At 44.5% G+C, this 60,948-nt stretch overlaps 1 protein-coding gene across 1 annotated transcript; it reads left to right on the top strand.

Moving 5' to 3' along the window:
• Positions 1 to 3,403: 3,403 nt before the first annotated feature.
• SIAH3 (siah E3 ubiquitin protein ligase family member 3) lies at positions 3,404 to 52,858 on the top strand. The gene is made up of 2 exons (XM_061353064.1): positions 3,404 to 3,941; positions 52,059 to 52,858. Exons 1-2 carry the CDS (start codon positions 3,807 to 3,809, stop codon positions 52,650 to 52,652), a joined length of 729 nt encoding a protein of 242 aa, XP_061209048.1. The 5' UTR covers positions 3,404 to 3,806; the 3' UTR covers positions 52,653 to 52,858.
• Positions 52,859 to 60,948: the final 8,090 nt, after the last annotated feature.

Here is a 60,948-nt window from a genome sequence, read left to right as displayed (position 1 = left end):
GGTCAGGGAAAATGCATCCTCAGTGTGCCCCATTACCCCTATGACTATGAAGGGAGCTGTGCTGATGCACTCAGATGTAGACAGTCCCAGGAGAGGTGGCTAGTTGGCATGCCATGGATCTTGCTCCTCCAGCCTGTCCAAGCAGAAAATGGGTTTGAATGTTAGCTAGATGTGGGCACCAACACATTTAAGTAGCCAGCTAGCATCCCTAGAAGGCAGGGCTGAGTATAAAAGAGGTCTTTCCCGGCACCCATGCTGGCTGTCCCTACTTGATGACAGCAACAGGTTTGCTTGGCTTGTCTCCTTCCCCAAGGAAATATAAATAGCGGAGCCAGAGTACATCCCACATCAGCCAGCCCTGCCAGAAATCCTACTAGCAGTCAGAAACAGCAAGCAGGCTGGTAAGCTGCCAGGATGGATTCTCATGATGCTGAACATCCCCTTCTCCCGTCCTTGGGATAAAGACTAGTTCCATTGCTGCCTGAAACAGGTTATGTTCCTCTTATGGCTGTCTGTAATGGAGGGCAGCATGGTGCCATTGGCACGGAAATCATCCTGTGGGTGTCAGTGAGACATACACATAGGGACAAGAAAGAACTTGGGTTTGCTATACCTGTGGTGTCTGGCAAGGCAGAAAGGGAGAGGAAGCAGCACATAGGAAGGTCACCCCCAAAAGTGCTTAATCAGAAAGATAAAGAAATCCAATTGAAACCTAAGCCCTGCAATTTAACATTGGGTTTGGACTAAGTGATGCATCTCCCAAGCTGCTGTCCTGCCAAATTGCATGGTGCCTGGGCACTCATGGTTTCCCACAAGCATTTCCCTTTCACTTCAGTGGCTCAGACCAAAAGCAAAGTGGGCAAACTGTGAAGTTAGTGCTGCTTTTATGTGCAGCTGATCCTATTACTGTACTAACCTGACGCAGCTGCATCAGAAGCTGAGCTGTTGGAGCATTATAATCCCATGTGTACTATGGTGATGCCACTATGCTAATTTGGCAAAATCTGGATCCTAATGAAGATTTAGCCTTTTGCCATGTCACACTTGCATGTTACGGAATTAACTATCTTGGAAATAATGGCTGAAGTCACTAGAAATTTGTAACCAGAAGTTAAATAAGATTCCTTGCATGTGGACTTATTCCTCCTCCCTCTGGCTGCATCAACAAGTAAAGGCTGCTGTCACAGGGGCTGTGTGTGTGTCCCAGGACATGAACAATAGGGGCAATAAAACATGTTCCAGAAGTGTTGCCATTAAAGTGAATGTCCACTGAGCAGGAGTTCACTTCAGATGCACTGAGTTCTTGTTTTCCTCCTTTTCCACACATATTGCTGTCAGGGAGATGCTCCTCAGAAGGTCATGTGTAGAATGTGAGATGGGCGACGTTGCACATGGGTGTTTGGGCACTTCAAAGGTCCCTCACCCACCCTGGAAGGTTGTCTTTTCTTTGCAAGAATGGCAACTCTTTCTGTATACCAGCCCAGTGGCCAGGATGTTTATTTAGGTTGAAGATGTCACTGTGTGCCTGTGGATCAGGGATGCCTGTTCTGCCCCCCAAGTAGGCAGCTGTGTCTCAGAGGGGCTGGACCGCAGCACTGCCAGAGCTCAAGGCTGGCTGGACAGCAGGGATGGGGGGTGCTGTCTCTGCTCCCCAAGGACGTGTTCGTGTCCCCCAAGCTTAGGTATTCAATTGAGTCGATCAGTCAAACAGAAATAATCCCAGGGGTTTAGGTGGTGATAACCAATTTAAATATCAAAGACCTTTTTTTTCATTTGAGGCTTTGAGGGCAGGGTACTCGAACTGATAACTTGCAGACTGAAATTTGCTGCTATGAAGTGTTTGTGCAGCTACCAACTACAAATCAGGAAGACATAAATAATAAATAGCTGGATGCTCAGAGTTACTTTGGGAATGGAGAAAAGGACACGTTTAAGCAAATCGATTCAGTCACTTGTCCTCAAGTCTGTCTGAAAGTATTCTCAAAGTGTCTCTCAGCGCTGCAAAAATTATCTCCTCATTTACAAGCGAATGTTAAGAACCGAGATACACATTCCTCCTGTCCTTAATGCTGGGGGGGGTGGAATTACATTGTCAGCTGTTCCAGCACTCACAATTTCCCACTTATTTATCCACTCAGGCCTCCTTTTTTACTTTATGTTTTATTTTTTGTACGCACAGGCTCTCTGCAGTCTGGCAGAGCCAGTATTGCAGTATTGATTTAGTACGAGGCAGTTGTGACAATCCAGTCCCAGGCTGAAGCCTGCGCTGCATGGGGGCTGCTTTACCCAGAGCAGCAGCCTCACACCCAGCACAGGACTCATGTTTAAAAGAAGCAAAAAAGAAAAGAAAGGAAAGCTACTTTCATCTGTTCTGCTTTGAAGGGAAAACGGATTACCAAGGCTAAATAAGCCATCTGAGTACTTAGCTCGCAAGCCTGAATAGCACCCTGATAGGAAGTTCTGGCAGAGAGCTAATTAAATTAACCCTCTTTGATTTATTAACAAGCAGAGCAACATATCACACAGGATTGTCCCATGAAATGAATGTGCTTTTTGATTCCCTTGGCTGCTTCGTTGCAGTCACCTCCTGGAAAAGCCAGTTATGGCGATTCAAGTTTAATGAGACTCAATGGCTCGAGAAGACTCCCTGCCCACCAACAGAGATACACACTGGTAATAATACACAAAAGCGTGTTATTTTCCTTGCAATTCCCTAACTCTTTTTTAATGCCTAGGACTGTCTAATGGCTAATTTGTAATTTCCTACCCACCAATATGCAGATGAATGACAAGCAAAAGCCTTCTGCATGTTTAATTATTGTGTTGATTTAGAAGCTACTTTTCCCTCAGTGCAAGTTTCTCTCTGTGTATGCTCTCATGCATCATGTATTTCATTATATTTAGAAACATGCCCCATGCCTTTTTATGCTCTCATGGTTCCAACATACAGTAATTACCATGTTTTGTGTGCAATGGACCTGATCCACCAGCAAGTGTAAATCAGGAAAACATTGCTGACTATTTCAACTTACACCAGACCTGAGACCTGACCTCTCTTATTTTTAGTGGTGAGGGAAGCTTTATCTGTGTGCTGGGACCCTTCTGAAGTAGCAGAATATAAAATCTAGAAAACTTCAGAATGGTGATGATCCAAATCAAAGCCAGCAAATGCACAGACGTGAATCTATTTATACAGTGAGCTCTACTTCTGCTTAACCCCTGCAAGGAACTGTAACTCTCTTTGAATATTTGATTTCTCTCGTTCAGGAAAACACAGTCTACTTAATCTATTTTTGCTACTTTCTAACAGTTTCACTGGTGGGCTTCTTCCCTATGCCTTACATTTAGCTTTGGCATCCACACGGTCTTTTGTTAAATTAAGGCAATTAATAAATGGAGACGTTAAACAATCAATTTTGTCTGCATATCTCCACAGCCTTATGTACGACTGGCTGTAATCACGAGATAAATGCAACGTGCTGATGTATGGTAATGTTCAATAATACATTCTCCACCAGGCTCAATTCATCAGGGAGTTTCTGGAGGGGAGGCATTTGTTATTGGCTGTCTCCGGACCTCAAGGATAACATTTCTGTCCTTTCCATTGGCCGCCCTGCCGCTGCAAGCCTCTTCCCGTCTTATTTTGATGATGAATATGAAGGCATGCTAAGCTGTGCCGGAGCATAGCTCACACCGCCTGCACTCCCTCCCGGGGCTCAAGGACTCAGGGGCTCCCTCGCTGCTTCCCCTACCCACCGCCAGCAGCAGCAGCAGCACCAACAGCAGCAGCAACGCCGAAAGTTGTGATGCTTTTCTTCACCCAGTGCTTTGGGGCTGTGTTAGATCTTATTCATCTGCGGTTTCAGCACTACAAGGCAAAGAGGGTTTTCTCCGCTGCTGGGCAACTTGTCTGCGTTGTCAACCCAACGCACAGCCTAAAGGTGAGTTACAAATATTTTTTCTCTTCTGACATCTTCTCATCTTGGGGGGGGGCCCCCCCCCCAACTGCGTTTCTCTGCAGGGAATGAAATGATGCTCTCACAGCTAGGGGAGAGTACCGTTAACACATTGCAGCCCTGGCAGAGGATGTTTGCATTGTCTTGCTGCATGATTCCCTTCAGAGTGAAGGAGAAGCAACCCTCAGCTCCAAGCGATCGTGGGAAGTCGCTTCTCCCCTTCCCCAAAGTTTCCTCATCCCCTTCACCCATGTGAAAGGCATGTTGCAAGTGCCTGGAAAAAAATGAATGGAAAAGTTAGTTGGATGAATTCACGTTCCTTTTTGGTAGAAGGATGCTGGGGGGGCTTCCAGGCTGGCGCTCAGGCACAGCAGGATGCTGCCAGGCAGCAGGGAGCAGGGAGAGGAGGGGTGGCAGCAGAGGGGTCTCCGGCTGTTGGTCTTGTTTGCTTTTTGGAGGAAAAAGGCTGTTCCTGTCTCCTGGAGGGAGTCTGAAGGCGTTCCTCCGGCACTGAAACTGTCCTTAAGCTGTTTGTAAGGTGAATCTATTTTAAGCAGGAGAATACATTTGCCTTGATGCAAAACTATTTATAGTCCACATAAAACATTTCTCTTACTCTCACAGTTCTGGATTTTCACTGAGAAAGTGGCAACAGCTCTGTCTATGCCAGAGCCATGGTGTTTGTATATAGAGAAGGAGCAGCAGGGGGAGAAAGCAACTGGGCGGCTTTAGTTACTTTATCACAGTAGCGAATGACCAACTTTAACAAAGTGCCTTCTGTTTTGTGGAAGTCCTTGAGGACCTGACCCATGGTGCCTCTTCGCTAGCCCAACACAAGCTCAGAAATTAGTTTAATTGAGGACAACTTATCTCTGGATCTGCTGAGGTCCCTGCAAGGAACTCGAAGGTATTGCTGGGAGCATCTTTCCTGAACTGTGGGTTCCTGGGAGGTCCATTGATGGTTAAATCCCTCTTCAGATTGTATCCCAGAGTTGTATTTTCAGCCTCAGGCTGTGCTCAGGCAGGGAGAGGTTGTTTCTAGCAGGGCACCAGCTCCAGGAGGATTCCACTGCAAGGGAAGGATCTCACTGTAAGCACTGTGCTAAGCCTGATGAGTGCTGCTGGCCAGGGCAGGCATTCCCAAGGGACACACTACTGGGGTACAGGCTCACCTCTCCCGGCATTGCTCCTCTGCTGACACAAGCTGTTTAAAAACGTGCGTCCCTGTCATTATCTGAAAGGATCCGTACAGATACAAGAAGGAGCCGCTTTCCTAAGTGCATGGAGAGATTCTGTAAGTGAATGCTTCTGTGCTTGACCCCTTTTACGTGACTGTCTCCTGCTTCTTTCATCTATAATTTTAATTAAAAAAAAAAGAAAAAGAGCAGAAAAAAGGTTACTGAAGGTCACAACGCAATTTCAGTGCCTGTGGCACTGTCTGATGAGGTCCCATAAGCACACAGAAGGGTGTCTGCTGACTGCTCCACTGGTATCTAGGACTAGACCTGAATTTATCAGATCAAGTCCTCTCGAGCTGCAGATTTGCTATTGTGGGACCTGCAGCATTTTACCTTTGAGCATACCAGAAAAAGTTGATGCTTCTGCTTGTTAAACACAGAGGGTATTTCGGTTTATTAAAATCACCCCATGACCAATCTCTTCACTGCTCAGACCCAAAGCCTGGTAGAGAGAGAGACAAGCAATCTCAGTACTGTCTTGACAGCTCTTGATATTAGGATGCAAAACTCTCTTGGAAACAAATGGGAGCCTCTAGGAAAAGGTCCAGCATGTCAGTGAAGCTCCAATGAGAATTGTCTTGACTTGAGTGGGAATTGCTTCCCTGATAAGATTGCAGTGGGAACCCTGTGGCTTATGTTTTCCCACACAGGTCTGTTGAGACACCAGATAGATGGACAAGCTGACAAGAAACCTCTCTGCTCTGAAAAAGAAACCCTGACTATAAAGTGAAATATGCTTGGAAGGTGCTCCCAAGTCACCCAGCTCACATCCAGCTGGGTGAATATGGTGGGCTTTAGCTCTGATCTGCTTTCAAGGTGCTCAGTGTGGTTCCCACCATCTCTGTAAGGAACCCACCAGCACTCAGTGGCAGGGTGGGTCAGATCTCTTTGTGTCCAGCACAGCACTACTGGTGTCCATACAAGAGCACCAGCTACCCCTGAGCAAGACATCTCTCCCCACCAGCTCTTGCTAGCACAGCACCACACCTTGTCCAAAACCTGGTGTCAGAGACAAGCCAGATGAATCTGCTTCTTGGGGTGCCTGTTTCTCCCCCTGGGATGCACAGGGAAGCTGTAGTTGCTCCCTCCAGCAAAATGGAAAGGGACTTCTGAAGCTGGGACAGGGAGTTTCCCCCCCTCCCCCAAAGCCTGTCCTCTATGCCAAACGACACCTGAGAGACCATTAAAAATGAAAGGGACAAACATATTGCTCTGAGATAGTTTACATTATTATGACTACTTAGATGCTTCACAGTCTGTTATTTCTAGCCGGGTCATTTCAACTGTAACATTTTGTTGACAGCCCCCAAATCTATCTGAACAATTGACAAGTGGAGTGAAAACTGTATTAAGGTATGTGGTCGATGAATACATGCCTGCTAGGACACAAGAGCTAGGAGCAATGTCATTTCTCTCCCTTCCCTTCAAAGTTTAAACGTTTGTGCTTACTCCAGAATTGTAAGCTCTTTGCAAAGGGATTATTTTATCCTGTATCCTGTATCCACCTGGGTGAGGGGGCTCCTGGTTTACTGGTGCAAATGATAAACGACAGGCATCATATTCTGATGTGATTATGCACACTGACATCCCTCACATAGGCCTGATCCTCAATCAGTGCCAACACACTTAACTTCATTAGAGTCAAATTGAAGAAGGACCTCTGTTCTCACTCCTTCCATCCAGGGGAGTGCTCGGGGATGGTGGTGGGGTCCAGCCTACCAGGAGGATCCATGGCTGGTGACCATATACGTGTCAGTTTTGGCATCGTGTAAAGCGCTCAGTGAGCAGCAGAGGGCAGGGGAGCCCTGGTACCCTCCAGGGAAAACTTGCACCAGCTTGTGCTGTCACAGACCCATAGTTAGACCAAGGGGGGCCTGCGGTAAAACTATGTCAGCACCCTGTCACCGCAGTCACAGCCCAGACCTCTGACCGTGACCAGAGTCCATCACTTCTTCCTTTAGGAGAGGTCCGGAGGTTAGCAGAGAAGCACACAGAATGAAACCTGTGCTTTTCTTCCCACTGAAAGGCTCATTAACTGGGAAGGCTGATGAGTGCTTCAGTGTATCTTAAAGGACAAGGTGGCAAGAGTGTCAGTACAGACACCTCTATTGATCTGCTGCTATTTTCCCGGTGCACGACAGGATGACACAGGCAGCTTTAAAGGAAAGACAGCTTTTCCTTTTAAAGGAAAGACAGCTTTGCAACCGTCCCCCTCTGTTTCGCCTGTTTGGCAGGGGTATTAATGGGGTGGGAGGATTGCTTCAGAGCTGCTTTGTCTTTCTGTCTGCTTTCTGCTCTTTGTCCAACTGCGATATTCCCCAGGCAGGCACAGCAGCAGCACCTTAGGAAGCACTGCTATGCTGGATCAAAATTCACTTGCCAAGCAGAGAAAACCACGTATTTACTGCACTTCTATAAGTCAGCTTCTTTCTCAGTCGTATTACATGCATTACCTTGTAACCTGCCTGCCTTCAAGCATATGGCCACCATGACATCTCTCCTGGGAGATGCAACAGAGCTCCCCAGCCAAGTGGCTGCTCCTTCCCAAGGCCATGTTAATCAGAAGAGCACTTCTGCTGCTGGCCGCAGGGCCCGGTGTGCAAAGTTTGAAGATGCTCTGTGCGCATGGAAGAAATGAGTGTTTGCTTGTCCCGTGGAGATGAGGCTCAGTGAGTTCCTGTGCATTTTCACCCTGTTAACAGCAACTGTCCCCAGCACTGCTAGCTGCAGCCTAGGGAGAAGCAAAGGTGGGTGGTGTGTCCTTGCTCCTTAGCTGGCATCGGTCCCTGTCCCCAGAAGCAGCCATAGCACGTGGCAGGGGACTGCTGTGCAGTAACAGCCCAGATGGTACTGATGCCTTGCGAGGTGCTGTGTACAGCTGGGTAAAAGAGATTTTACCCATTCGAGGAGTTACCAGCTTTTTACACACAACTTTAACTCTTTGGAGTGTGTGAATAATGTTCTTGCAAAGAGTAGAAAACTGTGGTTAAGTTGTGCTTGTAAAACCCACCCATCTTTGTCTCTGTAGGGCTTCAATGAACTCACTGAATTACAAAAAGAAGCATATTTAAAGGAGGTCATAAGTAGTCCAATCTTACATTCAAAAAGGGTTGTAGCATGGTTTATGGGGCCAAGCTGTCTTATAGCTGTTTTTTAAAGCAACAAGCAAATCTGCTCTGAGTTAGGGAAGGGATTTGAATCCTGTTATAACAGTTTGGCTCTGCACACAGTGGCCAGACAAATAGCATTGTAATCCACTTTATCTCCAGCAGGATTAAAGTGCTGCAGTGCATTATAACCCCATGAGCTTTATTTATTTATGCGGTGGAAAGGAGGAGAGGGACTCTGAAACCTGCTGCTAACAACCCACAGGCATCCTCTGAAACCATCTCATCCTGGACATGATCTCATGACCACCTCATGACCATCTCAACCCTAATCTCATATCTCCCATGCAGGGCTGTGATTTGGGGAACCAAGTGGTGTTTGGCCCCAATGTCCAGCAGGATTGTGACAGCCATGATGAGAGAGGCTGCAAAATCCCCTGCTGCCTGCAAATGCAGGTTCCTGGCAAGGCGCTGGGTTCCATCCCAGCCGTGGGCTACAGCTGTGTGGGCAGCTGGCACCTGGGATAGTCAAACCCTTGTGTAAGAAGGTGGACGGCAGCAGCCAGAGCTGCTTCACCATCCCTTCCTCAGCCTTGCCTCTGTTTGAAGGGATGTCAGTGGGCAGAACTGGAAACCAAGATGATCATGACTACCCTGGGAGCCTCTGTGCATGTGTTCACAGCCACCTGCAGAGCTGCATGCTCCAGCAGCTCTCCCTGCAGGCTCTCCATCCACCAATGCCACTGCTTGGTCTCAGGAGCTCCCCTCTTCTGTAACCCATTAACCCTGAGCCCACAAACCCAGTACCTGTGCAACCCACAGTGCAGGGTGGCATGGGCTTTACTCTAAGCATGCTGCAAAGCAGAGCAACTTTGAGCTTCAGCATGGTCTCCCAGAGTAACAGTTACGGTGTCTTCTTGATGGAGGGAGAGGGAGGGAAATGTTGCCATGTCAGAATATTCTGTGTTAATATGCTCCAGGTTCCTTCTCCCCACCTCCTACCCCTAATTAATTATTGCTGTTAACTGGCCCTGCCTGTCGTGCTACAGCTCTGGATATGGGACAGAGTGGGTAAGCATTGAGTCTTTTCCTCCTCATGCTTGATTTGGGGCTGAATTTCAATAACAAGCCTGACCTAGTTGCAGGACATTTCGAGTCAGAGGCTATCAATGGAAGACAGTGCTGTTATTTTAGTGTTAGAGAAATGCCTATCCCCTTGACAGGGTGTTTGACAGCAGGGTAAGGAGTATCTATCAGACACCACCACATATTGCTTTGTAATCCACCCACTTTGCTATGACTCTGCTCATTAAGAATTTCTCAGTGCAGCCCTTTGGGTCAGATGTAACAGCCCAGTTATATCCCTCAAGAGATATACTGCCCCAAAGAAATTGTGGTGGCTAACACGGGGGCTGCAGAGGAAAGAGGGATGTTTTAATATAAGCCTCGATTACATGAAATGAGTGAAGAGGTGTCAGTCTGCTTCCCAGCAAATGTAAGTCATCTGAGGACATTCCCACTACTGGCATTAATCAACACACATTGTTGGTTGCCTCAGGAGAATATGAATATGGTCCTGCAAGCCCCAGATGTTAAGAAGTCCCAGGCCACATTCCCAAGCATCATGAATTTTGCCTCAAAATCACGACTGACAGAGTACAGATTTTTGTTTAACCATTAAGAGTCTCTCCTGGTATTGAAGACCTCCCAGCACACTTAGCTGGAAGGCACACAGAAACTTCCACTTTTTTTCTCAGAGACTATCTGAGGTTCTTAATCCTAAAAATCAAATTTAAAGCACAGTGGATCCCAAGAGCTCCTGTAAAGTAAGGGAAGGGAGCTGCTGTGGCTGCGCCCTGTCTCTCCTGGGTTTTGGCACTTCCTACGCCATAGAAAGCCCATAATCTTTGTCCTGCCTTGCTCAGAGTTGGAACTTTATGTCCCTCCTGGCACCCCCAAAGCCCTTCCACCACAATGGGCAATGAGTGTCCCTCAGTCACATGCAAAAGTGGGAAAAAGCGTGAATCCTGCAGAAGTTTCCCAGGGCGGCAGGGGGGAGCACTGTCTCTACCGAGCTTTCCTAGGGGCTGAGTGACCATGGGAGCAATGACTGTGAGGGACTGCTTTAAACACCTCTCAGCGGCATTGCCACAGGCACACATGGCTGGGAAGGGCACAGCATGGTGCAGAGGCATGGTCCTCCTTGGAGCCGCTGGAGGTGGGTGCCAGGAGACACTGGAGGCGTCAAAAAGGAGAGAATTCCTTTGGAGAGCTGAACAAAATTCAGGTAACATACTAGGCCTGGTTTTGGTGTGATTTTTACAGCAGACCTGAGCCACCATCAGATTCAGCTGATCTGGGTGCATCTTCTGATGGAGCTGGAGAGAGCCTGGACCTGAAGTCTCTGCTTAGGTCTGGCTGAACATAGAGGCAACTTACCAGCCCACCTCTGTATGCATGTGCTGTATTTGGAAATGAAAAGCATGGATGCTGAGACATTAAACACCTTATCAGATTGTGTTATTTTTATTTCTTTCTTTCCATAGCTTGTCTCTTTATTAAGTACTTTTCTTTCTGTGCTATTGTTCTCATCGTGCCCATTCTCTGCTATATCAAAGACTTAAAGCAAAAGATTGTCTGCATCTATTGCTCAAAAACCTAATTTGGGGATTTTTTTACTCCTGCTGAAAGGAAAGCATCACTAACTTCACTGCAACTTTGGATCTTTCATTTTCCTCTAAGCTCTTTCAGGAGAAATCACAATCATTCAATCCTCAGCTTGTTTGGTGCCACCAATTTCCCAGTGGCAGATTAAGTCCTGCTTTAAAATGATTGCCAGCAAGATGAGGAGAGCTACAAAACTCAACTAAATGTTGCTGTGGATGCAGCTGTCAAGGAAGCAAAGTGCCTCACATGCCTGCAAAAGCTAATTTTCATTGTGCTCTGGAGGGGGTTCAGGCAGGCAGATCCAGTGGGAAGTGCCATGACTGTCCATTGTCCACCCAGCACAGTAAGCCACAATCACAATCCCTTCACCAGTGCTGGCGAAAGAGGATATCTTCCTTCTGCTTTGGTGTGATGAAGAAAATCCAGTTTTGGTAGGAATTTAAGCTGGTGGTCTGGTGTGTGTGCTGCCGAAGTAGGCACACATCCCTTCTGCTTCCATACCACAGGAACAAGCAGCTAGACAGAGCAGTGGCCTCATCTAATTCTCACAACCTCCCACAAAGCTCTTATCCCTAAGGTTTACTGATGGCTGTGCTGAATGGCAAAATTCCAGTTGTGCTTGGAGGTGTCCTGACAATTGCTCTGGGTAACCTGCTGCTAATAGCTACCTGCAATACTCCCACTTGGCTCTCCTGCAGTGCTCTCCTTTGAAGAGGGAAGAGTGTCCTGGCACTGCTGGCACTGGATAAACTGCCTGGCACATATGCAGTGTACAATTTGAACCACTTTTATTTAATTAGAGGCATTCCTGAGCATCTTACATAATATTAATGGGTTTATCTTCAGCTATCCCCTTCAGTCTAAGCAACAACATGGAAGTGCCACTGAGGGAGAATAGCAGAGGCCTTCAAATAGTTGGCATGCTTTTTTTTGGTGTGCTTTTTTCAACAGGTAGAAATGTTTGAAACAACTTTGGGAAGGGATTAGCCAGTTATTGCCAGACCAGATGCAGTGCTTTTAAGTCCTAGTCTTTTCTTCCAGAGCAATTCTGTTCTGAGCTGACACAAATTGAAACCCCCATGCCATGGGCAGGGACACCTCATATTAGACCGTGTCACCCAAGACTCCATCCAAACTGGCCTTGAACACCGCCAGGGATGCCGCATTCACAGCCTCCTCGGGCAACCCATTCCAGTGCCTCACCACCCTTACAGTAAAGAACTTCTTCCTTACATCTAACCTGAACTTCCTTCCAGGTTGTCCTTCTCAGTAAAAAATAGATCATCTGCACAGCTTTAGTGATGTTACTGGTAATTTAAACATGCAAATGTTAAGCTCCTGATTGGCTGGCAAATTGTCCATCAGCCCTGGGGAAATGTACTGCAGAGAGACAAAGGTGAATATTGTAAACAAAAGATAGCACACTCTTTCACATCAAGTGCTAGCTGAAATAGAAAGAGAAACAGAGAAATGGATCATAAATGAAACAGAAAAAGATGAAATCAGTAACATCCCCTTGTGCAGAAAACAAACACTATAGATGAGTAAGGAGGCGAATGCTGTGGAGCAGAAAACCACATCAGCAGAGGATGAAAATGTTCGCCCGCTCTTTGGAACTGACATGTGGAAAATAAGCAAAGTAATAGGTGTGAAAATGGAGTAAATAATCACTACACAAGGATTACATAGAGCAGCTAGGGACGGTTATGGTCACCTTCAGGCTTTGTGGAAATGAGAGTCTGAAACGGAAATAGCAGGGTGGTGGCAAGTGGGCTGATTATGGTAGTGACCTGAACTCAGCAAAACCACTCAGGGGCTCAGTGTCAAGCATGTGCACAGATTCAAAAATATGTATGTTTTGCAGAATCAGACCCTTATTCAGACATACTTATTCCAAAAAACTTGATCCTGCAAAAGACCATATGAAGAACATGCTGGAATGCAGCAAACTTATCCATCTCTTCTGAAGAGCACAGGGTGGATTGAAGACATCCTCTTCTTCAGCAGGGAAGTGATCCTAGATGTCTCACTCCTGCATTGTGTCATCTGTTCAGACAAGGATACCTGTTTGCAAATGGGGATGTGTTATCCCTGCTGGTTGGACCCCCATAGCGTGAAAAGGCATGCTACAGACCAGTGGGGCCAGTGCTTTGCTTACGGGGCAGTATTGTGGTTTCACTTTCTTGTACTACCTGATTGCTGAGGACATCTCTGTGGTGCAACGTCTTTTGGAGGCTAGCATCAATGAGATGAATTACCCTCAAAGGAAGGCTGTCTTGCTTGCCACTGACAATCTAGAAAGCCAGAAGACTAGCTTGGAATGGATAGGTCATTTTTGTCTAGCTGAAGTTAGATGAAATGCACCTCACTGATACCCTACAGTTCCTTATGCAAAAGAAAACCCAATCAGGATAATTGTCTCCTTAAGATAAATACCAAAGTTTGGGCACAGTAACACCAAGTATTATGCTCAGTACTATTTTACACAGGTTTAGGTAAGGCGATCTGACACCCTTCTTTCCACTTCCGAAAAGCAAGCTTTGAGGGAGATTTCAGATGTACCATAAAAAGGTTTGGCAACACGACTGCAGGGTGAGAGCTTTCAGTTATTTCTACTAGAAGATGCTTCTCATTAAAAAAAAAAAGAAAAAAAAAAGAGCACAACTTTTTGGACTAACAACAGAGAATTTCATGCAAAGCACGCAAATAAACTGTTGATGCTGTCACCAAAGAGAACAAGGACCAGACCTAAGCTGAAACAAGGGATATTTTGACTACATATGAGGCACTAGCACAGGCTGCCCAGAGGGGTTCTGCCATCTGCATTTTTGGAGATTTTAAAAACCCTGAGCAACCTGGCCTATCTTTGCAGCTGACTGTCCTTTAAGCAGGAGTTGGTGATGACCAGAGGTTTTTTTCCCACCTGAATTGTTCTGAGCCTGCAATTCTGTATAAAAACAGATGTTGGTGTGCAAGGAGGAGTGCAGCAGTATTAGGTTTTCAAGACTAATCATCAAATAGTTGCATTAGCAACCAAGCCAAAGTCATACAGAATCACAGAATGGTTAGGGTTGGAAGGGACCTTGAAGATTGTCTAGTTCCAACCCCTCTGCCATGCTCAGGAACAAATATTTGAAAGACATATCTGAAAAGAATGAGGAAGGCAAACAGACGGACATGTGTGACACACTCAGAAATCCAAGGATCAATATGGGATACCAACATCAGTGAAAAATTATGGAGCTATACCAGCTACAGAAGTAGCTGGTAACTTAAACTCATCAGAAATACAAATCCTTATGGTAGTCCAAAGTCCAGGGATGTTACCAGCTAATGAAATCAGTCTGGATTGGAAAGGAGGACACTGTGTTAGATGAGGGATGGCAAAGAGAGCAAGACATATTTCAAAATATGCTTTGGAATAAGCATCCATATTGGTAATTACAATCAATACCAAATAAACTCTGGAGAGGACAGATTGCTCAACATCTATTAGAAAAGACTGCACTGTGGCACAAGAGTAAACATGTTCCCAAAAGGCATTGAGTGAAGCAAATAACATGGAGCAGGTCACATGGAGCAAATAATCCACTCAGAAAAATGTGCCTCTCATTCTCCTTATAGGATGGCTGCCAGCAGAAAAAACTTTCCCCGGGCTTATTCAATTAAATGCTTCATGATTACATTCCCCCTACAGCAGGATCCCTAATGCTTCAGACCCACTTTTTGGCATGCGAGCTGTGCTAATTAGCTATGCAAAAAGGTAAAAAGCAGAGATTCTACTTAAGTAGCATTGTTCCCTGCCTGGATTCTGGCTCTGCTCCCAGGCTCAATGGAGTCTGTTTCTGTTTATCTTTGATCAGCGAAATCCAGAGGCTTCAAACTTCGATGACTTAGGATGAGATAGCATCACTAGAGGCAAAGAAATGTCGTTTTGTCCAGCCATTTTAGGCAGGGTCATGGTTTGCAGTGTGGAAGTCTGTAGGTGATCTGTATTTTGTTGGGGCAGCTTAAAATATTGCCATCTCACATGACTTTGTTGGTCCCTTAAAATCTGTCATTGCCTTGGTGAAGGGCCAGCAAAAGGGGAGATAAATGTTGGTCCTCATGCTGCTCCTAACCCATTTCATAGGCCCTTGTGGGTTTATTAAAAGAATTTGCATTAGTATGTCAGACTGAGGAGGCAGCTGAAATGCAGGCACTCTTTGCTGCTGCTGTAGGTACATGAGTCCTGGCAGTGGCCATGCAGGCACTGAGATCAGGAATATCCTAGGCCACCATAGCAAGCTTCACTAGAAGATATCTGACAGGAGACTGATGCATCTGTCCTTGAAAAATGTTTTGCTGGTGATTAAGGTTTGTTGGCTGGGAGAGATGGTTGTGTTTCTTTTTCTCTCCTCTCATTCCTACAGAGTAGCTGTGATGTGGTCAGGGGCTTGTGTGGCTTGTTTAGTTTTCTCTTTGCCGTCATTGTGACAGATGTTTTTAGGGAGCTTCTTTATCCCTGTTGAATAAAGCAGTATCTAACCTCAAGGCACGTACCCAGGTTTAGACCTCTCATTATCTGTGCTTTTCGGAGTGGCTAAAAAGATATGTTTTCCACAGCCACAAGCCAACCTGGGCAGAATGCAAACTGAAAGGCAGCAGTAATGCAGCAAGAGCATGTTCCTTACAAATAGGGGTGTGTTTACTTGCAGACAATTCATAGCTATTCCCAGGTCAAGATTTAAAGTGTGGCAAGAAAACGAGACACAAATGCTGGCAGTTATTCAGTGTCATTTCAACTTCTTTCCCCCTTATAGTCAAACTGGATTATTTCTTGCAATTATAATTCCAGCCCTGGAATCTCCAGGGTCTAAACCATATGGGAAATGATACAGCTTTAAAAATAAAACAAAACTTTCACTGAGTTTCTTCTGCCATAGAAAATATTTCAAAAAAGAGACTCAAAAACATTAAGGTCATGCAATGTTGCACAAACATAACCACTGGTTTGTAAATAGCTGACTATAACGACTGAATTTTCTTTCAGGCTATTGGCAAAAGACAAAGACACTATCACAAAACAGATCTGAAGCCAGCTTAATCTCCAGGAGCTTCACAAGGCAACACATAATTTAGTGCCGCAGCTAAACACGAGCTCACTCATGAGGTATCTCTAAATAATTCTCTTAATAATAAACTAGTGATCAGAAAACCACATCCCAGTTCACAGAGAAATCCAGGCTGCATCTGGGTGTTTTGTCTGTTTGCTGCTTTAACTAAAGCAACTTTAATTTGCCAAAGGCCAAACAACAGCACATAGCATGAGAACTCAGTCTGATGAAGCAGATTTTGGAGAAGGGAAGACCTTTACTTTACTCACTCATCAGGAAAATTTATTGATGCCAAAAGCAGCCTTTCAGTGTTTTTTTGTAATAGTAACTTTTGTTTCTTGGCTTTTACAACATAGAAGAAACTTTCAGATCAAGTATCTTCTGAGTTGTTTTTCATGGAAAAGGACCTTGATGCTCTCTACAGGCAAATCACGCAGTGGGCTGCAACCAGCTCCAGTCCTGGCTGACCCATGATACAGCTCAGACACTCCAGTAAGACCTTTGCCACTTGGTGATTGCAAATAGTTGAGGGTTGAAAGATGAGCATGAACATAGCCCAGCCTCTGCAGTCAAGAAGTCCTACAGCCTAAGCCCAGTTTTGAGTACAATTTGTTTCCCTGGTGGCGAAGAAGCCTACCTCTTCCTGGGTATCAGTAAACTTACCCAAGAGCCATCTAGTAAGCATCTATTCCTAAGATGAGCAAAATCAGGCTGAGCTCCCTGAGAGAGCTCATTGATGGATGACCCAATGCACTGAGCCCAGCTACAGCTAACACTGACAGTTTGCTATGGTTACCTGTGTGCCCAAAACTGCTTTTACAAACAGAGCCTTTGAGATCACCGACAGCACTATAAAGCTGTCCATCTCTTGCCCCTCTTCCTCCAGGAACTGAGGTGTGAGAAAGGACAGAGCAGAGGTGCAGCAGAGGCTGGATACAAGCCAGACTGGGCCTAGCAGACAAATAGCTGCATTAGGTGGGTGCTGTGCCTGAACTAATAAGCCCTGTAGGAGACAGGATCTGTTCATTGCAGCACCCTGCCAAGGCACTGTGGTTTATCTGCCTCCAAATCTGATGGGCACATCCACATGCTGCAATGGTCCATTGTGCAGCTAGAGCTGCAGGATGGATCAGCTAGCTGGGGTGCTCTGCAGGCATCTACACCTTTAGTTTCTCCCTCTGTAAATGAGGTGGGGGACAATGTTCTTTGACATCAGCCAGGTGGTTTGGAACAGAGGCCAAAATAGTCAAATCTCCTGTAGTAGGTTAATCTGCTGTATGTGTATGAGAGACCCATCCACAAAGCTGGTCCTGTTGCTATAAATACTGTGAATCTGATGATCCTTTTGGTGTTGATAAGGGTGGTGGGATATATTCTTCCAACCTCACAGTCAGGCTGCAAATATGTAAGATCAAAAATGAGAATGCTGAAGCTTAATTGTAGCCACCTAAGTTTATAATATTTTTACCTTAATCCCTTAATGATGATTATACTGTGAGTATAAAATATAAAGCATTTTAGCAGCACTAAGTAATACTTAGAAGGCTCATTAATCCACAGTTAATATGCAGCCACTACTGAGAAGGCATGAAGCAATCATGCCGCCTCAGCACTATTCAGCACGCACTCCTGCTTGTCTTTAGAAGGGAAGTGGAGGATGTCTGCTCTAGCTGGGACTGCTTCAGGAGGTGGACCATGAGGCATGTGCAGCCTCCCTTGTCATTGGGTGCTGGGGTTTGGGACAGATCTGTGCCAACACCTTGACTTTTCCCCTAACAAAGACAGCAAAATTGGCACCTTTTACTTTCCAACCAGAGTGAAATTCAGCCACCTAGGTCAAAGGAGGCGCTTTGGAAAAGTGGGTGTCAGTGCAGCAGCCTATGTGCTTTTCCCTCGCAAAGTCAAAATCCTTGGGAGGTCAATCATAAATCATCTAGGCTTCACCACATATAAATGTGTAGGAGTATTCATCAGCCTTATCTTCACTGATAAACAAAATGCTCTTCATCACTTTGGGTTTTCTTGGTTTCCCTGCATGCAACAGCGATTAGACTGCCTCATCCAGTCCATGATGAGTTCCCAGCGGTGAAGCAGAGGCAGAAATCACAGTGTCTGCAGTACAGCAATACAGTCTCTGGGTTTTAATTCCAAGGGGGAATAAATGCTCATAGAAAATGTCCTAATGGCACATGGCAAATAAAAAAACTTGCCATCTCAGTGATTTTCAGGAGGTTCTTAACTGGAAGAAAATTCAAAGAGCACTGCTTAGAACAGGGTAAAATAAGAATGGTGTGTCAGGTGCTAATAAATGTACATGTACTATGTGGTCAAAGATAAGATCTTCCTTTGTCCTGCCAGGGAACTTAATATTCCAGGTGTCTGCCACCACAGGAAATGCGTAATGTTGATTCCAAATGATTCCTCTGTGTGTGTACTACCTTCCCTTCCAATATGTCAGGTAAGGCTAAGTCCACCCATGCTCACCAGTCTTTGTGACCTGCTCAAATGCATCTGGATGCAGTACAGTGTCATGGCCAAATGTCCAAAAAGGCCCAAATCCCGTCAACCTGGGGTGGCTGCTCTTAGTTGCAAACAAAGAGAGGAGCAAGAGCACGAAGTATTCCTTTCTGTGGGCTTGCTTCCAACACCTAGTCCCAAAGCTGAAGAAAGAAAGGAATGTATATGCTCAGAGTGGTAAATCCTTCTCTGGATTAGAGTGGCAGGGGTGCAGAGCCCAAGCCTGCAGCTGTGCTCTGTGGATTATGCATGGGTGCTATCCCAGTAAGAAGCTGTAGTGTATGCTCAGCACTGGCAGCCACCCTAAAATTCATGGCCAGGAAACAAGGAGTGTGAACAGATCATCCTCAAAATGTAACAGCTTGCTGCAAATCAGGCCCCTCCTACATGCTTTGTGCTGCCCTCTTTGCTAATGTGGGCACATCCGCTGCACCTCCTCTAATACAGAAGTTGTAAATGCCATAGCACAATGCAATGCTTCTGATTATTCAGAATTTTTATCTAAGCATAATCCATTGATGTCATTTAATTACCATAAAGCAGCTGCCTTATAGCATCCAAAATAACATCTATTTGCCTTAATTTTACAGTACGGTAATTGACTACCAACTACTTATTTAAAATGTATTTACAGAGGGAAATGTCAGAGATACATCACATTTTCCATGCCCAGTACATGCACCCGCAATAACCAATTTTGTATTTAATTAGCTTGCTTATGAGCTCACCTCTGAGAAAAATTATTCCAGAGGACGTGTTGGCTATGATGCTTAAGCAGATTCTCAGATAGCGAATGCACCAGCTGCAGGTCAGTAACAATGTTTTGCTTTGTTATGTCGGTGTGTTATGGTGTTCATACAGGCTTAACAAAGTTATGACCTTCACATAATTTTTAAGTTAAACTATTAACTACACAGAAAATCAATATGCAATAGAACAACGTTCATTAAGCAAACCATAAATCAACCCTTCTGTAGACACACAGCAGGTACCAAAGACTTTCATAAAACTCCTGGCCTGTCATGATCAAGGGAAAGCAGACTGTTACCACAAACAACACATTTCTGTGCATCAGATCTGGGTTAAGATATATACACACTAAGAAATACTAATTGGGAAGGGAACTTGTGTCTCTCAGGGCCTAGTAACAGTGTGGTACTTCAGTGTGTAGCTCTCTGGACAAGATGTGTACTCACAGCATGTTCATCCATCACTGAGGACAAGCACCTGGAGGGAGCCTGTGAAGCTGGCGGCAGGGGCAGGCAAAAAGGGGAATCCCATTTTGAGCCTCCCTGACACAACAAAGGGTGAAGACTCTGTGGGGGTACAGTGACATTTTCTTGCCTCCTAGACATAAATTCACATCATTTAAAGCTAGAAGAGTCTCTTACGGTAATCTAGCCAGGCCAGCTGCACAGGATCCTTTCTCAGGAGCTTAAGGCCCTAACTTCAGCTCCCTGATGCCTTTTAGAAAGACCTCTAGTTTGGACACAATGACTTTAATTGACAAAGATCACATGTCCATGGGCAAAATATGATCTTAGGAATGCTACTGTCAGCCGGAAAGAAAAAAAAAAAGTTACATTTTATTACCTTGGAAAGCTTAGAGGAAGCTGGGAAGACATTGTTCAGTGTTCTCTTTTTCCTGAATGTTAATAGCAGCAGCTTGAGAGATCACGCAAAAGCCTGGAAATTAAGGATCCCCTCCCTCCTGCTTGGGAGAACTTTGATACCCCTAAAGAAACACTGCGTCTGTTGTAAAAAACACAGTAATATTGAGGGGGTTTAGAGGGGAGACAATGAAATAACCCCAGAAAAATCAATTACAGCAGAGGTTTGTATTGATTTGGTGAGATTCCCCCTCCTCGGGATAGCTTTGCAATAGCCTTACGCTCCCTAGGTACTCACCTGTTCCCTCCAAGGTGTCTTTTCCCTATGCTCCTCTCTCTACCAGCTTTTGCAGGTGCAATTACAGCTCATCTCAGCAACTTTTGCCCTCTGAGGCTTGTGAAAGTCACCCCAGCTTGCAAACCCTCTGACTGGTGCCTCAGCACTCTGTAAAAGCCAGCTGTATCTGCGCACACCGCTTACCCCCACGGAGCCCAGGCTCTCCCAGATGCTTTCCCACTGCTGCAGCTTCCTCCCCCTGCCCCATTTTCCCAAATTGCCCCTTTATTTTTCTCCCAGTCACATCCTGACCCATTCAGCAGGTTTCTCAATCCCGGAGCAGGCTCCTTGCTCCTGTGAGCTCCTGAAGAATCCCTGGTCATCCCACGTCAGGGAGATCAGCCATGGGCTTTCTGCTCCCCCAGCCTGGGGGGTATCAGCCTGACAGTATTACAGTGCCTTCATGCCTCACTTCTGTTCTAGTTAAATATGGTAACTCCTGTTTCAGGGGACTGGATTTTCTTGTACTTTCTTTTCCTGCAGGAGAGAGTCCATGGCTCATTGGTCTGGAGAATATCATGCTTGCCTTTGGCAAATAGCCAGGCTTTCATAAAATGTTCCTCAAGTGGAAACTCCCTGTCCACTTACAGATATTGTCACCTACGTTTTAGAGCTGGAAAAACCAAGGCCTTTCTAAGATTAAAGCTATATCTATGACACAGAAAGGAGAAAGCCCCAGTCTCCTCTTTTTCATTAAGAAAGTGTTCTCAGCAGTTCTGCAGAGCAAGAGATGAAACCTCTTCTGAAGTCAGGGAAAGTCTCAAGGGCTTAGCATTTACAGGATCACACCTTTGCATCAGCAAAGGTGTGATCTTTCTGAGAAGGGGCTTTTTTTGAAGTTGATCAAAATAGGTTTGATTTTGAAGTTACAGAAATTATGCTGGTTTTGGAGATAATCAGTCCAGGCACCTTCTACATGCAACAAACAAATAACGTGCCAAAACAGAGAAAAGTAACTGTAAGCTGATAGCAGTTATAGTCCAGAAAAGGTGCCTGCTGAAGGACAGACACTATTCCCTATCTCAGCTCAAAATACATAAACCAGGACCTGTGTGAGGACGTTTCAGCTCCTGACTGTTGTTTCAGCCCCAACAGTCTAGATAATATATTCAGAAACTTATTTTCAAACCTGTGCTACATTGTCTTAAGATTACATTAAACTTGTTATCCAAATCATAAGAAAAGTGAAGACTTTGTTGAGTCTCCAGGGACAAAAGTAATAATTTCATGCAAGATGCCTTTTGTTCGTCCCTGAGGTCAGTGCCTGCGTACTGCCCGTGGAGTGCTGCCTTCCAGCTATGCCTCCACTAGTAATAATTATGGAGTGGAGACCTACAGCAAAGGTCTTGTGACAATTAAGAGAAATAGGAAGTTTAGACTGATTTAAATCCATGGTAGAATGCACTTAGGACTAAACTGCAGCTAAGTTTCATGTCTGTGTTTAACAACAGGGAGTGTGTCTTGCTTGTTTCTTTGAGATTTTATCCACCTTTGAGCCAGAACTGGAGAATGGAGAGCAGAAATGGGAGATGGTTTCAGTGCTAAAAAGGGGACTGGGTTTTGGTACCTTCCCTGTGGATGTGTTTGGTCATGTCCCCATGTGGCAGGTGACAACCCAGGGGTGCATGACGGCGCTCTGTTGGGCAGCAGCTCTGAAGCTCAGCCTGGCTTTTGGCTAATCTGCAAACCAAGCTCTGTGGAGAGCAACAGGGTAATTGTCCTGCAAGTGGTCAAATCTGCATTTTTCTGATCATTTGAATTCACTGCGAAACTGATGATAGTGCAGGGCTTGTACTTTTCTACTGTCTTTTGCTTCCCCTTAATATAGCCAAGTGGTCTGCTATTAGCGGACATGTATTAAACTTCTTGGCACAGCATGCTCAGCACTGAGAGCAGGAAATGATCATTTTGAGGCCACTGCTAAGAAAACCTGTTGAAGTATCTCAGGGCAGAGTGAAAATCTAGTACTTGGGGATTAATTATCTGGAATTTAATGAGGCCAAAAGCCAGGTAGCAATTAAATGTCTGGAGATGGAGAGGATAGTTTCATAACAGACTTCAGTGCCTTAAGAAGTTTTTGCTCTCTCGTCTCAGTCTGTTACCAAGTTACCATTTCAGGGGTTATTCTGTGAACCTGATTGCTGAAGTCATCTGCATTTCAGACTCTTTCAGGGAATTATATTTGAGTTGTGACATTTCAAAATTAGGCTCAGGTTTCTGCCAGATTGGAGCAATGAAGATGTATGTATGTGCATGCATACACATGTGCATTTAGGCAGGTCAGCATAAATGCATTGCGGAAATTATGGTTGCATGGAGAAAGTACGGTATCAAAGTCCAAGACTGGCAGGTTATGTCTATGCTGCTAAACTAAAGAGCGACAGGAAACAGCCTCTTGCCTGAAGCTAAATGTCAATGATTTCTTTAGCTGGTTAGAGTTAGCTTTCACTATAACAGTTTCACCATGGAGAGATGTAGCTGTAGTGGTGAACACAGAGCCAGGGAGTGAGCTGATAATTTGGGTATGTGGATCATCAAGACTACAGTGCATGGATTTACTAATTGATTTCTTTTGCTGGACATAGCCATGTGTTCCTTTTCACTAAACATACCATAGAATCGTAGAATCATAGAATGGTTAGGGTTGGAAAGGACCTTAAGGTCATCAAGTTCCAACCCCCCTGCCATGGGCAGGGACACCTCGCTCTAAACCATATCACCCAAGGCCTCGTCCAACCTGGCCTTGAACACTGCCAGGGATGGAGCAATCACAACCTCCTTGGGTAACCTATTCCAGTGCCTCACCACCCTAACAGGAAAGAATTTCCTCCTTATATCCAATCTAAACTTCCCCTGTTTAAGTTTTAACCCATTACCCCTTGTCCTATCACTACAGTCTCTAATGAAGAGTCCATCCCCAGCATCCCTATAGGCCCCCTTCAGATAGTGGAAGGCTGCTATGAGGTCTCCATGCAGCCTTCTCTTCTCCAGGCTGAACAGCCCCAACTTTCTCAGCTGGTCTTCATACAGGAGGTGCTCCAGTCCCCTGATCATCCTTGTGGCCCTCCTCTGGACTTGTTCCAACAGATCCATGTCCTTTTTATGTTGAGGACACCAGAACTGCACACAATACTCCAAGTGAGGTCTCATGAGAGCAGAATAAAGGGGCAGGATCCCCTCCTTTGACCTGTTGGTCACACTCCTTTTGATGCAGCTGAGGATACGGTTGGCTTTCTGGGCTGCAAGCACACACTGCTGGCTCATGTTCATTTTCTTATCTACCAACACCCCCAAGTCCTTCTCCACAGGACTGCTCTGAATCTCTTCTCTGCCCAGCCTGTAGCTGTGTCTGGGATTGCTCTGACCCAGGTGTAGGACCTTGCACTTGGCATGGTTAAACTTCATGAGGTTGGCATCAGCCCACCTCACAAGCGTGTCAAGGTCCCTCTGGATGGCATTCCTTCCCTCCAGCGTATCAATTGAACCACGCAGCTTGGTGTCATCAGCAAACTTGCTGAGGACGCACTCAATCCCACTGTCCATGTCAGCGACAAAGATGTTGAACAAGACCGGTCCCAATATCCAGCTCCAGATACTGGCTTTGAGGTTTAAAAATCCAAAAGCCAGTATCTGTCTGATGGAATTAAATTCAGAATATTTTTATTTGAATTTTACTTTCTTAATTCTGATTATAGTATGTAAATATATGAATAAAAGAAAGGTTTTTTCATAGCAAATTATACTTTGAATAAGTCAGCAGGAAACGGTACTTTTTCCTGGTTTATGTAAACAAGTTATTGTCCCCTGTACTGGCACTGGTGAGGCCTCGAATCCTGTGTTAAGCTCTGGGTCCCTCACTGCAAGAAAGACATTGAGGTGTGGAGCAGGTCCAGAGAAGGGCAAAGAAGTTGGTGAAGGGTCTGCAGCACAAGTGTGATAAGGAATAGCTGAGGGACCTGGGGTGTTTGGTCTAGAGAAAAGAAGGCTCAGTCAGACCTCACTGCTCTCGGCAACTGCCTGAAGGGAGGTTGTGGTGAGGTGAGGTCAGTCTCTTCTCCCAGCAAGTGATAGGAAAAGAAGAAATGGCCCAAAGTGGTGCTAGGGGAGGTTTAGATAGGATATTAGGAAAAAATTATTCACTGAAAGGGCTGTCAAGCATTGGAACAGACTGCCCAGGGAAGTGGTCGAGTCACCATCCCTGAAGGTATTTAAAAGAAGCGCAGATGTGCTTAGGGACATTGTGGTGGACTTGGCAGTCCTGTGGTTAACAGTTGGATTCGATGATCTTAAATGGTCTTTTCCAACCTAAATGATTCTGCAATTCTAAGAAATATGTGAAGAGTTCCTATTTAGTGGTTTTAAAAAAAGCATGTTGCGCAGTAAAACTCCTGACCACTGTATCACCTAGCATATAGGTGTTGACTTTGCATCAGTCCTATCCCTTATTTCACCCAGTCCAGCTTTTCTGCAGAGTTCATGTTTCTCTCTGAGTATATTAACGATATCATTGCAGTTCTTGCTGTCATAGCAAGAAGATCAGACATGCTCCCTGGTTTCTCCATACAGTATTCAACTCTGGTTATATAAAATATTACAATAAATTATTACATCACACAGGATGCAGACAACAGGATCAAAACACTATGGTGTGACATGTGCAATATGCATTTATAGGCATTACCTGGCTAGGTATATGTACATATATTAGTTTGCATATGAGACCTAGGAAAAGATTTGTGGAACTGGAAATATTTTTAAAAATCAAGAATCAGGATATAACCACCCTGGGCTTGAGCAGAGCCTGTTTACCTCTTACAAAAAGCCTGAGGTTTTTCTGACAGCCACAGAGCAGCTCTCTATCACATATTTTGCTTTTAAAGCTTTAATTAGATCAGCCATAGCTCAGCTTTCCTTAACTCTCTGCAAGCTTGTACCAACGCAGATGTTCATGAAGAAGAGATAATGGTTTAAAAGCTCTAATTTTGTTACCCTCTCTGCCATCTAAGCTGATCCTAATGTGATTAGGAAAGTCCTTTCTTATTTAGGCAGGGTCAATTTGTCTCAGTGGAGGTACGGAAAGGAGACACTGAGGGTGCCAGTGCCGGCTTCATGCTCAGAAATGTTAACGTGATGGTTTGGAGGAGACTTGTTAATGCAGTGTCCTTCATCACATAAAAAGGCAGGGGAGAGTGACCCACACTAGTCATTCCTCCTTTGTTTGCATTTATCTGGAAGCAATGAGCTGACACGTTTCTGCAAGTGCTGATGATCTTAAGGTCCTTTCCAACCCTGTTATATGATCCTGTAATCCTGTAAGCGCGCTTTATACAAAAAGAGGCTGCCAAACCTGGTCTCTGTGGTTGGACCAGATCAAGCTGCGTTCCTTACATCTGATTTATCACATAGCTTCATCTCAGTGAAGTGGAGGGCCACAAGAAACCCAGTGCACCAGGCACTTGCTGAAGGAGGCAGCAAGTTGTAGACTGGAGGGTTGAGGTGGTGTTGTGTTTTAACCCCAGCTGACAACTAAACACCACGCAACCGCTCACTCACTCATCTCCAGTGGGATGGGGAGAGAACTGGAAAAGTGAGAAAGCTCATGGGCTGAGATAAAAGTAGTTTAACAGGTAAAACAAACACCATGCACAAGCAAAGCAAACCAAAGAATTCATTCACCACTTCCCATGGTCAGGCAGCTGTTCAGCCATCCCCAGGAAAGCAGGGCTCCATTGCACATAAGATTTACTCAGGAAGACAAACACCATCACTTCAAATGTCCCCACTTCCTTCTTCTTCCCCCAGCTTTACATGCTGAGCATGACACCGTATGGTGTGAAACACCCCTTTGGTCACTCCCAGCTGTCCCAGCAGTGTCCCCTCCCAACTCCTTGTGTACCCCCAATCTACTCACTAGTGGGGTGTTGTGAAGAGCAGAAAGGGCCTTGGCTCTGTGTAAGTGCTGCTCAGCAATAACAAAAATATGCCTTAATTGTCAACACTGTTTTCTACACAAATCCAAAACACAGCTTCTTACCAGCTACTGTGAAGAAAATTAACTCTACAGCAGCCAAAACCAGCACAAATGCGCTGCGGAGTCATGCCTATTTCGGAGCTATGTGGCACTAGATTAGGGCAGGAGCAGCAGGGAAGGAAGGGCCGAGCTGTAGGATGAAGCCCATCAGAGGAGAGGCACATGATATAAATGATGATAAATGTGCCTGTGGTTAGGTAAAATATTGTGTTACCTTATTCCTACTCAGCCCCTGCTTTCACCATCACACCTGAAACATGAGCAGGCTACCACAGCACAAGTTAACCTCCATCTGTAAGGGCTGAAGACCATATGTCCAGTCTTCACTACCAGCTCAGCCAATTTTCTTGGGGGACACCTCTGACAGAGCTAACATGCCACTCCTGGCCTTACGCTGACATGCTTCTCTGACCTCTCATTTCTTATGCACTGATTTTCTGGTCATCCTGATGGAAATCACAAAATTACCCTGACAATTCCAGCTGCTGGTGCTCCACACTGCTTGCTGTTCATGCAGTTCCTCCACTGCAGACAGCTGGTGTGATATCTCCTGCTGTCCTTTCCTATAGGTGTTTTCAGTGCAGGTCTGGGGGCTGTCAACTGGGCTGTTTGTGCTCCCTGCATTTTCTCTGTATTATGGACCACTTCATTTGTTGTTTGCCCCTTCTACCTTATCACAACATTGTACTACAAAGTCTTTCCCCACTACTAGATTAAGCTCACAGTTGGCTCAGCACTCCGGGTTATCTTTTCCTTAAATGGCACAAACATAAGTTTGTCCCCAAATGTGTCATTCTCAGTATTTCAAAATGCTTCACTTCCTCCACTCTCAGCCTTAGCTTTGTGTGCCAAACTGCTCTTTCCTGAAGTGTGGGTATCCCTGCAGCCAGCATTGTTCAAACAGGATTTTTAGGATTACAATAGTAATACTGCTAAGACTTTATACAAAGTGAGAAGTTTTTGTTTTCTTCCATGTCTGGTGCAAACAGATGTTATAAACTTCTAGTCAAATGTCTACTTCTAGGCTGTGGCTTCTTGAGCGTTCTAAGGCACCAGAGCCCTAGACATGTTGTTCCCATTTCCTTCATGTTTTAGCAATACTGCCAGGACACTACAGAGTTTGGTTTATTTCATGCAAATGTCAATTTTCCAGTTTCCTTTCCTTCTGATCTTCACTAATTTTTCTTGCCTATTCACTCTTTGTGGTGGTGAACAGCCCTGCTCAAACACCTACCACCCGCTCGGTCATTCCCCACCAGCAGAGTGGGGGACAGAAGTGGAGAAACAATAGCAAGAAAAACTCAGGAGTCAAAATAAAGACAGTTTAGTAAGTGAAAGAAAGAGAAAAAAGAAAGAACAAGTGATCAAACGCAGTCATTTGCCACCTTCCACCAGCAGACCAGTGTCCAGCTGGTCTCCAAGCAAGGAATACTTTGGAAAGACAACCTCCTGAATTTATTGCTGAGGATGTTATGGAATATAACTTTGATCATCTGGGATCATCTGTCCTGCTGTGTCTGCTCCAAACTTCTCAGCCAGTTCCAGCTAACTTGCTGGGGGGCAGAGTGTGAAACAGAGTCCTCAGTGCTGTACAAACACTTCTTAGCAATAGCTAAAATATCTGTATGTTATCAACACTGTTCTGGTCACAGATCAGTGCAGCATCCTATGGGCTGCTGTGAAGAAAGTTAACTCCATCCCAGCCAGACCCAGTGCTTCTTACTTCGATTCCACTCCACATGCTCAGTGACTCCTCCCTTCTTGCACACTGCTCTTTGGTGCCAAATACAAAAGATACCTGACCAAATGAGGCTCCCATTTTACCCAGTGGAGGAAAATAGGCATGCTTAGAGTAGATGCAAAAGCAGACCAGGAGATGACCCCAGATGACTATGCTGTTTACCTTGACTGTTAGGAGAGCCTATACTGACTAGATCATATGCAGATGCCTGTGAACCTGTGATGTTAGGTAAGATGAGTCACACTTTGTTTTTGAAACCTTTCAGTGATCTCAAAACTTTGAAACACAGAGCATAAAACTTTAACCATATTTCCCTTTTGAAACCCTAGATGCTCTAGCCCAACAGACTGTCACCTTCCACTACCTAAATGGTTCATGTCTTGTTCTGTGATTCTTACTAAAATCTGAATATTTGACCTTAAAAAGAGTCAGCACTGTGATGTAATACATACATCACTTTCCATTGGTGTACAACTGGAAATGCAACTCTGGCTGCATTTTTTACTCCTATGCCTTTGTGGTAAACATCAACACCAACAACTCACAATGAAAGTGTTTCATTTTCATTAGCTGGAAGGATGGTGAAGATTAAAGGGAGAACAAGAACAAAGAAGCTGGATTTTCTCCAATTGGTCTTGCTGGCTTTCTATGCTGGAGAGAGGAAACTGTAACTTCAGCTTTCTAGGTCACTTTGTTCAGGCACCTTTTGCTATTGTTACAAAGCCATCAAGGACGGAAAAAGGGGAGAATTTGAGACAAAGGGGCGCAAAATCACAAAATGGAATATAGAAACCTTTAGAATCAGTTTTAAGTAACATTAAGTTTGATGGCTTTGTAACAGTAGCAATGGAAAATTACTGAGGTGCATGATACATAGAGAAAAAAAGAGTACAGCTAGAGAACATACTGAGAATTCTCACAAGATAAATTGTTATAGTTGGCATAGTTTTAAGAAAACAGGCTAGAAGAACAGGACACAGGGATAAGGAGTATCTGGGAATGGCAGGTGTCCAGGATGGGCTACAGTTAAACTAACTGATAAGTAGGTCTCCTGGGTTTAGCAGTAGCAATCATTTTTTCTCTTTCTTGGTAGCTGGTGCAGTGCTGTGTTTTGACTTTCGGGCTGGGAACAAAGTTGATAAAAATGATGTTTTGGTTTGGCCAAGGACTTTGTGAGCCTCATGCTCTGCCAGGGAGGAGGGGAAGCCGGGAGGAAGCAGAGACAGGACACCTGACCCAAACTGACCAAAGAGGTATTCCATACCACAGCACATCATGCCAAGGAGGTAATTGGGAGTCACTCTGAAAGGACAGGGGGTCTGCTGGGGTCGGACTCGTTGTTCGCCGGGTGGTATTGTACACTTTTCCCTTGCTATTATCTCTTATCATTGTTCTTGGTGGTGGTAGCGGTGGTGATTTATGTTGTACATTGGTTGCTGGACTGTTCTTGTCTCAGCCCGTGGGAGTTGCATTCTTTTGATTCTCCTCCCCATCCCTCCGGGAGCAGGGAAGTGGGGGAGCCCCAGGGGAGCGGGGGGTGGGACGTGGGCCTCGATTGCTTCCAGCCCGGCACCACTAACTGGGAGTGAGTGCACAAGCTGTCTGGCTGGATTTAAACCATGACAGTAGGAGGACAGGAGCATTATTATGTCTCTGGTGCTAACGAATCAATTAAGCTGGTATGAGCATCTACTGCACGCGCTTCAAAGGCTGCCAGAAGTGATGAAGATTGTTGGAAGAAGTAAATGACCCTCAGAGACCACCACCACAATTCTGTACGCATGCAGGGAACTCTCTGGAAAATGATGCAATCCATACGTAGCCTCATGAATATGTATGTATGCCCAGGGACTATGTAAGTATGGCTTGTATAGCAATACGAGGACACATGTTAGGAGGAGCTATCCTCTGTGTCTCCCAGCACTGCAGTAAAGAATACCTGCTTGTCAGCTTGGAAACTTTGTTGGCAAGTTTGTTCCTGGAGTTTTCTCCAAATCACTATGCACAGAGATTCTGTAAGCAAGGTGTACACAACTTTGAAGTATAAAACTTGCTTATTAGTTGACACAGACAAGAGATAGCTGGAGTTTACATGCTACCAGGCTAAGCATTAGTATGTTTGGTGCCCTCAGTAAGAAACCTGAAGAATCCTTGCTGGCCAAGCAGTCATCCAGCAGGTAAGAAAGGGCTGACATTTATGACAGGTCCTCAGTGCTGCTAAGTCTCCAGTTTCCAACTCTCTGTGCTTCCATCCTAGGGTTTTATATCTTCCTATGCTGGCATTTTTCTTGTTGAATACTTTAGTTGTTCCCTCTCCCCACCTCAGCAATCCTACCTCTGTTTGCCTTTTCACCTTTCCTATCTCATGATTCTACAGACTTTCTCCCACTCTTCCTCAGTGGTTTGAGACTTGGCTATGTTGCTGGGTTGAAGCAGAGCCAGACACTGGATTCCTGGATCACAGAGAGATAAATCTCTAGGAAGAGAGAAGGTTGCAAGTGTGTCAGGACATGAGTGATTTATGGAAGCACAGATAGTGATTTTTTTTGCTGGGCACCCAGATCAGCAGTGCTGGTGAGGATATGCATATGTTCTGGGTTCAGCAGTAGCAGTTATTTTTCTTCTTCATAGCTGGTGCAGTGCTGTGGTTTTGACTTTAGCCTGAGAACAACACAGATAACACCAATGTTTTTAGTTGTTGCTAAGTAGCACATAGCGCTTACCCGCAGCAAGGAATTTCAGTCTCATGCTCTGCCAGTGAGGAGGGACATGGGGAGCAGGGAGGAAGCAGAGACAGGATACCTGACCTACGGTAGCCAAAGAGGTATTCCATACCACAGCATGTCATGCCCAGTATAAACTGGGGGCAGTTACCTGAAAAGCCCAGATTGCTGCTTGTGTCAGGCTGGGTGTCAGTTGGTGGGTGGTGAGCAATTGTATTGTGTTTATTGTTTCCTTTCCCTTTTCCCCTTTCAGTTTTATATTCTCTCTCTTTATTATTCCCCTTATCATTATTATTATTGGTGGTAGGAGTAGTGGTTTTGTGTTATACCCTAGTTATTGGACTGTTCTTAACCTGTGGAAGTTGCATTCTTTCAATTCTCCTTCCATTCCTTCAGGAGTGGGGGAAGAAAGGGAGGAAGTGAATGAGTGGCTGTGTGGTTCTAAGTTACCAGCTAGACTTAAGCCTTGACAGCATATTATGACTGATAGGTCTTGGCATGCCACCACTATTGTGTGCCTACATCTAGGGAACCCTATGCAAGCATTCCAGACTGAATCCTTAATCTTGCTGAGCTCAGTTTAATTTTTTCTGCCCTCTTCTGCAGCCACAGCCACCACCAGGCTCAGGTCCCATTGACAGAGTAGAGCCCTCCACTACCTGGACCCTCCTTTTGAATGCATTTTCCCAATATCTTCATTTAAAGTGTCCCCTTTTTCTCAGTTAGCAGTATGAGACCCATTTGGTGCAAGCTTGAGTGTGACACCACAGAGCAGAGTAACACTTCTCTAGTAATAGACTGAGATATCCAAGGATTTCAGTGGTCCCCAAGTATATAGAGATTCAGAGCAGCCCTGCAGAGAAGGACTTGGGTGTGTTGGTAGATAAGAAACTTAACATGAGCAGGCTTCAGTGTGCGTTCACAGCTCAGAAAGCCAACCGTATCCTCAGCTGCATCAAAAGGAGTGTGACCAGCAGGCCGAAGGAGGGGATCCTGCCCCTTTATTCTGCTCTCATGAGACCTCACTTGGGGTATTGTGTACAGTTCTGGTGTCCTCAACATAAAAAGGACATGGATCTGTTGGAACAAGTCCAGAGGAGGCCCACGAGAATGATCAGGGGACTGGAGCACCTCCTGTATGAAGATCGGCTGAGAAAGTTGGGTCTGTTCAGCCTGGAGAAGAGAAGGCTGCGTGGAGACCTCATAGCAGCCTTCCAGTATCTGAAGGGGGCCTATAGGGATGCTGGGGAGGGACTCTTCGCTACAGACTGTAGCGATAGGACAATGGGTAATGGGCTTAAACTTAAACAGGGAAAGTTTAGATTAGAAATAAGGAAAAAGTTCTTCACTGTGAGGGTGGTGAGGCACTGGAATGGGTTGCTCAGGGAAGTTGTGAATGCTTCATCCCTGGGGGTGCTCAAGGCCAGAGTAGAACAGAGCCTTGGGTGGCATGGTTGTGTGAGGTGTCCCTGCCTGTGGCAGGGGTGTTGGAACTAGATGATCTTAAGGTCCTTTCCAACCCTATCTATTCTATGATTCTATGATTCTATATAAGGGATGGATAAGTTTCCATGATGGATAATGCCTTAGCCAGTGTAGAGGCAAACTGTGGTATTTCCTTTACCTATCCAACATGACCTGTTGGGGATCCAGGGCAAGATCCAGCTCCTAAAATACAGTTAGATGCTATTTCTTCTCTAACTCCCTTTAGCTACTGTCTCCTGTAAAACACAATCCATGAAAACTATTGGATCCTAAATTTATCCTGCCTCATGTCAGGATGCAAACTGTAAAAGCCTTTGCTGTCCCTGTGTCTCCCTGCTCCCAACAGTGCAGCTCCATAGCAGAGGTGCAGTGGAGCTGTGCTGGTTTTGTTCAGCCAAGGATTTGGGTTTATCTTGGTTCACCCTTGCTGTAGTCCTTTTCAAGGTACTTGTTATGCTCATTGCTGAAGAAATATCAGCAGCAGAAATAAAGAGGGTGGCACAACATCAAAGCAGCCAAGTGAGAAATCCACCACTCCAGCGCAAATGAGGCTTGTTCTGGCCACTCAGCATCTGCTCTTCTCCCTGGAGCCACGGCTCCTGTAACAGCAATATCTATGAAACCTAGAGGTGCCTCTGCTGAAACACGATGTCACTTGCACACAGCAGAGCATGTTCAACTGAATGCGACCCTTCACGAGGTGACTTTAGTTGTGCTGATGGGATTTGGATATATAATGAGAAGACAAAGATACCCTTGCTCCAGAGTGCCAGTACCAGGAAACAAATCACATAAAAAGAAAGTAATGCACTCCTGTGCCCGTACTCCACACTTAAAATTAATTCCCTGTAACTGAAACGGATTGTTCACATAAATCTCACCCTGCTTTTAAGCTAGGACATAACCTCAGCTTAATTGATATTTGTGCTTGAAGACAAAAAAATCAATTTGGCACCTCTAAAGAGCCTTTAGGATTTTCACAGAGAAAGACTTTCTGTGGTAAACAAGCTTCTTCTTATAGGCTCAGATCTGTGAATGCCTTTGATAGTTACACACATGGACTTGGAAATAAATACACCTTGTGGATGCATCCTTACCTTGGTCTCCTTGATCAAATATCTGGGAACTTGAAAACTTGCACAGATAGCTCCCATTCTTACCTTTGCTGTCTCACTACTCCAGGGTAAGGTGCCTGTTTATAGTTATTTATCAGTGTGTACACGATCAGGTCCTGTAGAGACATCTGAAATGTGGGTATGCCACTTCCATTCCTGTTTTATTGCTCTTTCGCCACTGTCCACTCAGTAATAACCTCAGATTCAGGTGAAAGAGCACAAATTAGGTGGGAATTTTACCATCAAACCTGCAGTGTGGGCAATTCAGCATAAAAAATAATAAGGAAAGCTCAGCCCCATTTCTGACTGATCAGACTTGGGATAGGCTTAGCCATATACCCTCACAAGCACACCCTCCCTTAAAGCTCTGAACCAAGAAGGTAGGAGAGCAAGGAGCCTCTGCTAGATTTTGAAATGAGCTTGTACAGCAGGTTCACTGCACTGTTATCATGCCTTGTAACACACAGTGCCTCTATGTCCTACAATTTATGTGCTAAGTATTTCTAATGTAGCAAACGCATTGATTCAAGGGCAGATTGCAAAGCGATGACTCTTCAAATGACAGGGAAGGTAAAGCCTGAATGCCCTCTTCTAACCGTAGAAGAGCTGCAGTACAGCTGAGGAGTTGAAATCAGTCCAAAAATGCTGCTGACGCAATGTACACTTGAAGGAAGAGAGGTTTTTTACACAGTGCTTTATGAAAACAAACACGTACCTGACATGTAACTGCATCTTGACTTCAGATGCCAAAAGAAAAAGTCTTCTGCAGGAAAGTGCTTATTATTTTCCTTTCCAAATGACCGAGTGCATAGGAAAGGTGCCAAAAGATGTCTCTGAAGGCTGACAGTCTCTGTGCAACCATTAACCTTCAAGAGCTTGGGAAGGAGCATGGGAACTCCCCTGATGTGAATTTTTGCCTCTTGCCTACACAAGCTGAGCCAGCCATGGGTGTAGGAAATTTGGGTACAGCTGTATCCACCAAGCCACAGCAGGACAAGGACACAGCACCAACTCGCAATCATCCGTGCTCTGTGGTGGCCAGCACTCTCCCTGGATTTGTCTCATGCCAGCAAGCACTCTCCTTGATGGGCTTAGAGACCAGGGGCTGTTCCTACCAGGCAAGATGAACTACATGGACAAAGATGTGTCAATAGGCTTCAGGGCCAGGGAATGGCTCCCAGCCTATTTTATTAACCTGTATAAAGGAAGTCCAGGCTGGTAAATTAGAAATGAGGTCTGAGTTTGAGGTGTGGTGCTTGACCACCTGCACTACTTCTTCCTTGGCACAGCTTCAGACTATTCTGTCTCCCCTCAGTGAAAGTGTTTCTGTAAGCCAGGTTGTGTCACCTGGGCTTGGGAGCAAAGATCTGTCTGTAGACCTCCTTTATTTGGCAGTTTAAACCTTGCATATAAACCTGTATTATTGTTCTTTAAAGGCTGCAAGTCATGGTGAAAGCACGGATGCTTGCTTTGTCACATGGAGTCTTTCACATGAGGGACAAGCTGGTATAGAGGTTATCAGATGAGTTTGTCAGCTAGATGGTCAGTGTTAAAGTACATTCCACATGGCAAAAAGAGGGCATAGAGGCACTCCAGCTGGCTAGCTGAAATCCTGAAGGCAGCCCAAGTTTAGAATGGGGTGTTGACAGCCCCATCTCATGGCTCAGTTAGGGCAGAGTTCAGGAATGAGCAGATATGTTATTAGGAGAGCCTAAATTCATAAAAGAACTACTCTGAAAGACATGAAGGCAAAAATGGAACCATGTTTGAGGCAACATGGGGACAAGCCAGTGCAGGGCCAGGCAGATGAGACAGAATCAAAAGACTTGAAGATGACCAGGAAGCCCAGGAGCAAAGGCAGGAGCATGGTGGGATTAGTCTCACCTGAGCGCAGGAGCTGAAAACCAGATGTCTGCATCTGAGCTCAGCTTAGTTGCCCTCAACTTCCCTCACAGGCAGTGGTGCACATTACAAGTGATGCCAGAATCAGGATAATGCCAGACTGAAGTGGGAAGAGAATTCAACCATAACTCTACCGCTTTACAGCTTCAGATGGTTTAAGTTAATCCTGATGTTATTCCATACACAGGCTTCTTTAATTTTTCAGCCTGCATTCCTTTAACTGCAGTCAGCTGTGTAAGGCCAGTGGCAAGGAACTCCACCAGAAGGACATTTGCAAGTCAGCTTAGGTTGATACTGCTGCCACTGATGCTCGTTTTCACATTTGAATGGTAAGAAAGAGTTGCAGCTTACCTTGTACCATATCTTTGTGAAACCTTTTTTTTACCTCAGTTTCTTATCCTGAAACATTCATGTTCCTCTCGTCTTCTGCCACTGTCAACTTGATGCCCATCGCTTGAAAGTGTGATAGTGTCTCCCCTTTCCTGTTTTCTCACTGTCCCGTCTACTTCACTGGCCAAATTGCATGGCTTAAAAAATTGCAGCCAGCTATCTCTGTCACCAGGGCTTGGCACCTTTGCAAGTATGAAAGGAAATAAAATACTGAGCAATTAGAAGTGAAAATGAAACATGGAGCAGTATGCAGATCACCACAATGCTGAGGTTCTTGAATGAATGACAAGGGTTATTTTTTCCTTGAACCATTCTCATTTCACATCATCTATGTAATTACTCTGTAACCAAGGGCAGCACCAGGACAGCAGCTATTTAACACAACACTGAGTCTTCTCCATAACCTATTAATATGGATGATCTCCAGCCAGTTTAAGTCACAGCTGGTTCAGATCCTGTACATCTCTGCTGCTGCTGATTGCCATTCTGATAAACAGCAACAGGGTGAAAGCAAGCCGTGTAGGCCTGCTCTCCATTTACTTAATGTATCCTCAGTAGCATTGCTCTGTAATATGTATGTTACCAATCAATACTTGATATAATTTTAGCAAATGGTGCTGGAGCAAGCCCAAAAGCTAAAGCAGATCTTTGTGTAAAACAGGCAGCAGGAATACACAAAGAGAAAACACATGTGGGAAGCAAAATGGATATGTGACTTGCAGGTCCAACTTGCAATGACCTCACAACCTCAGGGCCACCAGAAAGACAAATCATCTATGTGAAAAGAGCATTTATGATGCATGAGTAGGGACAGTGGCGATAGAAAGGGAGTGGCAGGTTTCCCACTGTAACTGCATCAGTGCTTTCTGTGGAAACAGGTTTCCCACTGCCTGCCCTGAAGTTAGCTGCTCTCATCAGCACTGACAAGACTTCAAGCAGGGATGAGGTAAATGATCTGTATCCTAAGATGATGAGCACTGGGTCTGCTCTGGTTTGTGCAGTGGTGGAGGAGATGTGTTCATACAGCCCTGTTCTGTGCTGGAGTGCACTGGCCTAAGTGGCTATGGACGGAGGAAAGCAGTGAAGGTATTAAGACCTTCATTGATCATTTAACTTCTGGGCTGTGGTCTAAATCTGCAGCAGGTCTTGACATATCACTTCACAAGACAACCTTGCAGATCCTCTTGCTTGTACTTCCCCGAGCCCATGAAAACAGGGCAGTCAGCTCTGCTGTAGAAGAGTTATAGGTCTGATTTCTTTCCATGCTAAGCTGAAATCCCAGTGTAGAGAGGAAAGATATAACCCAACTCCACAAAGTAAGGATAGGATACTGCTCTGAGTACTTTCTCTGCCTGTGGATGCACTAAATCTATATGAACTAAGGACAATAGGAAGATTTTCCATCCTATGTTAGATCAGAAAGAGGAACAGCTACTCAACCAATGACTGGCTAGTAGCTGACTGTGGCAGTTGATTCTTACAATTTTCTTTCCTTGAATACATGAATACACAAGATGATGCGAGGGCACTGTGCCACACGATGGGAAAAGCCTGGTGAGTCAGGGTGAGTTACAGGGAGGAGCAGTGCTACTGGATCACATACGAGGATCTAGAGTGCAGATAGAGCACAGGCTCAGATCAGGACAGGCACTACCATGCTAGCTACATGGGCATGATATACAGCCCCCACAGTCTATGGGCAGCAGAGTCTGAGCAGAAGCCAAATATGTGTACCTTGAGCTTGGGACTCTGCAGAACAGCTAATTTTGCCCTCACACAGCTCAGAGTCAGGTTATTTATGATATTCTTCAGTATTTCTCATAAAACTTTGAAACCTATTTGTTTCACAGCACCGAGGATGCTTTTCAAGAAGATCAGCTTTGATACCTGGCAGCAGGGACTAATATGCAATCAGCATCAGGCTAAGTGAACAGGGGCCTGCCACAGCAGCTGCTGTTGAGGGGGGGCTGTCCTATTCACTCAATCCCTTTTGATTCAAAATCTCTTTGGTGGGCAATTTAGCTGTGGGCAATGATAGAGGGAAAAAGGCCAAGCAAATACATGGCTAACTGCTCCTTTGTCTGTATGAAGTCCAATACGCAGCAGTTAGGTAGCAATGGGAGGAATTCAGTGGAAGTGGAAAGTCCTGTTGGGCTCTGTGATTCAGGCTCATGTCTTTAGGTCCCATTGTGACTGAGTTTTTACCATATGTGAATCTAGAAAGAGCCTCTGGTAAAGGCGGTTTTCATCTCATTATCAATTCAGTTTCTGTGATAACCCTGCTGGGGTTCTTAATTTCTTGTGTTAAAACAACAAATGAGATGACCCATCTGCAATCTCTAATATGTATCCTGGGTCAGTGATCACTCATTTGTTATAGTGCTTCTCACACGAAGGAGAGAGATGAAAATTTGTGCTCCTAATGGCAAGAGCTGTAAATTAGTTTTATTTCACTGCTAAATCTAGAGGCCTGAAAATTAGGATGACCAGCTCAAAGGATTTTCTGCATTAGGCAAATAAGCAGCTCATAATCACCCATTAAGCAGTCACAGTGGCTGTCTCCTGACACCTTTTGCTACTCCAAGTTGTGCCTTTCCTGTTGCACTGAACATGGTGAAACTTTTCAAGTCTGATGTCCATTGCTGGGCCAGAGACCCCAGTTGAATTCTAGTCAAAGAAGAGAAACGAACATCTCCTACACGTGCTGCACAGTGATTTCATCTTTTCCTGAAGGCTGGCATGTTCAAAATAGGGATAATCATAGAATCATAGAATGGTTAGGGTTGGAAAGGACCTTGAGATCATCTAGTTCCAACCCCAATAGTGAATTGCTATGTGGAGCTACAGCTTATCTCCATTATTAAGAGAGCTTTATATGCATAGCTCAGGTTTGAACATGTCTATCTTTTAGACATACACATTTAGATGAGACAAATCCCCCACAAAAATCATCCAGTTGTTTGTCACAGTTGTTTCTTCTGCTAAGTAATGCTATCACAGAATTACAGAATGGTTGGGGCTGGAAAGCACCTCTGGAGACCATCTAGTCCAACTCCTTGCTGAAGCAGGTTCACCTAGAGCAGGTTGCAATGGTAGTGTCCAGGCAGGTTTTGAATGTCTCCAGAGAGGGAGACTGCACAACCTCTCTGGATAGCCTTTTCCAGTGCTCTGTCACCCTCAGGTGAAAGTTCTTCCTCATACATCAGATGGAAACTCCTGAGTTTCAGTTTGTGCCCATTGCCCCTAATCCTGTTGCTGGGCATCAGTGAAAAGAGTCTGGCCCCATCTTCTTGACACCTAACCCTTAAGATACTTGAATACACTGATAAGATCCCTCTCAGACTTCTCTCAGCTAAACAGACCCAGCTCTCCCAGTCTTTACTCTTAAGAGAGATGCTCCAGTCCCTTAATCATCTTTCTAGTCCTCTGCTGGACCCTGTCCAGTGATTCCTTGTCTTTCTTGAACTGGAGAGCAAAGAACTGGACACAGTACTCCAGATGTGGCCTCACCAGGGCTGTGTAGAGGGGGAGGATCACCTCCCTCTGCCTGGTAGCCACACTCGTCCTTAATGCACCCCAGGATACTATTGGCTTCATTGGCCACAAGGGCACATTACCAGTTCATGGTTAACTTCTGTTCACCAGACTCCCTTGTCCTTCTCCACAGAACTGCTTTCCAGCAGGTCAGTTCCCAGCCTGACTGGTAAGATGTTTTACTCCTGCCCAGGTGCAAGACCCTACACTTACCTTTGTTGAATTTCATTCGTTTCCTCTCCACCCAATTCTCCAGAATAGCAAGGTCCCACTGAATGGCAGCACACCCTCCAGGTACATCAGCTGCTCCTTCCAGTTTCATATCATCAGTGAACTTGCTGAAAGTACACTCTGTCCCTTCATCCAGGTCATTGATGAAGACGCTGAGTAAGACTAGACCCAGTACTGACCCATGGGGAGTACCACTAGCTACATGCCTCCAACTAGACTCTGCACTTTTGAGCACAGCCCTCTATGCTCTGCCATTCAATTAGTTCTCATTCCACCTCACTGCCCACTCATCTAACTTGCAATTCCTGAGCTTACCTATGAGAGTATTATAGGAGGGAGTATCAAAAACTTTGCTGAAATCAAGGCAGACAACATCCACTGCTTTCCCCTCACCTACCCTTATCCTTGAAGGCTTTGCAATCCTATGGGTCTAAAAGATGCTATTCTGAGTTAGCATGGACTTGCTGACACTTTGGAAATTGAGGGTGAGCCATCAGTGCATCTTCATAGTGTGGAAAGAAAGGAAATGAAGGATTTTAAAGACAGATGGAAGCTATGTTGACAGGGTCAAACAGCCTTTACTGAGCAAGCAGCTGCTGAAGTCACAGAAACCCTTGAGTGCCTCCTCCTGGGAGTGTGGTGTGTCTCTTGCAGTAATTACACATGTGACTCTTCAACCCAGGGCCACATCCCCACAGGGAGCAGGGACTGCAACTGGGAGCTCAGTGGCCTGAGAGCTGGGTGGAACTGTGCCCTCTCTTGCACATGTGCACCCTGGCCTAGGGAGAGGGTAGGCAGCACTGCAGCATGAGAGACAGAGAGCAGGTCTTCCCTTGGTATCCCATCCCTGAGCTACCACCCCTCCTTTCTTCAGCCCTGGCAGCCCTTTGGGGGGAAGGAGAGAGGTTTGTCCTGTGAAAGAAAGGTGAAACACCTTTGATGTGATTAAATGAATGATCTGTCATCTTGTTCAATAACAAGTCACACAGAAAGTTCTACAGAAAGCTGAAAACACAGAAAACCACAATCCATGCCGCCTTCAAATCCTCAAAACCTGTAAGTGTGTCAGAATTGTACAATTATTCACTTTCATAATATTCACAGTATGGAGTATTGTACAGCAGGCAAAGCACTGCAAACTCAGAGGCTGTCAGTACAGTACCTTTCCATAAGCATGAATGTCAATTTAGAAAGTTGTGGTTTTTTCTTCAACAAAACCCTTTAAAGTTTCACTCTATTAATAGAGATGGAACACTGTATTCTCTGGCTAAGCTGAGCCTCCCTTTCTGTTCTTTCTACCTGCATCCTCCACATGTGAAGAAAACTTCAAGAAGAACTATTCTTTGAGAATTTGAGGGGGAGGAAGAAGGAATAGGCTATGATTTGCACAAAATTAGAAGTATTTGTGACACAAGCCAAATGTTCCCACTAAAATGTCCCTTTCCTTAGTGCAAAGAATATATCAGTGGAGTATCTGCATGCACACATAAACTAAGAACATTTCCTCAGACTTCAGTTTTAGTTTTCATGCCCTAAGCTAATGGCTTGCATTGGTTTTCTGGGTTGTTTTGCATTTTTTCTCATTTCTCAAGACTGACTGCACAAACTGAAGACACACTTTCAGCTGACAGTGGAATAAGGATGAATTTTGGGTTGTCTTGTAACAGGGAGACTGTTTTCATCCAGTGCCATACTTACTGTGCAGAGCAAGGGCAAGCTGAAAGCTCAGGGCTAGGTCATTAGTGGAGAATGGGCAGGGATGTGTCAGGGAAGGGAGAGTTACTCTGAGCCCAGCACAATCTATTTTCCCTTCTTCTCTTCCTAATGCTCCTGAAACCTGAGCATGACCTCCACCACACCAGGCCATTGTGGATGTGTTTGAGGTGCCCATTGCTCGCTGGTATCAGTGATGCCTCAGCAGGAGGGAGGCAGGCATGATTTTAAGCCACTCTTGCAGCTCATAGAATCACCATAATCGCAGAATCACGGAAGTTCCAACTCAAAGGTTGGAAGGGACCTTAAAAATCATCCAGTTCCAACCCCTTGCCATGGGCAGGGACACATTCCAGTAGACCAGGTTGCTCAAAGCCCCATCCAACTTGGTCTTGAACACTGCCAGGGAGACAGCTCTCAGGAGAAGGTCTTAACCAAAAATGAGGAGTGTCTTTCAGCTCATACATTACTCAGTGACTGCTACAGAGATAGTGTAGAGACAGCGAGCCAATGTCAGCAGCATTGCATGCCCTGTGCTCCCTCCCTTCTCCACCTACCTGGTCCCAGTCCCAGGTCTGAACTAAGCTGACATAGGCTTAATTACACATTACCCTGTGACAGCTGCAAGAGCAATGTGACACAGAGCAAATCCTTGGCCAGGAAGCGTGTGTGGATGGGAGACACTGGTCACACCAAGAGAGGTCACAGGCTTTCTCAGCAACCACCAGCGTATCCTTTCTTTCTTTCCAATGGACCAGTAATGTTTGTGCTGTCCTTTGGCACTCCCAGGGTGCATTTCTGAAAGAGCAGTTAGTGGATTTAAATGTCATATAATTGTGATAGCTGGAGATTGCCTGATGGAAAGGAAGCATTTGATTGTCTCAGGGTGGATTTGGTCTAATTATCTCAGATGACACCAGCAAATCAGTTCCTCTTGGAGACATGCTGTTACTGTAGTAACTTGTAAATGAATATTGGATGATGAGTTATTAGAGGCAGCCTGAACTGGTAAGTTTATGAGCACAGTGGGCAATCATTTCTTCTTTTTTTTTTTTTTTAATTCTTTTCCATATTAATTTCCTTTTTGGTATGAATGTAAAACACAAGTCAGTGGGTCAGATATAGGGCTCTTGCGAACTTTGCCTCCCCTATCAGACAGAGCAGATGCAGCTTGGAACTACTTTATCACTTGGTTTTTAATTAAAGCCTATAATGGTTTTGCACTTTATCCAAAATACAAAGTGGATAAAGGATGCAGTGAATCTTCAGATAATCCTACATTTTATATTATCTCTTTTAACATATGGAGGCTATTCACTACATCACGCAGCTCCTCAACCAGCATTGCCTCATGAGCAATCTGGTGATAAACAGTGGTTACACCCTGCCCTTCTGAAGCAAAAGCTGATAGTATGTGCCTTAGCTTCCAGTACTTGCCTTGTGTGGCCAAAGGGGATGACATTTAGAGGCATCACCCTTGCTTAGAACAAGGTATAAAAATCTCCTCCTAGTCCAAAGAGAAGACGGTACATGACTCCACGCCTCAGTGCATCAGCAGTTGCAACCCAGTGTCAGATATCTTGCACTATGATTTGTTGTCACTGTATTGTGCCCATTCCTAAAATGAAGCAAAGAGAATTCAAGTTGCAAATCAGGTTCCAGGGGCACATCCCACCTTTCATCCCAGCTTCTTCCACACCTGTAATTGCTCTAGCCCTTCGGTGGGGCTGGGCAGTCTGCCAGGAGGAGGCTCAGGCTCTCCCAGAACTGAACCAGAGATGTCAAACTCTCCTCCCTTGTCCACCAACACTGTACCCTCTATTTTTATAGAAGGCCACCAAATTTGTGGGGCACAATTTTCCTTCAGTGAAACCATGTCGGATCTCACCAATGACCTTCTTTTCTTCTGTGTGCCTGAGCATGGTTTCCAGGAGGATCTGCTCCATAATCTTGACAGGCACCAAGGTGAGACAGACTGGTCTCTCCAGGTCTTCCTTTTCCTCCTTTTTAAACATGAGGGTTGTGTTTCTCCTTTTTCAGTCAGTGGGAGCTTCACTGCACTGCCATGACTTTTCAAATGGATAATGGCTTAGCAGCTTCATCTGCCAGTTAGCTCAGGAACCACAAACACACTTCATCAGGTCCCATGGATTTGTGCATCTCCTGGTTCCTTAGAGGATCTCAAACCTATCTTCTCCTAAAGCAGGTGCTTCATAATTCTTCCAGTCCCTGCCTTTGCTTTCTGCGACTTGCATGGTGTGGCTGGAGCACTAATTGGTGAAGACTGAGGCCAAAAAGTCATTGAGTGCCTCAGTCTTCTCCATATCCTGGGTAACCAGATCTCCCATTTCTTTATGGAAAAGGCCAACATTTTCACTAGTCTTCCTTTTATCACTGACATACCTATAGAAGCTTTTCTTGTTGCCCTTGATGTCCCTGGCCAGATTTAATTCTATCAGGACTGTAGCTTTCCTAACCTGATCCATAGCTGTTTGGATATTCATACTTGGTTAAGTCCTTGAAGCAGGCACAAGGCAATTACCACAGATTATGTGATGTATATCAACTTGTCAACCTGCCAGACCTCCACACGTCCAGATGCTTCCATTTCATCCAATTCATCTCTATGCTTTTCATTTGTTTTGGCTAGCAAATAACTGTGCCAGATGCTCCACAGGAACTGCCCATGTGCATGGTTTTGTTTGTATCTACTCCAAGCATTTTGTTTCTCAAAGAAAAGAAAGTGATCTCAGGTAAGATCCAGCAAACACAGCAGCTAACCAGGATTTGTCTGGGTTTCCATGACCCATCTGCAGCTTTGGCTGAGAGTCAGCAAGGTGGTGAATCTCCCTTCAGCCTGAAGCACTGGAGGTTTCAGTGTCCTCTCACCTGGGCTGGGAATGGTCCATCAAGCTTGGTTTTAAAGCAGGAGAGCTGAAGAGCATGACCTGCCAGTGTCTACACCTGGGTCCCTCTCAGAAAGTACCTTTGAGACTGAAACACTTTAGTATAGATTCTGTTTATATTTCATTATAATGACATAGTTTTTAATATACTGAAGAACATCAAGTTCCTTGATTTTTTTTTTTGTTTGCACTTCAAGTCTGAATGACAGTTTATGTTGATTTTTGAAAAGCAAGAGGTTTTAATTTGAGAATAATGTCTTTCCACCTTGGATACATTTAAAATGCTACAACATTCTTGCTACACCTACCACAAAAAGAGTTTCTTTTTCTTCCAAAATACTCCCAAAAATATATGGTATCATCTAAAATTCAGGGTCCTCTGACAGAGAGAAGTATGGATGTGTACTAAAGCAGCATTTTCTCTGCATACTCCGAGGTGTGTAATTAGCATGAGGACAACCATTAACACATCCCATGCACTGTATAACCAAGTCACGCCTGATTATGTTGCAAAGTGAGATGAACAAAATGAGCTTGAAGTTGTCCTCTCTCTGATATTTGATAGAAGGGAAAACAAATCCTACCACTGCCAAAGCTGCAACTAATATTCAGTGCTTAAGAAATTCAACTGATGCATTCATAATGAACAGGATTTTGTGTAATTAAAATTTTAAATACATTCCCAACATGAGCCCTGGCTTGGACTTCTTAATTTCAGACATGGTAGTACAGTTTTTGACAAAATACGCTGAGGGTTTGGGGATTTTTCCTTCTCTTTTCTTTCATCTGAGAGATTTACAAAATCTCATTAGCATACTAAAAAATAGCAGGAGAGAAATTAAATGAAGACCGGGATTAAAAGACTCACTACTTTCTGCATGTCACCTTTACAGTTCGAGTATCTGTCCCCATGGTGGGTGTAAGTAGCATGGAGGTGGATGTTAGTGGGTGGCAAAGCTTTTATGAGGCAGAAAGAAGCTGAGAATTAGAAAATTATTGGAGGCAGTTTCAATACAGATGAGAAGTAATCAGACACTGAGAAACCAAGGAAGAGAGGAAAACAGTAAGAAAACTGAATAAATGGCACATTTCACTGGCAAAGAAAATGCCAATTTGTTTCAACAGAAACTGTGAAAGTTGACATGGAGCTCTCACTCAAAGCATCCCACAGCTGTAGGCCTGGTCCCTCCTTGACTGTGGAAATCTTTCTGTCAAAGCCAAAAATCCACCAAGTTATTGTGGCACATTTCCAGGCTGCTCACCTACCTACAGGGTGAGCTCATCACTCTCTGTCCCTTGTCACACATAGGGTGGTGGAGATGAGTGATGGCAAGTTTGCGAGGAGGTCCTATAGGGAGGAAAACATGCTGCCCTGGAGTGCTGGACTCCATTCATGCCTCTGCCTGGAAAGCCCTGTATGACACTGGAGAGTCACTTACACCAAGCTGTTCATGGATGGCTTCAGTAGATCTCTGCTCCTGAGTTGCTCAGTCTGAACTCTTAGACCTGATTTGTGGATAGTTTAATCACTTGTAGCTGCAACTGAGGTTAATGGAGTTTGAAAGCATCAAGTGCTTCAGGAGGCAATTCTATGAAAAACCAGGGATTGTTTGATATAAGCTGGACAACAAAATATGGCAAATACATTTAGATCTTTAATCTCTTTGTGCTTAGATTCCTTGACCCTAAACGGAGAAATAATACTGCCATTGTACTTTAGCTCAACATTATATGTATCAGCTGACAGATGCCAGTGATGCACAGACAGCCACAGCAATGAGACTCATAGAAGAAAAAATACTTAAATTAACTCAGAGGCAGTCTGGAAAAAAAATACACTGTCTCAAATTTGGGACTGTTTTCTCAAGAACAACAAAAATAAGCTCATCATCAAAATGCATGGGCCTCCCTTCCCCAAGGTCCCACTATTTTTTAAATACAAAAGGTGCCAGAATTATTTAATCTGGAAAAAACAGTGAATTTCCCATCTTCATTATTTTCAGAAACATTTGGAGCAGACCTGTAAATGTTACTGGTCTAGACATAAACACATGTATTTGTACTTACGTAGGTGTATGTATAGTTCAATATGTATTTTAAAGCCAGGTGTTACCACAAACAACATAATCTTTACAAAGTTGTACACAATAGGAAACTGGATCTCAGAGTGGGGTTAGCTGTAGCAGGAGTTAACACAGGGCCATGTTAGCACAAGTGGTGGGCTGGTAACACAGGCCATGAGCACAGCCCTTTTCAACCCCTAGCTCCCACCAAAGGTCACAGCTGCCGTGAACATAAACATCTCCAACCAACTCTCCTGTAATCCAGCCAAGAAAGCTGTGGCTGAGGATGAGAGTTTGGATTCACAGAGGGAGAAGATATGGGTTCCCTCTCCAGAGGAGGATAAAGTTGCAATGCCTCATGGTGTGCTAAAGCTGGACCTGGGTGGAGGGGGAGCACTGTCTGCTGGTTTGGGTCGGCTGGCATGCCCGATGGCTTTATTTTCACCACTTATATTTTTTGCGTGACCCTGCTCAGAAACTGCATCACAGAATCATAGAATGGTTAGGATTAGATAGGACCTTAAGATCACCCAGTTCCACTCCCCCTGCCATGGGCAGGGACATCTTTCACTAGACTAGGTTGCTCAAAGCGCCATCAAGCCTAGCCTTGGCCTTCAGACTGCACTATTGACTTCCCCAACCAAATAGCCTAGCCCATGGGTGAATTAATGAGTGTTTGCAAAGTTGTGTGTAGTCACTGGATAAAATGCAATTGCATAGGTGTGAAGTGGCTGGAAAAGGGTGATTATTCCCAGCACCTGCTTTGCTATCAGAAACCTTCATTGACTGGGCAGTGAACCAGCCCTTGTCCTCACTCCTTGGGATGTTCTTGTTCACAAGCATGTAAAACCTGGTATTTTACACATTCTGTATGTTACTGTAAGTAAAAGGTTTCCAATATAACACTGGGAAACACTGGAAAGTGGAGGAAGGGGGCATTTAACCTTCATTCTGAAGACCTGCACAGCATTTATTTTTCCACAATGCAACAGTGCTATTCTCCCTCCTTTTAGTCCAGGTCATCAAGGTCAAGGTCCTCTCCCCTGGAGTGGGAGAACTGGATTCAACCCTCCCTCACCCTGAGGGGTTTGCAGTGAGCAAATTCCCACTTTGCAGCAAGAAATTCCTGACCTGCAAATGGGGAATGCAAGCCAATCCAATGCATTTGGCTGCTCGGGCAGCAGCCCCCTTTGCTCTCCCATTTGAAGCTGCTCTAATGTGCAGCAGAGAAGCAGGGCTTGAGGGATCACAGTGTAGCAGATGCCTGCACCCACAGGGCTGGGAGCTCAGCTAGCAGAGGTGCACTGTGGGTTGCTGCTTCTGTTTCCACTATTTTTACCATAATTGACTTAAAGTATTTGCTAGTTAATATACAAAAGCATGAGGAACAATACCAAATTCCTCTCTCCTGGATGGGTGCCTGGAGCTTTGCAGCTGCAGAGATATGTTTGTGTCTTCTCTACCTCTGGGTGATCTTTGAGCTCTCTACTTCTTGGATCTACACTTTGCCCTTTCCGTCGTTTTTTTATGAACTTACTGTGACTGGAGGTGTAATAGTGACAAGGAGCCCCATGTGAACAGGCATCCATTTCTTCCTCCACGGACTGTGTTGTCTCCAGTGCAGCAGGAGAAGCCCATAGCTGTAGAACAGTCTCCTGACCAAAATCGGTGTGTGCCTTTCTGCTCCTTGTCTAGAAACCAGTAAAACGTCTGTGGGTCTGCCCCAAGCATGGGCTTGGTCCTGGCTGCATGTAGAGAGCAGTGTCCAGGGGAATGTTCCTTCAGCATCTCTTGGGCACTGTGGTGCCCTGCATGAGCTGTAAAAGGAGCTGCTGTGCTTCAGAGTCAGCTGCCTACTCCTCAGATGTCACCTTAGAACAGACGAGCCACACCTAGAGCAGTTTGATGCATTTGCAGCAGAAAGTCTGTAGAAAGGCTGGAGCAGGATCCAGAAGCCCTGTGTCCCAGCCCAAACATAACCTTTGTTTTTAATAAGAAAAGCACTGTGCGCTTATAAATTGCTCTTTGCCAAATGACTTCTTCTTAAAGAGAATTACACTGTAATAAGCTGCATCATTAAAAAGACATTTTTCTGTGAGTGGCAGAGCCTGGTTTCCTGTGGTTTGGAGTCTTGTGGTGGGATTATCTTGTGTCTAATGAGCACTGTGGCTGAAGCCTTTTCTCCTGTTCATAAAGATGCTGTCTCATGTGAGTTCTCTGGTGTCGATAACACGTTTGGGATGAAACTGCTGTTGTTTAGGTTCTCTCCTATCTGGCAATGCAATATTGCCCATGTGGCAAGCTGTTCCTTCCTGGAGACACAAAGGGGTCATATTTCTTTACCCTGCTGCCTCTTCTCACGGAACTGGTTAAAAATTAAAGCCTTTGAGACTTCTATCACACAGTTAAATTTGACTGAAATTGGCTAAAAGATAATTGAGAATAATACTGGACTGACACAATACAATAAACCTAATTTTATTAGGTATTTGAGCAATAAATGACGGAAAGTAAATACTGGAGCAGATTAAACATGGAAAAAAATGTTCATAAATATTTATTCAATCTTTGAAATGCACTCAAGGTGACCATTTTATGCCCCTTTTGCATTTAAATTTTAGAGGTTCAGTTCACAGCCATATGAAACAGCAGCAAGGGCACAAGAACCTCAGTAGTTACACTCATACCTTAGAAGTAAAATAATAGGGGGTTTTGAGACTTTTTTCACAGGTATCAGGATTTTGTAAACTTTCTTTCAGAATATTACAAAATCTAGCATTTAGAAATAGGAATGTTGAATAATTCAGAAAACAGATTTTGAAGATTATTCTTATCAAGTCAGAGAATAAAAAGGGATCATGTGGTTTCTGCGGGATTTCCAGAATTTTCAATAAAACTGAACTGAACAAAGTCAGACTAAAAATCCTTTGTGGAAGTGATTCATGGAAATTTTTCAAGAAAGTGAGATATGAAAGGGAATTCTCAATTATTTGCATACACACATACAAAAAATAATAAAAAATTAAGGAAAGAAAAATACATTGAATAAATTGCTCATTGTAATATATTTTCCAAGTTCCTAAGCCGTAGAAAAGTGCTTGTCATAAAGTGGTTTTTGGAGATACTTGTATTTTCTTGGATAATGTTTAGATGGATGAGCTACCATTGCTCTCCATGCTTATCAAATTAGGAGAATGCATTTTTAAATTCAATTACATCCTCAGTGGAAATGTTTTCTCTGACTCTGGTAATCTTTGGAGAAGAATTATACACAGTCTATAAAGCTTCACATTTCAAAAACCTAATTTCGAATGTTATTCAAGAGGTTAATTTAAGATTCATCTTCCTAAAGTGGAGTTAAATAAAACTGATAGAAGACTGGAACTTGTTGAGTGGTTGAGAGGTTTATCAGCATGTGAGTATGAGTTCATTAGTTTTAATTAGTATAATCACTAATGTTGCATTAGCAGTTTGGTGAGAGAAAGTAATTGCTCACACCCACTGTATTAGATTGGGAGATAAGAATTCGTTTTATGAAGCAATTAGCATTTCAGGGATTTTTTTTAAAGGCTTTTACGATCATCTATTGCAATCACCTTCTTCACCAAAAAGAGTTTAAATTAGCCATAACTTTCATCCTAATGAGATGTAAAAATTAATGTAGAATTAAGTGTGAACCAGCAATTCCACCGTGATAAGCGGGCAGCAAAAGCCACAAACCTCGATTAGTTTATAATGACTTGTTTTATTTCCCAGACAATGATAGTAATTTATCCGTCCTCAATTCATTATCTTCTTGGACAGTTTATATTTCTGAATTTTATACAGCAAAGCAAAAAATACGAGGAAGGGAAAAATAGAAGTGTAGTACTGAATTATTCTCTAAAGAAAAAGCTGCAAGGTTCAATAACAGATCTTAAATAATCTATTATTCTTTATATCAATTGTCAGAGGATAAAGAAACAGCTCCCTTTGACAGTGCCTTGGGAACAACCAACAATTTCACAGCAGCAGCAATCACAGCCCTGCTCTGCCCATCACATTCCTTGGCAGATGACAAAATGAAAATGAAGATCCAGGACTTTGTCATCCTAGTCATCAAGGAAGCCCTAGTCGTCTGAGAATTAGGACAGTTGACCCAAGAAACTGCCTTCCAGAACATCCTGGAAGGCCAAAGTGCAAGTTCTGCTGGGAAAAACTGCTTATAGTAAGAGTGTTTAATGTCAAGGCTTAATGAAGGACATCATGGTATCCATAGATGGATGAGACAACACACTATCTGCAACATATCTGGCACCTATTATATGTGATTATGCTTGCTTCTGGTTAAAATAAGTCTCTACTCAAGAATAGCTGAAAAAAAGCCCAAATCTGCTATGACATGGATGTGGCATAGAGGAGAAAAACTGTTAGATGTTTGAACCATACTGTTGTTCCTGCAATTTTGGGTATATATGTTAAAATGAGCAGATGTGGGGCAACATTCAGGGTATTACATGACTATTCCTAAAACATATGCTAAAGAAAAATATACTTACACATGTATGTACTCTTAATGCTTATACCCTTTATAAACATTTCCAAAGGAGTTCAGGAAGAGATAATGTCCTAAAATCTAGGTACAAATGGACATATTGGATCCCAGCCATGCTGGCAGCAGCCAGTGCTACCTTTAGGAGGTGGACTACTCCAGCTAAGATCTGAATTCACAAATAGGAAGGTCTGCCTACCTCTATTGGCAGCAGAGGCAGTCCACAATAACTACGTTTCTGTCTCTCATGACTGAAGTAAATGCTTAAAATTCGGTAGGATGAATCATAGACTGGCATGCCTGTGCCTTAGGGTTTGTCGATGCACAGTGTTATTGTGGAGAGCCATTTCTCTTCCTGAATAGCATTGCATGAGGATACACTTTTGGTGGAATAAGACTTACTCATTTCTCATCTAAATATCTGCTTGATAGGGGCAGACCAGTTTGCTTCCTGGTTCTTATGTAGAATCTTTCTGCAAGAACTGCTGCCTTCTTAGCTAGGTGCCCTACCTTAATCCAAATTTACTTCAATATAAAAATGCCCTAAATTTGCCATCCCTACGCCTTTGAGAGCCATTGAAGATTTATGGAGGTAAGTGCATCAAGTAAGCCCAAATACATTGACCAAAAAAAAAAAATAAAATTAAGGCATCTTATACAATAAAAACTGACTTTTATTTCTAAAATTATGGGTGTTATAAAGCATATTGTTTTAGGAGAAATGCCTGTATTTGCCAGTGTGTTTCATTAAAGAATAATAAAGCTGTGCATATTTCATTTCCTTGTTCTGAGCTGCGAGAGCCGTAACTATATAAAATGCCCCATGCTGTCCTTGCTTTGTTGGGCTTTTTTTCCTTTTAATCAGATTTCCCCCCAAACTAATGAAATCACTCTTTAAGCACATACATCATTTTCATGTGAAGTAACTTATCATGGCTGAAACGATTTCTCTCTTCTCCTGGAGAGCAAGGCAACTGCCAGCACAGTTGCTGTGCAGATCCAGATCTGGGTTGCCCCAATGTCCAGAGAGCTGAGGTTCTGGTGTTCCCATCAATGCTGTTTTCTGAGGGGTATGAGATAACAGATGTCTGCACTGTCTTCCCCTTGCATATCTGCACTGGTTCCCAGTCACCTGCTATCATATGTAATTTCTCCTTTCTTGCAGTATGCACCGACTCGCTGTGCAGCTGCACAGACATCTACAGATCAAGGCATCCTTCCTCCCTGCCACCACCATGAAGCAGTGCATGACCCCCAGCTGGTTCCCTGCACTTGCCCACTCTTTTCCTGCCCATGGGAAGGGCACCTGGAAGTGGTGGTGTCCCACCTGAGGCAGACCCATCATATAAACATCCTTCAGGGGGCAGAGATTGTCTTCCTGGCCACGGACATGCACCTGCCTGCACCCACAGACTGGATCATCATGCACTCTTGCCTTGGCCACCAGTTTTTGCTGGTTCTCAGGAAGCAGGAGAAGTATGAAGGCCACCCTCAGTTCTTTGCCACGATGATGCTGATCGGCACACCAACCCAAGCCGACAACTTCACCTACCGGCTTGAGCTCAACAGGAACCAGAGGCGCCTCAAGTGGGAGGCGACCCCCAGGTCAGTACTGGAGTGTGTTGACTCTGTCATCTCAGATGGGGATTGTCTTGTGCTAAACACTTCCCTGGCTCAACTTTTTTCTGACAACGGAAGCCTAGCAATAGGAATTGCAATAACCACCAGCAAAGTTCACAACACCGAAGCTGAAATGTGAGAGGGAAGAGGAAGAGGAGAAGGAATAACAGTGGTGCTCTAGCCGCCTTGGAAGAGCCAGAACTTGCAGACTTTTCGGGGGGGTCTCAGGTCTTTTATGGTATTTAGTACTTGTCCACAGTGGGCATCATGTAAACATCCTGTGGTTACAGTCTCTGTGTCATGTATTTACTGTTTTGTTAATACAATTTTATGAGAAATTTTGAAGAGGCTAATCAATTTATTGTCACTCTCGAACATCACTGGAAACACTTTCTCCTGGAAAGGGAACCCAGTGTGACTCAGACAACTTTGGTCTGAGCATTCTATGCAAATGTGTTTCCTTCATTGTCTGCCTAATTGCCTGATATTAAAGAGACCTTGTGCTTGGTAAAAGGTAAAGCATTTTACTAAGGGACAAGAGGACTCAGGTTTCCATACTAGCAATAGTGATTAAAGTCTTTCACTGTGGTCACAACCAAGTCCCAGGGAGCCTGCAGTTTCAGAGCTCCCTTCAGCATCTGAGAAAACAAACTTCACCACACAAACAATGAAAGTTTCAGAAGAAAAAGTCACCACCTCCTCTGAGCTGGGACCTGGGAAGCCTCACCCTGCATAAAATCAGGGATGACAGCTAGTGGGTGGTCACTGTGAGAATGGTTAAATCTCACTTTTGTGTTACAGTGGGCAGTGAGAGGCTTGCTAGATGGTCTAGCTCCAGGATGGATATAGCCATAGCCAACCATTAGAGCATTCACTTTTTTAGTTGCTATTTCCTTAGCATTCAAAAGAGACTTACAGAAAATAAAGTATCAAGACAGTCTTAAGTTGTATACTGATCATTGATATTGAATGCTGTGCCCTTTAGATCCACAGTGTGTGCTGCTAAATGTTGACTTAAACTAATGCAGCTGGAATATCTGTTAGCAAATTGTCTATGAAATTTGAAATGCTCTCCTTTTAAAAAAAAACAACCCAACAACACACTACTAACCCCCCACACACACACATTTGGACCTTTTTCTTCTACTAAGGATGTTTCCCACATGGTGATGGTCACAGGAAGACATGGGTTTCTCTAAGAGAAAGCCAGCCTTTGGCTGGCTCCTTGGGGAGAGTCTGAGGCAGGTGTTAGCCATCTCCTGACACTCAGTCCCATCTGCAGTCAATCATGTTTCCTTCATAGCCAACAACAGCAGTGAAATCCCACCACAGTGATGTGTTGAAGGGCAGGGCTCTACAGGGAGTGTGACACAGAAAGCATGGGAAATTGGCTTTTCCTGTTTTCCCTTCTGCCTCTGTGCGGCTGTGGTCTGGCTGCTCTTGAAAGTTTTTTCAAGAACCAGCTGGTGGGTTGGGCCAGTTAGTAGCTAGAGAGTAGCTGAGGGTTATCACTTAAATCCCTTGACAAATCGAGGAAGTGGGGGAAAGCGAGCTAAGAGCAGTCTCTGTATTTCAAAAGGCATCTTGCTGTAGCTAGCTTTAGGTAGGCAAAGCTGCTGATACTAATCTCTCCCACCTGCTGCTCTCCTGGGAATTACAATAAATGATGCATGAAGTAAAACCAATTGCAATTTTCCTGAGATGAATGCTATGCAGGTAATGCCTTCCGAGTTGCAGATGCACCTCTCCTCCTTACCTGGGCTTCCATACTCATAGAGGAACTAGAGTCTCTTGCTGATCATGACCACACAAGCTGAGATCTGAAGCAGAAGTCTCAGTCCCTGTAAGAGTGTTCTGAGGCATACCTTCACAGCTCTCCCAGCTCTCCATTTAGGGGACCAGGAGGGCATGCTGGTTTGCAGTGCTTTACTGGAACATGCAGGCTTCGGAGTGGCTTGTCTTTTCCCTGCAATGTTAAATATTCAGAACCAGCAATTGCTGCCCTTTCCCTAAATGATGGCCATAAATAAATCTTTGGCACTTTTGTGGACTGCAACTGGCTTCTCCAGCTCCTCTGGCAAATATTCTGCTGCTGACCTGAAAAGAAGCAAAAGCAATAAAACCCCAATAAAAACAGTTCCTCTAACTTAAACTTCCTGAGGTCTTTGAACATTGTGGTAGAGGCCTAATATAATGCTGCTTTTGTTGCCTGATCACAACCGGTTCTAGGGGGAAGAATATTCCTTGGGTATTCACTTGTTCCAGAATACTTACTTCTTACTAGGTGGCACCTTTTGTTCTTGAAATATCTACTGAAATGAAGAATGCACTGATTGGCACTGTTGGCCATGTTCCTTGCCAAAGGACCAGTTTATTTCTGGCAGAATGAGTGTGACAGCAACTTTCTGCGATCCCAGTTTTCTGGGATGGGCATCTCCATATCTTACTAGCATCATGGTTTTCTGGTTCTGATGGGGCAGGAGGCAGTAGTAGAAATGTGACCTCCCCAACATGAACTTCCTCACACCCTCCATGTCCTCCTCCCAGAGCTTTCTCATGACCACATCAATCGTTAAGCCTATTTCTTAGTCCTCCCCCTCATCTGGTGGCCACTCTTCTCAGCCTATTCTCAAATTCTCAAACTGGGTTTCACCCTTTGGCTTGCATAGCCCATGGCACTTCTTGACTCCTGCGTTTGCCTCTTGGGTGCCATTACTTATATTGTTCTTGCTGCTCTTTGCAGCCAACTACTTGCTTTACTACAAGTAACTTACTTGCTTGGCTTTCTCTACAGCTGCAAAGCCTCAGCTCTGGCAGGGATGTCAGAAATCCAGATATGTTGTAGCACTGATGAAAATCTGCCCAGTAAAGCTCTCAATACAGAAAAGAAGGACACATTTTGGGGAGAAAGGAGATATGGATGCCTAAATCCAGCCTTCATAAGCATCGCAGTACAAAACTCAATTTTTTAAGGGTATATTTAAGGACTTAATACCATGGAAGACATTCTAATTCTGTCATAATTTAAAGCCTATGAGCCACTCTTCACTGCCATAAAGCAAAGGTGAAGCAAATATTCTGCATGGTGGGACATAAATCCTAAAATGCTGGCAGGTAGGAGCAACAGTGAAATTCAGTTTATGTGCAGTCTTTCAGTGCCCATAATATAGCACTTTTTACAGCTCTGTACTCATGGTTGAAAGCCAGTTGTAGCTTGGCTTCCAAAATCTGGGCAGAAATTGGGGCTTCTAGAATTCATTCTGTATTCTAATATTTTGCATCTTTAGAATGTATTATACCCAGTCACTCCAAATTCCTTCCTTTCTGTGAAAGCAGCCTTACATCTCTTTGAAGTAAACGAGTACCCTTCATTTGGTGCAAGAGAAAATGTCTTGCAAAATTGCTATGCAGCTGTTGCAGAATTCTGTTTTCCTGCCCTCCCGAGAGCAGTGTTCCCTCTTCATTTTTTGTTTATTTATATACTTATTTATTTATTGTACATAGACAAAATCATGGGGGGCTTTTTGATGTGGGTGGGTTTGGCTTTGGGGTTTTTTTTTAATTTTCACATATCCGTTCATGGATGGATTTTCTTGTGCCTAGATTAGCAGAGTGCAACCCTATTTTCATCAAGCTGAGACAGATGGGTTGTTACCAGACCCACTAGAAAACCACTTTGGTTCTTCTGCACTATCCATCAGACACAGTGTGAATGTTAATGTCAAATCTGCAGTAAAACAGCATTAGTGCTTTCAGCTCAATCCCATTATGAATTAAGCTCACATCATATATCCATGACTTGTTATAAATCAGCTGAAGCACCCTGAGTCTCATCTTGAAGATGACAAAAGATCTTGCTGTGGCAGTGCCAGTTGAAAGTCTTGCTGAGAAGTAGGGCAGTAGTCCTCTTCCCACTGGACTCTGATATTACATCCTTTTCATACCCTCCTTTGTGAATACAGGCCAGTAAGTTGCTGAAGAAAGGAGGGATGGTAAATTCTGGACAATGAAATCATTATAACAAAAATGAATGTTTACAATAAATTGTAGATACTACTGCATGTCTTTCTCTTTTGGGCATCGGAGGAATGAAACCCAATTGACAGTACTGTAGTATAAGTGATTTATCTTGCTTTTCTAGCTCATAAACACCTGAAAAACACTTCAATCAGAGAAGAGTCTGAGTCTGTCAGAACAGACTCAGAGACGCAATTCTACAGAAAAAGTGTTTTCACATGGAGGAGTTACAGCTTCTGAACTCTTCAGACACAAGCATAGTTTTCAGTCCTTTTTTCTTTAAAAATCCAATTAACTCTGTGTGCTTACACCATCTGGGTGAAGGGTGGAAAACAAAGATTGCCACATCATCACCAGAACCATTCACATCTTCTGCAGAGATGACCCAGCAGAAAACAAGGACACCAGGGTAGCACTGGACAGTGCCCACGGGCTCTGGAGGTGAACACATACAACTGAGGACAGAGCAAAACCTCCAGAGAGAAACATTGCTCAACAGAAACCAGGCAGAGTGGGGTCACAGCAGGAGCTGTCAGGAAAATGACTGGGACATCCTGAGGCCACCAAACCGGTGGGGAGCTGAGGGTCCCTGCAGGGACGTGTCTCTTCATATCAGCATCTTCCACCCAGCAAAAGGCTCTCTGGCCTGCTAGTACCCTCGTCATTAGAGCAGTGCAGATGAGAGGATCAGCTCTTGGCACTGTGGGTCTGCATGCAGATGGCCCTGATGCTGCGTAGTTAGTGCTGCCACCCAGCCCCACTCCTATCGCACAGTTCCTCTGGTTTTTGTGAGCACCCAGCTACCTGCAGCTGCTAGCTCAGGTACCTAACAGTTTTGGTGTCATTCACCTGCATAACTCCCACCAAAGTAGGAAAGTATTTGCTGAAAACCTCCAAAAAAATCTTTGTCAGAGTGTCAAATTAAACCTATACCTCTTGTGCTCGGTTAGGACTATGATCATTCTTTCTTTCTCTTTCCACAAAGGCAATAGAGTAATGCATAGCTTTTTTGTCCCACTTTGGGCTCTGTCCCTCCAGAAGATGCATGTGAAGTATTAGCAGGCAGTCATCATATTCAAGAGAAGGATGAGGACTAACATTGATTGCAAAGATGGCTGTTCTTGCAGTACTTTCACAAAGGTTCAAAAAAAACCCTCCGCCTAAAAAACCTTAGTGGGAGGGAAATGGGAAAGACCAATTACAAAGCCTGCTGCCCTTCAACTGAAATGAGCTTTCTATCTTCCAGGTACTGAAAATTCTCCTGAGACATTGCCTATATGAATACATCACTTAATCTTGTAAAGAGCCCCAAGACTGAGGGGTTCTTGCTGCTAGAAATTGCATCAAGTAACCTTATTGAAGATAAATGGCTTTGAACTTTTATGACAACAGTGATGAACTGCTTCAACATCCATGCGGTGCAGGATGAAAAATCAGAGCTTTTAGACACAGAATTAACCAATTCAAATGCAAACATGAGATTTGAGGCAGAGGTTTCAGGTGATCTTAAATGCACTTTCCTTATAGCTGCAGACTGGATGTCTGCATAGCAGGAGTCATTTCACTGCAGTCAGGACCTCTTGGCTTGAGTTCAAGAGAAACTCACATGTTCTTCCTTTCTGTACTAAGGGAGACCACTTTAAAAAGAAAAGCAAACACTGTCATGTATGAAACAAGTCTGGAATGGATCTTTCTTTTCAGACTAGACTGTCTGGCTGGCAGACCATGTGGAGGGTGCTACATCTCCTACCTATGCAGAGTGAAACCAGTCACAAGCACAATGCATGTAGACGCTTTCTTCATGTTACAATCACTGCTTCAACTATTGAAGGCAACAGCTATCGGACAGCTGTCTAGAAGACTTTGATGTCTTTAAGACTGTTCTCTAAAAATCTACTAATATTGACTTTTAGGCCAAGATGGTTTTAGGGCACAAGACAACAGTGCTGCAATGAGGCTCTGGGAGGCTCATCAGTGTTGGTGCATAGGAGGGGTGCAGGCAAACCCAACATTTTTGCCTCTGCCTTTCACAGCAGGAGCACTCAATACACATGCAGGGATCAGTCTGGGTCTCTCCTAATAAACTCTGGCAAATGGCTGGACCATGGAGCTGGATGCCGTCAGTTCTGGAGATGTTCAGCCCAACAGCAGCCAAAACCAATGTGAGTCCCTCCCTTAGCTTTGAGAAGTAGAACAGGATCTTGCACAGAAAGATTAGATCTATCCATATCTCCATCAGGCAGCTCCTATTTCAGGGTACAGTTCCTCTCTGGTTTCTGACAATGACTGTAGGCTACAAAACATGGCTAGGCGCTACTGCACCTTCCACAGTAGGGCCCTGATCCACAGAAAGGTCTCTGGGAACTACAGTAATATAAATGAACAATCGTATAATATGCTAACATAAAATAATAATGCAATGAGGCCTTTTAGGACTGATAACTTCTTTAAAAGTAGCAGCTGATACTGAAAGGTATCGTTACTCAAAATGAGCTTCATGTGCTATTAGTGCTATTCCCTAATTGAGGTGTGAAAGAAGATATCCAGAAGGAATGGCAGTCTCAGGGCTACCCTGATTATGTGAAAAAAAAAGCTGAACTAAAAAAAAATAGCTAGGAGAGCCCTGAGTGAAGCAGGGATGTATTGCTGTTGCCTCTGGGCAGCAGTTTCTTGTGGCATGTGTCCTTGGAAAAGGATTTCCAGCAGGCAGAAAGGGTTGAACTTTGGCATGTCACAGCCCCTGCACTGCCACTTCCAGAGTTAAGAAGAAATACTTAGCAGGACTACAAAAAAGAATATAAATATCCACTGAACAGAGTGATCAGTGTGAGAGCTGCCAAGGAGATTTATCCAGCCTCCTCTGAGTAAGCCTACATGCCACTTCTCTGCTGGATTGGCAGAAGACAGGGACAGCCCCAGGTCCAAGGAGGACTGGCTGCATTGCTGGCAGCCTGTAGTTGTTGTTGCTATTGTACAGCGATTGTGTGTGATAACTCCTGTGTTGAAAACTGGCAGAGATTAAACCTGGGCCCTCCAGCAGTGTACACCTGTACCAGCTGACACTGACATCCAGGCTGTGGGCTATAGAAAAATCCCTGGCTCCGTTACCTGTTGTGCAGGACAAACATATGTCAACTGGTGGTTATGTATACACTGAGAAGTCATGTTGAAAAAACTTTTCTATATGTCCTTTGTGTATTGATGGCGAGCACTTAATCATAGTGTCTGTGCTGGATTGCATTTCACCTTTGCCTTCTGATTGCTCTTCCTCTCTCAGCAGGAAACCTGGAGGAACCAGAGCTGAGTCACTGGCCATGCAGGTACCCAGGCCACTGAGGCTAGCACAGAAGCACCATAGAATCATAGAGTGGTTTGGGTTGGAAAGGACCTTAAGATCATCGAGTTCCAACCCGCCTGCCATGGGCAGGGACACCTCACACTAAACCATGCCACCCAAGGCTCTGTCCAACTATGGGGGTGTCCATTCTGGAGGGTCCATCACTGTGCATAGAAACTCCGAACAGTGCAAACCCAAATACACAGAAGTCTTTGAATCATAAAACCATAGAATGATTTGGGTTGGAAGAGACCTTAAGGATCATCTAGTTCCAAGCCCCCCTGCTTGGGGAGGGACACCTTCCACTAGAACAGGTTGTTCAAAGCCCCGTCCAACCTGGCCTTCAACACTGCCAGGCATGGGGCAGCCACAACTTCTCTTGGTAACCTGTTCAGTGCCTCACCACCCTCACAATGATGAATTTCTTCCTAGTATCAGATTTACCCTGTAAGTAGTATAAGCCTTGACTTCAGGGATCCTCCTGTTTCAGAGGGAAACAGAGGTTATTTTTCTGAACAAAATGCACTCATCTTCACTCAAACTGCAACCTAATTAAAGCCCAAATGAAGCTTCCCTTACAGCGATGGTTGCACTTCCCATTGAGACTTGAAGGCTACCAGGTCAAACAGACCACACTTTGGGCTCTGTTCCTCAGCGGCTGACATGACTGCTTCTCTGTGTAGGCATAGCGTAGCTCTTCTCCAGAGTTTACGATAGTCCCTAGGTTCAGGATTGCTCCAGAAACCCCATCTGCACCATTCAGCCTCAAGATCAGGATGATCTTTTCCAGCCCTAGATTTGGAAAGCAGTTACGTTCACATTGCTTGCTGTGAGGTCCATGATCCAACTACAGGTGATCCAGCATAAGCACAGAAGCCATTCTGCCATAGTCTTGCCTCTTTACCAGGTTAAGTCAGTTTCTCAGCCCATGGGGAGTCTGTTGCCCATCCTGGAGCTAAATTAACCCTACAGATTGCAGCCATGTACAAAGCTGATACACCGTCTAACATGACAAAACCCATTTTCTTCTCCTGATTGCCTTGAGCAGACACCACAGCTGTAGAGACAGGTCTGAACCATC

Source organism: Neopsephotus bourkii, unplaced genomic scaffold (assembly GCF_033783945.1).
Source record: "Neopsephotus bourkii isolate Nb327-2 ecotype Australia unplaced genomic scaffold, CSIRO-AGI_Nbou_v1 NB_663, whole genome shotgun sequence".
Lineage (NCBI taxonomy): Eukaryota > Metazoa > Chordata > Aves > Psittaciformes > Psittacidae > Neopsephotus > Neopsephotus bourkii.
This window is presented reverse-complemented; position numbering and strand designations above follow the sequence as displayed.

What these genes read in the sequence shown, in the direction of transcription:
- SIAH3 (XM_061353064.1), top strand. Translation starts at nt 3,807, where the DNA reads ATGCTTTTCTTCACCCAGTGCTTTGGGGCTGTGTTAGATCTTATTCAT. An exon ending in ACCCAACGCACAGCCTAAAG is followed by an intron (nt 3,942 to 52,058) that starts GTGAGTTACAAA and finishes CCTTTCTTGCAG; the next exon opens with TATGCACCGACTCGCTGTGC.